The sequence below is a fragment of the Podarcis filfolensis genome (assembly GCF_964270895.1).
Source record: "Podarcis filfolensis genome assembly, chromosome: 11".
Taxonomy (NCBI): Eukaryota; Metazoa; Chordata; class Lepidosauria; order Squamata; family Lacertidae; genus Podarcis; species Podarcis filfolensis.
Genome location: NC_139613.1, coordinates 21,639,112 through 21,705,165, shown reverse-complemented (window position 1 = coordinate 21,705,165; position 66,054 = coordinate 21,639,112). Strand labels below are relative to the sequence as shown.

The 66,054-nt window shown below is 43.8% G+C and overlaps 1 protein-coding gene across 2 annotated transcripts; it reads right to left on the bottom strand.

The window, feature by feature from the left end:
- Nucleotides 1–16,622: 16,622 nt before the first annotated feature.
- FST (follistatin) lies at nucleotides 16,623–37,436 on the bottom strand. Of its 2 annotated transcripts, none has more exons than XM_083576262.1 (6): nucleotides 37,188–37,430; nucleotides 34,861–35,052; nucleotides 31,748–31,966; nucleotides 29,486–29,710; nucleotides 20,766–20,996; nucleotides 16,623–19,971 (listed from the first exon to the last, which is right to left on the bottom strand). In XM_083576262.1, the coding sequence occupies exons 1-6, from the start codon at nucleotides 37,267–37,269 to the stop codon at nucleotides 19,898–19,900; spliced, it is 1,023 nt and encodes a 340-aa protein (XP_083432388.1). In that variant the 5' UTR covers nucleotides 37,270–37,430; the 3' UTR covers nucleotides 16,623–19,897. The 2 variants fall into 2 exon arrangements, with proteins under 2 accessions (XP_083432388.1, XP_083432389.1); XM_083576263.1 differs by having other exon boundaries at nucleotides 18,815–20,261; nucleotides 37,188–37,436.
- Between the last annotated feature and the right edge of the window lie 28,618 nt (nucleotides 37,437–66,054).

Sequence of the window (66,054 nt, the reverse complement as noted above, 5' to 3'; positions counted from 1 at the left end):
GCGAGTACTCAGGTCTCTCCTTCTCTCAGACCTTAGTCTCTGTAGCTCGGGAGACGTCGGTGGGTTACTAGACCCAGGGGCCGCCTCAGCCTCCCCTGACCAAACCAGCAGTGACTCGGCCCAGCTGGTGTTTGTTGCAGGAGAACCTGTGCAGACTGGGACTCTTCAGGATCAGGCCCCAGACTTGGTTCAGATGATGCCTAAGGCAAAGGATCCGGTGCAGATTGAGACTCCTCTGTTTCCGAGTCCAAGCCTGAGTCCCAGGCCATCACACCATCATTATACCTGGTTCTTGTACATCTCAAAGGGTTTACAGCCTTCTCTGTGTGCTTTCTCTTCATCTGCAGAAGATATAGTTTGACTTTCCTCCAGCCTAATCACCCTACAGCCAATTCTGGCTAATGGTACCAGCAGCCCTTTGCCATCTTTCAGTAAATCCACCAGTTTGTGTGAAGCTAAACCTGCCTGATTCCCAAAGGCTATATCCTGCCCTGCATGTGTTTCAACTGAAGCCCGGCCTGTTCTGTTCACTCCTACTGTGTAGGACAGAAACCACTGACTATTAACTGTATTCTCCAGTGATGAAGCCCTCTGCTCCCCATTCCAGTCTACAGACCAGTGGCGTAGCGTGGGGGGTGCAGGGGGGGCCGACCGCACCGGGCGCAACATCTGGGGTTAGGGCAAATCAATGGGTTAGGGGGCGCAAATCCACGGGTTAGGGGGCGCAAATCCACGGGTTAGGGGGCGTAAATTACTTGCCTTGCCCCGGGTGCTGACAACCCACGCTACGCCACTGCTACAGACCATACTGGGTAAGCAGGGAAAGAGCCTCAACTCTGTAATTGAGACAAATAGATTGAATGATGAAAGCCCTATTCAGGAGTTTCTCCCCTGCACAACTAGAATCATCTGAAGTGGTTGAAGATGTTTGCCATCACATCCTTGTCACCCATCTGTTGGCCTTCCACACATTGGAGGGGTACCTTCAGCAGAAGGCAGACATTTCTACCTGGGTACACTGAACCCAGATTATACAGAGCAAGAAACTGCACCTTTTAGTCGCAAGAGAGTTTAATGAGCAACAGAACATTGTGGTGTTGTTGCTGGCTCCAATTTTTATTTAGGGAAATTTTAAACGTTTCAGTTAACTGAACTGGTCACTGAAAATTTCTGATCACTTTTATTACACATTTTTGTACCAACTAATATTCAGCATCACCCAGGAATATATTTCCCAGTAATCTTTTGAGAGTTAGATCCTTCTTTTACAGGAAGAACTATATGTTATCAGATACATAGGCTGCCACATAAAACACCAGTTCTGCATCCAGTTTTCCCTGTCCCAGAGGCAGAGCTAGCGAATGTCCCAGGGGGGTGGGGTAAGCGTCCCATGGGGGTGGGACGGCGATGTCACCCCCCCTCAGGGATGACACCTGGGGCGGACCACACCCACTGCACCCACCTTCTTTCGCCAGTGCCCTGTCCCCTCTATAATACATGGAATGATTTAATCAGTTTCCTGAAATCATGATGCCATACCCTGCAAGTGTTCGGAAAAACCATGGTGGCCATTTTGGACGCCATGATACAATCTGATCTGGTGTCAAGATCTTGCCCCGAAAAAGCTACACATCTAGCCTGGTTTTGGGGTGTTGAAGGGGCAAGTAAAGATAACCTGGGGAACCTCCATTACATCTTTAATCCGTGTTTCCCCCCCTAATAAAAATATTTCTATACTATTGTACCATAAATATATATATCACAGCTGCTTAGAACAATATAAAAACATACAACCAAACAATGAATTAATAAAAAGTTAAAAACACATTAAAAGCAAATAGAAATTAAAAACGAACATCAATAGCCCATTGTAGAGGATGTAGAATCATGGAATTGTAGAGTTGGAAGGGATCTTGCAGGTCATTTAGTCAAACCCCCTGCAATGCAGGAATCTGCCCTCAGCTGTCCCTGGGTGGGCTCCAACCACCAACCACAGGAGGTATAGGATACCCTCAATTGCCTGCATTGGCCTGGCTGAAAGGTTTTCTGCAGGTGTTTGAAAGTTGGCACAGAAAGCACCCACTAAATCTCTAATGGCAGGGTGTTATACAGGTCTGGACTGATGACACTGGAGGCTCATTTTCTTCTTGTTGTCAAACAAGCCTCACCAACTCAAGGGTTGACCCAAGATGCTCCTGCAGATGATCTCGGTGATCATAGCCAACTCCTAGGGGCCAATGTCCCTTCAACTCCCCCATAAAATATTTGAGCCCCCCCAAAGTTAATGAGCATTGCCATTCAAAGGGTGTCCATTTACCACGCCAAGTGACCAGGGTGGGGCTTACTTGGGCCCCCCCCAAATATTTTATTGAAGTTGGCACCCCTGTCCGTAATCGAGCTGGAATATAAGGGTTCAGGCAATCCCTGAGGTATCCTGCACCCAATTTGTTCAGAGTTTTGTACATCAACCCTGAACCAGGCTCAGTAGCAGACTGTAAGATAGGTCAACCAACATGGTTACCTGCTAATGGGACCTGTTTTCAAAGGCAAAGAAGCAGCAACAGCCCGTAAAGCAGGTGTGGAGAACCCCCAGCCCTCCAGAAGCTGCTAAATTACAACTCCCACCAACTCTGGGCATTGGGGGGGTGTGCTGCTGATGGGAGCTGTACCCCACACCTGCCCCTGAACTTTGATTGAAACATGGGAAGTCAGCGAGGCTTGGCTACCAAGCGGTTGCTGATTTTGTTTTGGATGGAAACCCTTCCTTCTACCATGAAAAAAGAGAGAGAGTTCCACACTGATTTCTTTAAAAGTAGAAATACTTAAAAACAGCAACAATTTTGTGTACATGATTGTTATGATGATGAAGAAGAAGAGTTTGGATTTGATATCCCGCTTTATCACTACCCAAAGGAGTCTCAAAGCGACTAACATTCTCCTTTCCCTTCCTCCCCCACAACAAACACTCTGTGAGGTGAGTGAGGCTGAGAGACTTCAGAGAAGTGTGACTAGCCCAAGGTCACCCAGCAGCTGCATGTGGAGGAGCAGAGACGCGAACCCAGTTCACCAGATTACGAGTCCACCGCTCTTAACCACTACACCACGCTGGCTCTCAAGAAAGCCCAGCTGAAGATGTCAAATGGTTTTCAGGAAACCCCAGAAGGCTGCCAAGTGCAGACAAGTGGAGAGGGGATTTGAAGAATAAGAGGCAAAATGGGAATGTGCCACTTCCCCCTGTTGTCACCCTGCCCCCTTGTTGTCACCCCAATGCCAGCGTCGCACCTCTTTTACCTGCAGCGCAAGTGGTATCCCATCTGTGAAGTGCCAGCAGCAGCTACTGGCAAGATATCGCCGAAGTCTTGTGAGATCTCACGCATTCTGTGGGATCTTGTGAGATTTCAGCGCATCAGAAACTGCTACCACTGTTGGTAGAGACAACAGGGCAGGTGTTGGAGGCAAGGTGAGGTGAGGCAGGCTCCTCACCCCGCCCCATCAGTGGGCCGGGCCTATGTAGATTTCTTTGTAGATGAAAGGACATGTATAGGATTGCACTGTTGGTCTGCAATCCTATATGCACTTGCACAGGATTAAGCCCCCTTGACCTCTGTGGAGGCTTACGTCTGAGCAGCCTTGGACTGTGCTGTATGAGAGCTTATTTGCCGGCCACTAGAACCACATTGTGCCCTTTGTCAGTGGGGTTTTCACCTGTCCAAACACTTGAATATCCCTCAAACCATTCAGATAAATGAGGTGTACTCCAACATCATGAATTTCTGACTGAATTTTTATAACGCGTAATAGACACATCACTAAAGCTTGCAAATAAAAAGCACCTCTCTATATTAGCTTATTGTGGTGGAAATCTAAAGTCTCAAAGTAATTGCTGATGATGTGAATTTCTTGTTTTGGTAGCTGCGTTGGGATTTCCACCTTATTTTTTTAAAAATAATATTATCTGGCAAACCTGATAAGCAAAACATTTCCCCCCGAACAACAACGGTTCTGATATTTGAATAATAAATGTTAAAGCCATTATGCAGCAGAACTCAGGCCTTTAAAAGAAATTATAATTTATCTTAAATTCTACCCAGTTGGAAATGTTCAGATTCTTCAAGCCAAATTATAAATGACGAAGGACTATTGCAGAACTGGGGAGAACAGGATGGAGGTATCCCATGCCATTAAAAGGCTTAGCATATTAATAGCCCTTTGACATTATCAACCATTCAGCTGCAGGATTCTGTCATAGGAAAGAAAAGGCTTCTTACCCCAACAGGAAGCACTGGCAAAGCAAAAGTGACATTAATTCCCTGTCAAATGAAACCTAACTCTTGTTTCTGAGATGCACAATGCACAAAAATGCTTGCTTGTTTGTGCACAAATTATTATTTTTTATGTCAACTTCTTCATATATTAAGAAGCTCGTCCTTTAATTCTCAATCACTTTTTTATGAATTGTGTTTTCATCCTATTAGGTTTTGCAACAAAGACATTCCCATTACCCATTACAGTTCAGATCACAAAATGTCACCTCCAGCAGAAATCCAAATGTGCTGTGTGTGTGTGTGTGTAACACGTCTATTGAGGCTTTCTCTGCCCAAAGTCAATACTTCCACTTATATGTCATGACAAAAATTAAAATCCAAAATTAAATTACTCATCAGGATCCATGGATTGCTTGTGTTGCTGTTGTTTTATAAGAGTTTAAATTTTGTGTTCCAAAGAGGCTGTGTGTGCTTGTTTTTCTTTGTTTGTTCCAGAGCTGTCACTCTAAATTTGGTGGTAGTGGCGTGTCTTTGCGCAGTGAAAACTTGATCCTTTGCTAATTTTGTTTACGCGTGTATTATTTTTACACACCCGCTCCTACGCTCTCCTATACACTTTATATTGTCAATTATTTTTTCTTTCAGTTAACATTTCAAAAGAAGGGAAATAATCATTTAAGGGAGATAATCTCTTCTGTAACAAAGAGAGAGAATCAGATTTAAATGAGGCAGAGTTCATCAAAGAGACTTGTAATCCTCATTGTGTCTGTGTATTCCTCCCATCAATTCACAAAACATACTTTTAAAAACCATAGCACAAATCGCAGCAAACCTAATACATCAATTTATATTCACACACAATGTTTGACGTTTTCATATATTGCAAACTTAAAAATTACTTTAAACATCTTATTCTTCCTTGCCTTTTCCATGCAGCTATGGGTGCAGAATTTAGATTTTTGTTTTCTTCCATTGAATTTAATTGTACCCACAAATGTATTTGTAACAAATGTAAGAAACATTTTGTTGCTCTAGACAGAAGTGCACCAAAATAAAAATAAAAATAATAAAAATTAAGGTAAGTTTGGAACCCTAACCATATCTATTCAGGCATATGCCCTATTGAATTTAATGGATTATTGCCAGGTAAGTAGAGCTAGGATTGCAGCTTTAGACATCTATATTCTATATGATTTTTATTCAAATCTTTGGAAGAGAACTAGACAATCTGATAAGAGAAGCTTTAATTTTTCTTGAACAGCTGAGCTGATTTGCAACCAATGTAATATTAGTGGTTTAATTTGCATCAAGCTAAATAGATTAGAATTTCATTATTTTATATACATCTTTTTTATATCTCCAAGTAGTTCTGGTAATTCTTATTAATCTAAAACTTGTTTCACATACTCTTTTATAATACTTAACTAGAGAAAGCAACAGAACTAGGCAATATTGGAACTATAGAAATATACATGTTAATGACACATTCAGTTTAAAGTTTTCTAGTCCAAAAGAGATACAAGTATAATCCCCTTTAAAATTCCTCATTCCACATACTTTTAATCATTTACCAAAACAGAAAAACAAAAAAAGCATAGGCTAAGATTTAGATAGAAAGCAGTGGAGCTGTATAAAACGCCACAGGAACAGATTCCCAGAATAAGGTACCCTACTTAAAGAAAAACTACAAGCTCCTATTTAGACACTAGCTATGTTCACAACGCGGGCGGCGCTGTGGGTTAAACCACAGAGCCTAGGGCTTGCCAATTAGAAGGTTGGTGGTTCGAATCCCTGTGACAGGGTGAGCTGCTGTTGTTTGGTCCTAGCTCCTGCCAACCTAGCAGTTCAAAAGCACGTCAAAGTGCAAGTAGATAAATAGGTACCACTCCGGCGGGAAGGTAAACGGCATTACCATGCGCTGCTCTGGTTCACCAGAAGTGGCTTAGTCATGCTGGCCACATGTATGCTGGCCACGGCTGTATGCCGGCTCCCTCGGCCAATAAAGCGAGACGAGCGCCACAACGCCAGAGTCGGTCACGACTGGACCTAACGGTCGGGGTCCCTTTACCCTTTATGTACAATTCCTAGAGTGGCTTAGCATCCAATCCCGTTTCAGAGAACTTTGGGAGGGAAATAGGGTCTTAACAACTCTCAGTACCCTTAGCAAACAGCAGCTCTTAGGATTCTTTGGGGGAAGCCATGAGTGTTTAAAGTGGTATCGTAGTGCTTTAAATGTATGGTGTGGACACGGCCATCTTGTGGTCCTGGAATGGCAAAGTCCAGTGCAATCCTATGCATATTTACTCTGTGGGACCAATTCCCAGAAAAGAGTTACAGGATTGACAGAAGCTGTCATGAAATGGACAGCAGCTGTCTAGGGTTTCAGACAAGGGTCTTTCTCAGCTGTGTCTGGAAACGCCAGTACACAGAGTCTAATCAAACTCTCAGCAGGGCACATGGCACAGCAGTCGTAGTATGATTTTCATGTATGCACATGCTACATTAAAATATCTGCGGAATATTTTTTGAAATACTAAGCTTTGGTTTAAGGGAGTCTGCCCCAACCTGGTGCCTTCTATATATCTCTGAGCTACAATTCCAACCATTCCTGACCCTTGGCTTTGCTTGTTGGGATTGATGGGAACTGGAGTCAAAATACCCATTCAGGCACGCACTATACTGGGGATGGGGTTTTTAATTTAAAGCATGGGGATTTTAACTCAAGGCACTTCTCCTCCTTGCCATAAAATGTGAATGTGGGGTGAAGAACCTATGTCTTTCCATATATTGTTGGACTCCAGTTTCCATCAGTCCTAGCCAGCATGGTCAATAGTCAGCAATGATGGGAATTGTTGTCGTTCAACAGCTAGAGGTCCACAGTTCCTTATCCCTGGTGCAAGTAGTAAACATATCCTGCAGTCTCACATGTTGTGTTCATGTACGTCTTGGCCTCCATGCATCTTGATCCAGGACCAGCTTCACTTTTGAGAGGACCCCGGACAAACTGTCCACTGGTTGGTCCTTCTGTTGTATTGGCAATAATCCAAGCAGTGCTGGGCAGCTTGGTCTACCCATCCTTTAAATTCCTCATGACCAATGGCCATCCTGGCTTGAGGTTCTGAGAATGTAGCCCAAGATAGCTGGCGGGCACCAGATTGGGGAATGCTCATGAACACATTCTTTTAAAAATGGATAATATGCAAAGCTCAGAGTACGATAGTGAAGAAGAGGAGGAAGAGGAGGAAGAGGAGGAAGAGGAAGATGAGGAGGGGAGGAGGAGGAGGAGGAAGAAGAAGAAGAAGAAGAAGAAGAAGAAGAAGAAGAAGAAGAAGAAGAAGAAGAAGAAGAAAGTGGTCATGGTTTACAAAATTGCATTTGGGAGGAAAATGGATTTCCTATTGCTGAAACACGATGCCATGCAACCATGTAAAGTTCTGCCAACAATACATTCAAAGCATCATCAGCAAAACCATATTTCTTAATTATATCTAATGGATGAAGTAGAATTAACAGCAAAAGTTGACAATTTAACATTTAATCATTGTCAATTTAACAATGTAACCAATGTCTCTGAAATAAGGATTCAGTTCTCATAGACTTGTTGCTATGTATTTAAGAATGACAGTATTAAAATTAGCAACATGTTTCCTGCTCCGTGTTCTGCCTCGTCACAGTTTCCTTTGACACAATCTATTCTTTTTAAAGTCTCTAAAATGAGACAGGAAATGTGTGTGCGTGAGTACAGGGATGGGGGGGGGGAGACGGACACCACTGATTTGGATCCTAACTTCATTTTGATTTGTCCGTCAGTTCCCTGGATTCAGAATCTTCCATCACAATTAGCACTTCAGTGTCCAGATTTCCTTCTCCTTGAATGCCCACAAGGTTCTGCTGTGATGGCTTTTCAATGTGAAGACCTGGAACAAGAGGATGAATTCAATAGCAACCCAAACTGGTGAATGAATGGTATTCCCAGGCCATTGTGCTGGTTAGTCGCATGTGGGGAGGTAATAACAAGGCATTCTAGTCTTTCTTAATGTCTCATCTACATATCAGTCTCATGGGACCTGAAGCCTTTTCAGCCAAAGCTTTCCAAAATAAGAGCTAAGAGGTGTAGATTTCCCAGGACTGCCAGCATGAACATCAGTCATCTGAAATATGCAAGATCCCGTTTACACTTCACTCCCTTTCTCTTTCCCGACCCCCAAATGCTTGGGATATCTGTAACATCAAGTATTGGCCAAAGTCTGAATATATTTAGACAACTATAAATCTGGAAACCCAGCCCCAACTTAATGCTGGTCATGGGTATTTTGATTGAATAACATGTTTCAGATGGCATTTGAAATGGGCAAGATCTCCCAAAGTTGCCTTGGATTAATTCTGAAATTATCTGAGCTCTTCTGGGGAAATAAAAAATCCAAACAATTTTTCTGAGCCAATCTGAGACTTTGGAAATTTTACCTGTCTGTCTGCTGTAAAGGTAAAGGGACCCCTGACCATTAGGTCCAGTCGTGGACAACTCTGGCGTTGCATGCTCTATAGGCCTTGGGAGCCAGCATTTGTCCGCAGATAGTTTTTCCGGGTCATGTGGCCAGCATGACTAAGCCGCTTCTGGCGAACCAGAGCAGCGCACGGAAATGCCGTTTACCTTCCTGCCGGAGTGGTACCTATTTATCTACTTGCACTTTGACATGCTTTTGAACTGCTAGGTTGGCAGGAGCTGGGACCAAACAACAGGAGCTCACCCCATCGCAGGGATTCGAACCGCCGACCTTCTGATCGGCAAGCCCTAGGCTTTGTGGTTTAACCCACAGCGCCACCCGCATCCCTGTGTATCTGCTGTATTTTATCAAATTGCTCATTGGAAGAGAAGTTGCTTTGCATGCAGCAGGTCCCGGGTTTAATCCTTGGCATCTCTCTATAGGGCTGGGAGAGGTACCTGTCCGAAATCTTGGAGAATTTCCGCCAGCCAGCGTAATCAGTACTGACCTGTGATCCAATTCAGTATGAGGCTGCTCCCTTTGTTCTTAACAACATTCATCACTGGCTCACATCCCCAAAACACGTTCCTCCTCCTCCCTATCCTCACCTGTAATTGGCCAATAGGGGTTGCCATCACCTGCCCCCACCCCACAAAATAATGCCTCTGGGAATGATACGACCTCATGGCATGGCTTTGTTCTGTTCAAAATTACAAAGTGAGAAGCTGCTGGGGTCCTGAGGGCAGGAAAATCCCCACCCCTCCATGCTGGGAGGGAGGGGGGCTGGTGCAGGTTTGTTTTTAATTTATCCTTTTTTATTTTTAAAATGCATAACCCTCTTTCCACCATATCGGTCCCGAAGCGGCTCATAAAATACATATAGAAAATATACAAAATGAAAAGTATATATTAAACTTCAGAGGATTAAAACACCGGTGCAGCATTTGTGGTGCAATGGTGCCCTGGAATAAAATTGCTTTAACCAGGTGTCCGAAATGTAGCAGAGATAGTCCCTGGCTGATTTCTACTGGGAGAGAGTTCTGTAGAGTTGAGCCGACTGTACTGAGTTGTGCTTCTGGTCCATGGGAGACTATGAACAAGGCTCCACCAGATGATTGGCTTTGGACCTACCAACAGCCCAAAACATCTGGAGGGCAGCAGGTTGGCGTAGGCTGATCTAGGGGGTCTTTCAATTTTCCCTCATTAAGTCTACACAGTCTCCCCCCCCCCCAGACAAGCACATTCAAAGCCTGCCAGGACAGTCAAAATGCAGCTTGCTCCTCTGCTCAGTTCCTTCCCTGTGTGCAGAAAGTTATTCTAAGTACACGTGTTCATGTTTTGTATTGCTTTATGATTTATTGTACCCCTTGATATTTAATATGAGCTGGCAGTATAATAATATTTTTTTATGAATAAATATCGTATTGATTCTCACGGGAGCGGAGAATTGTCGTGGAGGGAATGTTGCTTTGAAACAGGAAACTTAAAAGGTGCAAATCCTGCAGAAAAGAGGTTGAAGGCTAACATTTTTGTGTGTACGGCGTGAACTTTCATATAGTTCTGTGGCTTTTAACTACCAAAGCTCATACTGCTGTGTAAGTGCGCTACCCTTTGAAGGTGCCACAAAGCTCTTAGTTGCCCTTTCCTGTGGAATTGTATCTTTTTACACTCCCTGTTGCAAAGTATTCTGTAAATACCTCTATGTGCCATACAGTAAACTGAATTTAACAAGTCAGTTTATTTCAGAATAGCATATAACTGAAGCACAGCACTCCTGCGTCCAATTACTCCCCTTGATTTTCCCAGCAAAATTCACACAATCACGGTATGAATATGAATTCAGCATGGAACAGTTGGCAGGTTAATACATTTATGCGCATTAACATGGACACCTCATAATCAATGCATCTGCAGCTTTGTTACTTCCTTTAATCTGTCTTGCTTATGCATTCAGTTAGTATCCCATAGGAATAAATGTCTCACACATTCCAAGCATTTCTGAAACAGACTGGTATCTCTTAAACATATGGCAGACTTGATTTCATAATGGGGCTCACCCATTCTAAGCTTCACATCACCTACCAATTACTATGTAACTTAATTGCTGCTCTGATTATGGAATACTTTGGGTTTTTTTGGTTGTAGTAGTATGAAATATAATTACAAGTTATTTGGCAGGGGGAGGTGGAAGAAGAGATGATAAATAGAACTTCTTTTGGTTTCTCATTTTCCATATAAAAATGAAGCTCCATGAAGCATAGTTTCAGGGTAACGTGTTCGTTTGTTGGTCCACAAAAGGGGCTAGAGAGAATGGGTCAAGTGACTGTGCTTTCATATGACACATGTCCTCTTTTTCATGGATACAGTCATACCTCATGTTACAGATGCTTCAGGTTATGTTTTTTCAGGTTGCATCCCACTGCGACCCGGAAGTACCGGAAAGGGTTACTTCCGGGTTTCGCCGCTCACGCATGCACAGAAGTGCTAAATCGTGCTTCACGCATGTGCACAAGCACCAAATCGCGCCACGCACCTGGGCAGATATGGCGCTTCAGGTTGTGCTGTTTGCAGGTTGTGAAAGAGCCTCCAGAACGGATCCCGTTCGCAACCAGAGGTACCACTGTATGTAAAAGGAGAGTCATCGTAAGCAGTCTGTAGTTAAAGGCAGAAGTCGGCAAATGTGTCTTCTTTTTTGCTCTTCAAAATATGTCAACCCCATCATAGGTCCATTTACTGTCTCAAAGGCTGTGGCTTTCTTCATGTATCAGATGCTGGCCTATCTCTTCTTCTGTTCTCTTCTTGGGAACCTTTCACCAGCTACGCCTGCCTATGTGACATGGGTCTCCATGGGGCCAATTTGTGAGATGCATTCTGCAACTTGTCATTGGCACAAAAATGCCAAGAGAGAAGTGGTGGTAAGAGTGTGAGGATGGCTGACCCCTGAATCAGAATAAACATCAATCTGTATAAAACCCATTTGGGTTTTCTTGGAGAAAGCAGCAGGGCAAACAAAACTCTTGGACCGATGCCTAGAAAGTACGGGACAAGCAGAATGTGGATGAGCGATCAGTCTCAAACTGGACACATAGTGTTGTATCCCCATTCACGCAAGGTCTTCCACATGTGCAACAGAACTTCTCCCTCTCCTGCTGCATTCCCCCCATCTGTTCTAGGGATTCCCCCAACTCTCTGGAGGGATGAAGGGGCGCATGGGTGGGTGGGGGGACAACTGATATAACCCATTGCAGCAGTTTGGAATGAATAATCTCCATCTAGAGCAGAAATGGAAAACCAGTGCCCCTCCAGATGTTGGGGATGCCAACTCACATCAGTTCCAGCCAGCATAACCAATGGTCAGAGATGATACAAGTTGTAGTGCAGCAACACCTGGAAGGCTACAGGTTGCCCAACCCTAATGTAGAGCCTGACAGAGGAAGTGTGATTCTGTTAGAGCTTTTGGATCTCTCAGCATCTTTTGACACAACTGATCATCAAAACTTTGTGAGCTGGCTGAAGAAGTTGGGTGTACGAGACATAATTGTTTAGTGGTTCCATTTCTAGACCAGAATTCCATGTCTGCTTCAGGACCAGTAGCAGAAGGTAAAATCGGATGAGTACTGCTCTGCCTCATATAAAGGGAATGAACAATAATTTGGAGATATAGATACAGATGTTAGAATTCCTGCTCCATGATTGCAGTCATGGGAATTTTGTCTAACACATGACAGTTTATATTTTGACTCCACAGAGTGGGAAGTGATGGAGACAGGATGTTTGTGTTACTGTGTTCCGTGAAGTGGGACCATTGTCCTTTGCTCTTTCTCTTTGCTGTCTGGCGCTAGAGAGAGAGGGAGCCATGTTGCAGTGCTCCGTGTGTGTTTATATGTAAATAAAGTAGATTAGCCAAAATGCTGAGTTGCTGAGGTCTGTTACGCAAACTGTGAACACTCTGCAGATCCCTAAGTGTGCCAATGTCTGTTGGCATCAGTCACTGTGATGTTTGGGCTGAAGAAAGCTTTTGAAACTCCCAAACAAAAGACCAGGAGAGAGAGAACATGCCACTCGGGCATGTGTCTGTGCCAGGGTCCTACTTGAGAGTAGGACGAGCTCCTGACAATAGATATGTCAGGTTATGTATCCACAGCAGTAACCAGAGGAGGAATGACCGCTGGGGGAAGTGCAGAAAGAAGAAATGCCATGGTACACCTGCAGCAGCTGTAAGGGATGCGGGTGGCTCTGTGGGTTAAACCACAGAGCCTAGGACTTGCCAATCAGAAGGTCGGCGGTTCGAATCCCCGCAACGAGGTGAGCTCCCGTTGCTCGGTCCCTGCTCCTGCCAACCTAGCAGTTCGAAAGCATGTCAAAGTGCAAGTAGATAAATAGGTACCGCTCCGGCGGGAAGGTAAACGGTGTTTCCGTGTGCTGCTCTGGTTCACCGTGCTGGCCACATGACCCGGAAGCTGTCTGTGGACAAACGCCGGCTCCCTTGGCCAATAAAGCGAGATGAGCGCCGCAACCCCAGAGTCGGTCACGACTGGATCTAATGGTCAGGGGTCCCTTTACCTTTACCTTTTTACCTGCAGCAGCACAACTGGATGCCTTCATCTGCTCCAGCTGCAACAAATCATGTCTCTCCCATATTGGTTTCTACGGCAGCAGCAGGCACTGTAACTCTCCAACGGTTTGACTTCACCCTCAAAGGCACACTCTTCTGAGACAGACAGATGCCAACCTTATAGATACATATGAATTGAAGTAGCTTTGGTGGAAGCCTAAATCCTGAGCCGAAGCAGAGTGCTTTGGAGCAAATCGGGACTTGTCTGAGATGAAGTGGACTCAGTACAAGGCACCCCAACTCAAACCAGGAATCTCTGCTAAGCACCTTGCAGTGCTTGAATGAATCAGATGCCCCTACAGACAAGTGTCTGCTAAAAGTGGAACTCATTTCTCTAACCTTACCTTATAAGGAAAACAACAGAATAGAGGAACAAGGGGGAGACAGGGCAAAAGGGAGATTGTAGGGGAGATTGTGACTGTCAGGTCAAGCTTGTAATCAGGAGAGATGATTTTACCCAGACACTCCAATCCCAGTATTTTCAGAAAGGAAAACCAATAGATTTTAGTTTCGCCTCTCTCTGAAAATCAACTATGATGGTAGTCAGCGCTAAGACTGCTGGACCCATTTGTTTGCAGTTGTCAGGTTTCTTATCTAGGGGCACCTCTCGCATGCCTGCTATATTCCAACCAACTGGTGGTGGTTGTTTTTTAAAAAACCAAACATTAAAGGTGTCATTGGACATGCCTGAAAATTTGATCTAAATTAAAAAGTTATAGAAGGCACACACACACACACACACACACACACACACAAACTTTTAAAGACATCTAGCACAGCACACACCCCAACCTATTTGTCTGTAATTTGGCATGTTTCTTTCCTCAAGGCACCTCTCCTATGTCTGGTATTTGCAGACCAATTGCCCACAGATCACTTGGGGAGATTAAATGAATCCTTTTTATCCACTCCAAGGCTACAAAGGCTGCCCTTAAAGGAAAGCACCGCCACTATCCTTCTGAAATTTGGCAGGATTTATTCCCTTAGGAAGGGCTACCATGTCTGCAAATTGTATCCCATTTCAGTGTGTGTGTGTGTGGCAGGCACCACAACCAGTTTCTGCAAAATGGCTTTGTTTCTAGGGAAGAGGGGTGAGAATGTGAACTCTGAAAAATGCCTCCTGAGAAATTTCAACTTGCACTGCCTCTAAAGTGTCAGAATTGCAGTCTTGGTTGGTATCCTGCTCTGCTGCTAGATAGACTAGTAGCAAAAGTAGCCAGGATGGCCGATTACCACCTTTGATTTGTATTATGATCCTCTCAGATCACGAGCTGGCATCCATTCTGCATGCATTGATAATCTCCTGTGGATTGCTGTAATGCACCTTACGCGGGGCTGCCTTTAGAGACGGCTAGGAATGCTTTGATTATTGCAGAAACCAGCTGCTCTTTTACGGAAGAGAAATCATAGTCCTGCTAAGATTGGCTGCCTGTTTGCTTCTAGGGCCAATTCAAGTGTTAGGGCTTACCATTAAAGACTCAGATGGCCTGGTTCCTGCCTATCTTCAAGAGTTCCTCTTCCCATATGTGCCTTCATGGTCTTTCAAATCTACCCAAGACGTCTTGCTCTGTTTTCTATCACAAAACAAGGCCTTCACTGTAGCAATGACCCTTGTGTGGAACTCCCTAAAAAGTCAACTGTTACCATTATAGAACTGCTCTGGAGGGCAGGGCCTGAATCAATGGCTTCAAGATACAGGAAAGGAGATTCCAACTAAACATCAGGAAGAACTTTCTGACAGTAAGAGCTGTTTGACAGTGGAAAGGTCTCCCTTGGATTGCCTTGGACTGCCCTTCCGCAGAGATTTTTAAGCAGAGATTGGATGGCCACCTGTCAGGGATGCTTTAGCTGAGATTCCTACCTTGCAGGGGAGAGTTGGGCTAGATGCATAGCTGTTTTTGTGTGTGTTTTTTAAATTTATTTAATCATTTTTTCAATACAAACAGCAACCACAAAAAAACACATACAACAAAAACCACAATAACACAATTTAACAATTCAGATTTGAGTACTGATATACCTATAACTACACCTTTTTAACAGTATTTCCCCACCTCTCCTCCCCCTACTTCCCACCACTTTCCACCTTATCTCTTAAGTAATCCTTCCAGATTTCTTCATATTTATCCATTCTTAATTTGCGTCAATATGCAATTCGTTCGTATGTCCATATTGTCAATCCATGTACCCAATGGGATCTTTTTGCGGCTCTTCCAATTCATCAGAACAAGTTTTTTTGTTTCTAATATGGCATGGTACATCCATTTTTTTTAACCCCTTGTAATCTCCCACGTTTCTATATAATTTAGAATTAAATTTAGAATTAAATTCAAATTCCCTAAATAACATTTTTTTTTAAAAAATCACTCTTGCTATATATATCCTCACCTCGCACCAAAATGATCTTATCATCGGGCAGCCAATCATCATATGTACTAAGTTTGCATTTTTACTTCCACATCTCCAGCAGTTGTCTGCATTTGTTATTTTCTTCTGGTTAGGTTTTGCTGGAGTCCAATGGACTCTGAATATTATTTTCTGCTGAATAAGTCTTAGTCTTAGATCCATAGAATCTATTTCTGTTGATTTTATACATGACTCCAATATCACTTGTTATCTAAATCATACTTGCATAGCTGTCAACTTTTCCCTTTTCTTGCGAGGAATCCTATTCAGAATAAGGGAATGTCCCTTAAAAAAGGGGAAACGTTGGCAGCTATGGCTAGATGACCTTCGGGGTTCCTTCCAGCTCTACAGTTCTAAATACAAACGTCACAGATCTCCTGGACCTCTCACATTTCATGGCCTTTTGGCCTCACTGTTTACAAAATTAGTTTCCCTATCTATGTCTGCCAAGTGAGGATAACAGTTCATGCATCCGATAAAGCTGATACTTTCCCCCTGAAGCTTGTGCCAAAATAGACCTTGAAGGTGCTTCAGAAGACTAAATTGTTTTTGCTGTACCAGACTAATCTGACTACCCTTCTGGAGTTCCCCAGAAGTTAGGCATTCTTTATTTGATAAGGGTTTTGCTGGCATTTTGCTCATTGCACCAGAGTGTTCCAGAGGCTTCTACTGATGGAAGTCTTATTGCCAGCTGAGTGACAGTGTTTGATACAGCCCAGTGGTCTCTATTCACATATTTTTGTGTAGACCACCAAGTATAAATAAATCCAGCTATCATTTTAGGTTTGCATAGAATTAATTCCTCAGCAAGTAGACCTGTTAATACGCGATTAAAACTTCACAATCCCAGTATCCACCAATAAAAGCTTTATTGTATGCAGGCAAAATACATAGTTATATTGACATTGTATGGTTTTACAGGATAAAGAAAGAGTCCCCGGAAGGATTCTTGAAACTGGACTAAGCTCTTAATGACATAAAGAGGAACAAACGCTGTCACTGTTGCAATATTTATTACAATATTTCAGCCTTCCTTCGAGAAGTTGAGGGCATTGTATAACCCACATTTTATTCTCACAACAACCCTGTGAGTTGAGTTTGACTGAGAGAACGTGACTGGGCAAAGGTTCACCCCATGAGCTTTGTGGCTGAGTAAGGATTTGAACCTGGATCTCTGACGTTCTAGTTTAACATTCTAAACACTGCTGCACACTGACTCTCAGGTGCCTCAATATAAGACGTTGGAAGTAAGTTAGAGTACAATTTTCTAGAATCTAAATGTGACTTTGCACCAGAATGGAACGTTTATTCTGTGTGGAACAACCCTTTTACTCAATCGTGGTTGAAAAAATAATAGCAGGTAAAATTATTTGACCTGTGCTTGTTTACCACTTTCCCATAACTCTAATAGATCACTTTTGAAATGTCAGTACTGCCGCAAACCGTGTTCCTTTTGCATCCCCAGTGGTGTAGGAATGGGGGGCGGAGGGAGCGGGTCGCCCTGGGTGCCACTCTGGGAGGGGTGACAAGATGGCCCCTGCCTCCCCTCAGCTGTAGAGCGAGCGAGGGAGCCTGCAGTCCGTATGGGCACCACTCACGCACCGTCTGTATGGATGGTGCATGTGCGGCATTCTGTAGGGAGTGCGCATGCACAGGATGCTGCACATGCACAGTCCATATGCGCTGTGCTGCCCTGGGTGCCAGAGAGGGTTCCTCTGCCACTGTACATCCCCCAATGAACTAAGGTTCAGATATCATTTCTTCAGGTTTACTATGGCTCAGAGCTGTAAACATGGGAAACCAATGGTTCCTGTGTTGTTGGACCTCAACTCTCATCCTACAACCTCTGTCCACAGTCAGTTCAGCCAATAGTCAGGGGTGATCAGCAACATCTCTGGAGGGATGCAGGTTCTCCAGTCCTATGCTAGGCATTTTGCCAGAGGCCTGCAATCTCATGGCAATTTCTAATGATCTACTGGAATCCACTATGTGAATTTGTACCATCACACAGTGAATTTTTTTCCTTTGCTCTCTGCTACTGGTCATCACCAATGTGGCCCCAAATCACATAGTGGGAGTAGTAAATTCACCATTAGAATATAAGGTTTAAAGTAGTGCTGCAAATAAGTCTTCAGAAGACCACTAGTGGCCAGTGTAGTGGTATGGAACTTAATTGAGAGGGCAGAGCAGTGGGGTTGTAAACATTTTGGGAGGTGGCTCACTCAGGTGGGAGTGCTGGATTGCCTCCACCATAGCCCTGCCCAATCCCCATCCAGGTTATCTGCAGCGACACTGGTGTTTGGAGGGTGCCTCCACCCTTCCACACCAGCCAATACTGCAAAAATTACTTAGCCCACAGATTATTTTACTAGTCCACTTCTATTTGGTTCATCTGAAAGAAAACCACCACCACCAGTTTCCCAGCATATAAATGCTTCCCTTCCCAATCATGTGACGCTTATTCCTGCTCACCACATGTGATGAGGCAAGCAGCCATTTTGAAACCCTGTCAGCACCAACTCTTGGAGTTCATCCAGCACTAGATTGGGATATTTTTTTCACACCCAAAGAAAAGTACAAATTTGCTTCCACGATGGAACTCAAAGTAGCATATAAGGGATTTTAATGCTGTATTGTTTTTAATACTCAATTGGGAGCCGCCCAGAGTGGCTGGGGAAACTCAGCCAGATGGGCGGGGTATAAATAATAAATTATTATTATTATTTACCTCATGGTCTTCCATTCAGACACTGCCCAGGGCTATACGTGTTTAGTTTTAAGTTGACAGGCCTTCAGACAATTCCCGAGGCTCGAAATAACAACCTACATTTGCAAACTTGGTGCCCTCCAGCTGTTTCGGACTGCAACACCCATCCCTCCCAGCCAGCAAAGCTAATGGTGAGGGATGATGGGAATTGTAGTTCAACACCTGAAGGGTACCAAGTTGGGAAGCCAGCTCTGAAACTAACTCCCTCCACATTCAAAAAGCCTTGGTGGTGGTGGGGAAGAACCACATTAAGCAACCAATAACTGAAGCCAATGTATTATAGGGAAAAGAAATCCATTTTTTTATTTTTTTCACTCATAATTTATTTACAAATACACATTATAACTTTTATATACATTGCACATTTACATGGTAGAAAAGTACAAAACTATATATTTAAATGAATTTATATTTAACTCGCCATGTTTGAAAATATAAAATTGCCTCAGAAAAAAAAAGTATTATGAAAAGCAAGAAACTTGAACTGATAAAGCTTTGATATAATATTCTGTGAACACTTTGAATGAGAAATGAAAAGGACTTTTAAAAATGGAACTGCAGGACTATCTTAAAGGAAACATCAAATAAAACGTTGATGCATGTGACAATGTATTTTTTTTTCCAATAAAAAATTATGCTCTCATTACATTTAGCCATATAGCTATTAACGGCCTTCATAATCCGATCTTTGGGTTTGGATTCTCATAGTACAGTAGAAATGTCCAGTACACTGAGATCACCTCAATAACATGAATCAATCAGAAGAACATAACCAAGGGATAACCAAGGGAAAGAGGTTTCCTTAAAGACTGCCTCATTGCACCCCGAATCTATAGTTAAGTCAGTTTACAGCGCCTTTTGGTCAGTCAAGATTCCTTGTAAACAAATACCCGAGGGATTGTGGATGTATGTACAGAACCGGCAAGGAAATGCAATAAATAAAAAATGTAACAGGAAACTGACATGCAAAGTTTTGTTAAAGTGGAAAAGAGTTAACACTGGCAGAAACAAGGCTATGAAGAGTTGTGACGGGGATGGGGGGGGGGATAAGCTCTAAGGAATGGATTTATAGTTTACAAGAAAAAAAGAAGAAGCTTTACTATACAGGCAAGAGACCTCACAATAAATAACACTGTTCATCCCATAACGATTAAATTTCTTCCAAAAAAAAAAAAAGGTGTACAGTCAATCGGACATTTTTTTATGTATAAATTATAAAACATGACACAGTATAAATAAATGTCTACAAGATTCAACTATATGTATACTTTTTTCTTCCCCAAATAAATAAGCATACATTTATGTACAGTATGGACATTGTATTTCTTGCCCAATGGCTGTTCCAAAAGTGATGGAAGTTTTACCACTGATTGGAAGATAAGCTGTAGTCCTGGTCGTCGTCTTCTTCGTCTTCTTCAAGATCTTCATTAATGGCTAGATAGGAGAATACAGGGGAGCTGTTGTTTAAACACGGACAACAACAGCGCAGAAGCAGCTCAGAGCATGTTTTCAAAGCCCCCTGCATAGCCGTGATAGAGAGTTGCATTTTTACTCTTTTTTTTGTTTTGTTTTTTTTAAGCGTGGCTTGTAGTGAGATGCGCTTTGGCATCTGCTGTTACGCAATAAAGTTTTTGTGTGCATGTGTGTGTGTGTTACATAATCTATGAAGTCATAACTGCAGCAAGTTCTGAAGACTCAATGGCTCAGGTTCTATTGGCAGATTCCTGAAATTAGATAAAAAGTGCTCTTGTGTTCTAGGTTTTTTTAAACTGCTTTTTTATTTTTTTGAGTCCTTCATTCAGAGGCAACTGCAAGGAGACAGCAGCCCACGTGGTTAAGTGTTAAGCTAGGGGGGTCGCAGGAGGGAGTGGGGAGGGAGGGTGCGATTAGATTGTAGCCAAGTGTTAATAAAGCAAACAGCAAAGCACACTGAAGCAAACGATATTAAGAGAGGGCAGGAAATCGCCCGAAAGATGCATTTAAGGCAGCCCTCTGGTGTCAAGCAGACCCTTTCCTACAATGAGAAAAGGCTCCCCAAAATGTCCGCTGTTGGCTATCTGTTATGCCTTACGAACCACAAGACGTCTGTATAATATATAAATCTTTCTGCATAAGATCTCTCTCATGTTCCCTTTCATGTTTAATAAGGGTGTCAGTCTTCCCTAAACTGGGGGCTGTTTTGCCTTCAGAAGATAACCGTTCCTGGGAAGGTTAAAAATCTCACTTACAGTTGCAAGATCCTGGGTGCTTTACTTCCAAAAGTACACCCAGTGAACACGCTGCCTCCTTCATAGCACATTCGCTTGGGTAAGTGGTGTTATCGCTGGCACAAACAGATTCATCCGATTTGCTTTCGGGACAGAGCTCGTCGCAGAGGGCACACCGGCCTCTGCCCACTTTTAAATCCCACAAACATTTCTTCCCGGTGCTGCATTGGATGTCTTCGCAAGATTTGGCCTCTACAAGAGATTTTCATTATAAAAAAAAAGAAAAAGAGGGGAAGGGGAAAGAGGTTGACGTTTGCTTGCTTGCTTTTTTTTTTTAAAAAAAGAACAAAAGCAAAGTAACTGTGAAATTATATTCTGACAATTTCTGCAGGGTCACAAAGACGATTCCAAAAAACAACAGCCCTGTGACTGCCCAACAGGAGGCAGTGAAGCTGGAGGTGTAGGGAGAAGCTAGGACTTAAAATTGAGTTTTCTGATGGAGGGTGGGGCCCTGGCTGAAAGTTTTAGCTAGAAGAGGGAGAGTTTCAGCTAAAGGCACTGGAGGCTGTGAGTGCAATCTCAGAGAGGTTTCCTTATCCAACACTCTCAATCAGCAGAGGCTGATGCCCCTTAGGACTGGCAGGGAGGCCAAGAGTAGATGCAACCAGAGTCAACGGCAGGTAGAACAAGAGACAATGATAGGCAGGGCCAACTAATTCTGGTTTTGCCCCCATCCTCCTCCCTACTGTATTCTGCAAGTGCAAAGAGATGGAGGAGGAAGAGGAATCTGACTGCTAGTGCCACTCTCTGGACTGATTATTAGGAGGTGGGGGCTGACAGAGGACAGACTAAGATTGGTAAGGCAGAGCTCCATTCATCCTAGCAGACCAGCCTCCAATGCTGTCTGCTCTGGCTAGGTAGAGAGACAGGGTCACGATGCTGGTGGCTGAGAGGCATAGCAGTGAGGTGATGGATGACAGAGCTGTGTGGGCTACCCAGCCTGCCCTGCACCCCATAAGCTATACTGCTATCCTCCTGTTTGGTGCAGAATCCTGTTCCTTCTCCTGTTTTGAAACAAGATTCATTTGCTAGCCTGGTCTACTTTCTGAACATGGAAGGTTGAGGAGTGCCATCTGTTCCTTTGCTGGCCTTAGGATTGTTTTACTCTACTTGCCTTTCGGTGTAATGGCTCAAGCTGAAACCCTTGCCATGGCCAAATCCTATAAATCTGATTTATCGGCAACAGCCACCACAGAAAGTGCCAGCCCTTAAAATTGTGTTGTCTGGGGTGAAGGACAAGGTGGTGACACTCCTCTACTCCACACACAGAAACCAACTGTGCTGGTGGTTGAATCTTACTTCCACACTAATGACGGGATAATACTCTTCACCACACCTAGAGAGGCCAGGAGAGGCTGTGTGGCAACACAAGGGAATGGCTGCAGAGCTCAGGAGGAATTCTGGGTGGCTGCTGCTTCTACCCACCAGCATCTGCTGCCTGAGGCAGGTTCCTCACTTTGCCTAGTGGTAGGGCTGGGCCTGACTATAGGAAAGCACTAGGGGTGAGTGTCAGCTCTCTGTGTGGGCTGGATAACAAGGTGAATCAGAGTGATTCAGGAGTCTTTCCCTCCCATGCTGAAGTGCCACATCAAAAAGAAAGACAGACCCGCCCACTCAGGATTATGGACGAAAATGAATCCCTTTTATGTCCCTCACAAAAAAACCCCGCTTAGATCAATTTATCCACAATTTGACAGGCATAATTCACTCTGGAAGGACTACTGTGCCTACAAACTTCATCCACTCTGGCCAAAATAAGGGAAAAGTTTTAGCTAATGTTAGATTCCCCATTACAAGTGAATGAAGAAACACAGAGTTGTTTTAGACACAGTGCCTGGGAACTAGAAACACAACCCAAAGCAGAGAGAATTCAGAGTGACCTTGAAAGGAACCAGGGTTTTAAAAAGGCAGAGATTCAAGGTGAATTTTTAGGCCCATTCCCTATGAATAAAAGAAAACGCACATGACTGCCCTCAAAATGGCCCTAGGTTGCCTGATAAAGGGGGTGTTGGTGACACACATTTGCCACTGAGATCCGTAAGCATAAGCATACTCTCTAGGGAGCAAATCCCATGGAACCCAGGAGGACTTAGAAGTGGGCTATGTGGCTCTTGTGTCATACTGATCTTCCAGGTCAGAGGTAGTGGCCTACTGCCAATGTAACAGCTTCCACATGAGCTGCTGAGCCAACTCTGGGCACAGGGACAGCTCCCAGTGCTGGCACAATGTTATAAACTAGTAATTGCTGCTGGTCCCAAGACCCCTGTGCTTGATCTTTGAGACCAAAGATCAGAATAGGATTTTTAAGGGAAAGGCATGCGAGGAGGGAGGGAGGGAGGGAGAAGCATCTTGCTTTCTAGGGCTCAATTAGTCCTCTATTTTTATAAACAGTGGCAGACCCAGCCGCAATGGTCACACTGAATGACTAGCTCTGCATTCTCAGAAGGGTCAGATAATGTAGCAAACCACTTATGACACCAGAAGGAGTTGCAAAATCAGCTCGTGTTACAGCAAGGAGCCCAAACAAGCTCAAAGTTTTGTCTCCCACTCTAGGTGTTAGGTTAGCACGGCAAAGCAAGGGGAGATTGCGTGATCAGAAACCTCTCTGCCTTGAACGGTTACTGTATTCATTTTGCCTATGTTTGAATTTGCGTAGAAATGTCACAGGCTGTACATTTTGCAAGTCAAGGTCTTTTAGCTTCAATGTTTACAGCCAACTGAGGACAACATTTCATGCAATCAGTACAATGGCTTGTGGTGCATGAACACTAATACCAGGCTAAATTTATTTACCTTGAAGGATCCACTGCAGTCTTTATTGTTTTAGCATGGAGTGTATAGTGTATGTGACTGTATAGGGCAGTGGTGAGGCAGGGCAGAGGGAGAGCTGCTGTTAAAAAAAGTTAAAAATCTAAGATCTTGGCCACATGCAAAGTGCTTTTTAGATTGTAGCTGTTGCCTTTCTTTCTGTCCATAAATTCAGTACAAGATATATAATTTGCAGCTGATTATCAAATTAGTAAATTATATAGGGAATCACATCAGCCGTTGGCTTCCGTTGTACAACCTTCAGCTGAAACTTGTATTATCTTCTTTCTTGGATGCTATGGCTATTTTGCACGCTAACATGGCTGCACCGTTATTCCCCCACTCCTGTGGGAGATCTAGTTTCCCCCATGCTGTGTATAGCACTGTGGAAATTGCATTTCTCAATGGTCCAGGCGTAAGAGAGGTGAATATGAAAGAAAGTCCCCTTGTTTTGTTCATCTCCTGTAGTTCCCCAGTTGACCTCCTGATTTGCTTGTGCAGTGTTTATATAGCTTCGTGTTAATTGTTCCTTCATCCCACAATTTCAGTGTACTTCCCTGTCACTTTCCTAACTGCAGAAAGTCTGTTGATATTTTTTTTTAAGTGGATTTGTTACACTAGGGCCACAGAGCACTTCAATCTTCTTTAATTGTGCTAACCTAAATGTCCAATATATGCTTTAATCCCTTGACCAAACATAAATGGAAGGATGTAGGGTTGCCATATTTAAAAAACTGAAAAGCTTTTTTTGAAAAAAAATATTTGCCAAAAAAACCCCACATTTCTGATATGGACTGCCATATGCCTGGGTTTTCCTAGACATATTGACTGATTTCCCAAAATGCTACCTGGATGCCATTTTTGATGGACGTATTCCAGACATACGGCAGCCCTAGAAAGATGAGAATGCAAGTGGGTAGTGGGGGAGAATGACTGGAAAGCTCACTGAAGCAGCTGAGGGAGGGACCAGAAGCTGCCATGCTCTCAGTGGTATCATCAGGGAGACAACAGGCTCAGCTTATTTTTTCTGAATCTGTTTTTTCCAAGCCCAGCACCATGCATGACCAGGGTTGGTAGTGATGGTTCCCTGTCACTAACTTTGACACTGGCAGATATCACCAATTGGCTGATTTCCCCAGGTATGTTCAAATAGGGTTCTGCATATTTCACTTGTAGAAGTCACAGACTTAAAATATGAAGTTCTTTGCTTTTTATCATCCATTGTAAATGCTCACAAGTGATGCATTCTGGAACAAAATGTGCTTTTAATAGCACTTAGGAAAGCTGCCTGGGTGGCAGAGCAGGACAGAGTCCTTTAATGTAAGGGAATGTAAGTACAAAGGAGCTATTGAGGTGTAGTGTCTATAGAGTGCCAGATTTAAATAAGTTAAACATACATTCAGAACCCTGCTCAGCTGTGATGCACACCACTTGATCTTGGGGGAAAAGACACAGGATATGTTGCTAATCTAATGTCTGACCCCCACAAATGACAGATGAGGTGGTAAAACTTTGCCAGGACAATGCCTCTTGAGACTGTATATATGAGCTCAAATGGCTGAATGCAAAAAAAGAGAGAGCTCCCTACAAAAATCCCTAGAAAACTAGAGTGCCAGGAAAAAAGCTAAGCTAGAAGTTCTCTTTTTGATCTACTTTTCTACTACATTTATTTATTTATTGTATGGAGAAGCATGTGATCATGTAAGTCCATAGCTGCAATCTGAATTGGTACAGCACTGAGAGTTTAACATGCTATCCACTGTTTCTGAGAACGAGGTTAAAAAGCCCTTTCTCCAAAAGCCTGCCCTTTTTGGAGAAAGGGGAGAGCACAACTTCAATAAATGATCTGAACTCCCATGTTTCCCCAACAGGACAGAGTTATAAAGGTTATAAAGGTTAATGAGAAAGTTTCTGGAAGATGGAGAGCATGTCTTCTGTGGAAACAGGCAAAAGCCATCTCCTATCACATGCAACCCCACCCCTCTACAGTGGTACCTTGGGTTACAGATGCTTCAGGTTACAGACTCCGCTGACCCAGAAATAGTACCTCGGGTTAAGAACTTTGCTTCAGGATGAGAACAGAAATTGCCAGCCGGCGGTGCGGCGGCAGCAGGAAGCCCCATTAGCTAAAGTGGTACCTCAGGTTAAGAACAGTTTCAGGTTAAGTACGGACCTCCAGGACGAATTAAGTTCTTAACCCGAGGTACCACTGTATCTTCAAGTTCCATACTGGAATCAGCAGGGAACTGGGTTTTGTAGAAAAATTATTGCGTTAACTAGGGCTAAAAGTATTAACTGCTTTTGACTGTATTTCTGCCTGTGACGAAAGTCTCAATTCTGGGGGGTACTCCTTGCAAAAAGGTTTGTTTCAGTTGCCCTCACTTATCCTGACCCTTAGCTGCCATCTGTGATACGAATCTGACTGACTTTGCAAAGTTGTAATGATATCTCATTACTTAATTCCTCAGTGGGTACGGTGATCTATGAGGAAGGTGCAAGAAGTTGAAGCAAGAGGGGAAATGGCAGAGATATAGCAGCCAGGTAAATGGAATTAGAAAAGTGGATTTTCTGTAGAAATTTCCATGCCACTGAAAGACTAGTCTTGACCAAAAAGTAGAGAAAAACTGGTGCGCCCCTTGCGCAACACATTCCATTCCTCATCTTCCACACCAAAACCACAGCAGAAGAAAATGCTAAAAGTTCCAAAATTACTTAAAAACCAAGTAGGAATGTATTCCTGGAATCCAGAAATCCAGGTTTTACTTCAATAAAACTTTCTATTTAATTCAGCTGACAATTACTGAGGACAAATCTTTGGCCCACCTCCCATTGGAACCCCAAATACATGAGGATACCAGATCTTTGAAGATGTTTTCAGACCACATGGCTTCAGTGTTGAAGTCAACTGGATTCCAATAGAAACAACTGCCTGAACAACAATTCATGGGGAATATTATTTTACATGGACCGAAAATAGCTTTTCTCCCTTAAAAAATCTAGATCTCTCACAGGAACGGGAAAATAACAGTTTGTAGTGAAGCCATGTAGCGTGCATAGTCATAGCATCAGAGAAAGAAGGGATGAGAAAAACCTTTCTCCAGCCTTGGCGTACTGAGTGATAGGATGGAAGGGAGAACTGAAGGTCTTCTTGGACTCAGGTTAAAATCTGAACCGGAGAAGAAATTTGGGGCTCATAATACCAGCCTCATATTGTAGTTACCCAAATTTGCGTTTTTGGGCTCACAATACTAGTCTCCTATTGGAGTTACCCAAATCTGCATTTTTCAAGTCTGGAATTATGAATTTCAGCACCAGCCCAACTCCTGAGTCTCTCCCCTTGCTGTCACTTAAACTGCCATCTGCTCCTCTTCTGTTGCAAAGAAATTGTATTAGAATGATTATGGTTGCCGGATGAAGGAGAAATTTTAGGGGATTATTATTACCTGATAGTTTAATTGATTAACAGTGCAACACTATAGATGTCTACTTGTCACCACCACATCCAAATACTAGTTGGATCAGCTCATAGATCGTGGGGGCAGGGGACCTCAGGGGACGCACAGGGCTTTGGATCCAATGGCTCTAAAGCAGGTGGCTCCCCATAATGGAAAGCCCTATTTTAGGGCTTCGTGAGCTTTTGCGCCCACTTGGGCATAGCACAGACCCTCCAAGAGTCCCTATTTCCCAAGGACGTCCCTGATTTAGAGAAGCCATCCCAGTTTTCTGATTTGATCCCAGAATGTCCCACTTTCCCCTAGGATGTCCCTATTTTCATTGGAGAAATATTGGAGGTTATGGAGTTATCAGACCCTCGAGCTGTTTGAAGGCAGTCCTGTACAGTCTTATCTTGTTTTGCGACTGGGTTCTGTTCTGGAGCCCCAGCCGCTAGCCGAAAAGGACGCAGGGCAAAGTGCCGTGTCTGCGCATGCGCGCTTCCGGGTTTGCCGCGGACGTTTGCTGGAATGGACGCTCGATGAGGCGGACGTTCGCAGAGGTATTACTGTATAAGGAAGGGTTTTTTAATGTTTAATGTTTTATTGTGTTTTTTATATATATGCTGGGAGCTGCCTAGAGTGGCTGGAGCAACCCAGTAAGATGTGTGGGGTATAAATAGTAATATATATATATATATATATCATTATGGAATGGGACCTCCCTAATTTAATTGGAGAAATGTTGGGGGGTATGATAGCATGGGACCTCTGCCACAGTGGGGCCACCCCATACTTGTGGTGCAGAGGCCAGCATGGAGGAATCCATGCAGCTTCCTAACATCTCAAGTCATTGACATGGAGTATATGTATTAGGATTGTCCCATCAATTGGTGTACATTTTCCCATGAGAGGAAAAAAGCCACAGCAGTTCTTAAGAGGGAAGCATGCTGAAATTTGGTTTGACTGATGTTCACATGTATTGAAGCTGGCAGAATTTTGTAAGAGGCATTTCCTTTTCACATAGGAGAGAATGCCTCTTGCAAGATGATACTTTCTATCTGCAGTGTTAATGGCTATGGCTATTACAAATAATTTTCAAGTTGACCTCAGGGCACCTTTTTAGTCAATATAATTGTTTAAAATAGATTCACCAAACATTTCAGCAACTAAATCAGGTGTGGAGAACTTGAGGTTCCAACATTGTTGAGCTCCAATTCTCATCAGCCCCAACCTACACAGCCAACATTTAGCAATGATGGAATCTTTAGTCAACAGGTTCCTCACCCCTGATCTAAACCTTGCCATCTTAATTGTAACAGAAATGTAGTTTAAGGGCAGGCAAAGGTGGTTTGAAAAAAGATTCCTGTCACAGAATCATCAGGTAGCCTTGATCAAGTCTCTATCTCACACCCTCTTTCTCTCACAGCCTTTAGTTCTTTAACTTTAAAATGTAAATCATACCTCACAGAATCATTGTGGGGGCCAGTGTGTGTAATGTAAATGAATATATATTTGCCTTGCTGACTTATGCCACCTATTTCTGAGGGGCACAGATACCCTGAAAGCAGCCTCTCTCCACTCTGGAGGGTTCCTCTGGCTTACAGGTTGCCCAAATCCAGGTGTCTTATCCAGCCAATATTGAATAGACACTCTCTGACACTAGCTGTTGTATGGCGCTCATTGCCCTTCTTGTTAAGGTGACTGATGGAAGCTCTCTGGCTCCCAATAGGGTAGCCCCAGAACCATTTGCCGCTCCACACATTGGTAAACTTCCCCGTGAGACAAGAGGATGCAGAATGGGGATTACAGTAACAGTAAATGGTAATATTTAAAGTTTATAGAGCACCTTTTGAGTGTTCAAAGTCCTACATTCCTGCACTGTGGTTCTATAAAACAGTATTTGCATCAGTGTTCAGTAGATACAGTTGGCCATCACTCATCTGAGGTGAACTCAGAAAACCTACCAAGATAACTGGTGGAGAAGAGGTTCTGTGGGCAGGAAGGAGGGGTGTGTGTCCTCAGATGGGGGAAAATCTATTTAAAATGACTTGAAGAGGAGAAGTGGTCAGGGTAAAGGTTAAACACAGGATCATAGGAAGTGGCTTATGCCAAGTATTGTCTAGACTGACAGACAGCCGTTCTCCAGTAATCGAAACTGGGTTTTCTCCCAGCCCTGCCTGGAGATGGCAGGGATTCAATCTTCTGCAAGCAGAACAGATGCTCCAGCACTGAGCCAAGGTCCTTCCATAAACACTCCTTCCACCTGCCAGTTCTCTCCTGCGGCTGCCTCTCCACTAGACACCGAGCAGGGAGCCCTGTGTTTCCCTCACAATATCTGGTTCCACCCATGAGGCACAGATCCCAAGTTGGATGGTGTAGCCTCCTTCATTCAGGCCTCTCAGGTGCATGGAACTACCCTCCCCAGAGCATGGTACTTACTGATACATTTTCCTTCGTAGGCTAGACCGATGGATCTTCCAAGCAGGCAGGTCGCTTTCCTCAGATGACAAGCGCTTGCATATGTGATCCCGTCGTTCCCACAGAGATACTGTTCAGGGGAGGTAGGCTCTGGGCAAATCCGATTGCATGTCACACAGTTGGCGTTATTGTTTTGATCGACCACACAGGTGGAGCTGCCAGGGCACAAAACATCCCTACAGGTTTCTGAAAGAATAGACAGGGAAAACGACCTGTTAGCAACAGCACGAGCCACCTTCACCACCAAGCAGCCTAGAATAACATGTGGCACCGACAACAACCATTGAAAAGTTGTTTATTAGCTTTTTATGTTAAATGGAAATGAACACAGTGAAGAGATAGCCACTCTGTCTCAGTGGTGGGGAGTCTCTGGTCCATTTCTGGCTAATTAGGCCTGTTTTCCCCAAACTATTCTGGCCCACCTGCTCCACCCTACAAATATATCTGTCTGTCCCACACATCAGGGCTTGTGAAGTCTGAGCAGGCAAAAACAAGCCAGACTGCTTAGTCTTCATCCAGTGGGCTCCCACTTCCAGTTTTTGAAGTCGCATATGCATGGTGTTCGTTGCAATCCAGGTGAATCCTCTAGTTTCTTGAGGTAAACTGCTGTTTTTCTCAAACCAGCTTACAACAATAATAGTAATTTGTTACTTATACCCCACTCATCCAACTGGGCTGCCCCAGCCACTCTGGAGAGCTTCCAACAGAATATGGGAGGGTGCCACTGCCGAGAAGGCCCTCTGCCTGGTTCCCTGTAACTTCACTTCTCACAGTGAGGGAACCGCCAGAAGGCCCTCAGAGCTGGGCCTCAGTGTCGAGGCTGAACAGTGGGGGTGGAGATGCTCCTTCAGGTACACAGAGCCAAAGCAGTTTAGGGCTTTAAACATCAGCACCAACATTTTAAATTGTGCTAGGAAACGTACTGGGAGCCAATGTAGATATTTCAGGACCAGAGTTATATAGCCCCGCAGCTGCTCCCAGTTCCCCGTCTGGCGGCCACATTCTGGATGAGTTATGAGTTTCTGAGTCACCTTCAAAGATAGCCCCATGTAGAGCTTCAATATGATTAGCCGCATTTACTTCATACTTAAGAAGGATGCGTATGTGTGAGACAGCCACCACACATGAAGCAGATGACAGCTGCAAGAGCAGGAATTCCAGGTGGAGAAGGTTGCAAAGCCATGCACATCCAGGCGAAGACACATCTGCCTCCTGTCTGGTGTGAACAACACCATGCAAATGTGAATTGAAACACAGCGGGGTGGGGGTGGGGCAGGGAATGAACTTGCTGTGTTTTAAGTCTCCCTTATCTGTGGTGGCAAAAGGGACATAAGGATCCGGCCCATTGGCCCAATCCAGTTCCCTACCCCTGCTTGGTTTACTAGCCACAACATGGATAGCACTGATGTTTTTAAAACTTGAAGTAGGTGTCACATCCTCTGCATCCCGGTGCCCCTTGTGGTGAACCCTTGCCAAGAGGGCACATCATCATCATCATCATCATCATCATCTATATTTATATGGGTCCCTACTGAGAAGAGCCATAAAAAAGCAACTGTATCAAAAGGAATTATTGTGAAAATAAGAAATATTTAGGCAGGGAGGGGTGCCTGCCAAATTTTGTTCTCGCCCGGGGTGCCATGATACCAACATCCACCCCTGTTATGTGGATGAGTGTGACACTGTGAATGTTCTGTTGTGGAAAAAGTAACAGCTCCCAGCACATGGAAACAACTAGGGCATCAAGGGACAGGATCAGCTTTAACTATTCTCCAGGATTATTCTTGCTTTTTAATTGCACATATGTTTTAATTGTACATATGTTAATTGTTTTTTGGTTGGGGGGAGGGTAATTTTCAAGTGGCATTCCCCACCTACGGCCTGAAGAGGAACACTTGAGCCAACCGCCTGAGGACTCTACCACCTCATTCCGTTACACATGGGTAGGACAAGCTTCTAGGCACCCTTAACAAACTACAGTTCCCAGGATTCTTTTTCCATTTTTAGAGGGGAAGCCATATGCTTTAAATGTATGGCGTGTACACAGTCCTTACTGGGGGAACTTGAGTTAGAATCCACAAAGGACTTTTCTGCACTGGTATCTCCTGTGTTATATACCATGATAAGTAGTATACCGGGAGCACCAGCAACTTCTGATTTTCCAGATATACCTTCTCCCCCACCAGCATTGCAACCCAGAGAACAGATAAGTTGCAAACTTACTTTTGCATCTGCCCTGGTACTGGACTTCAAGTTCAGGCTGCTCTTTACACCTGGCTTTCAGAAGGGCACACTCATTCTTGTAGGTTTTCCCATCCAAGCCACACACTGGGCCCTTCCATGTGATATTAGAGCAATCTGGAGCACAGACACACCGAGGTTTGTTCTTCTTGTTCATTTTGCATTTCTTCCCAGGCCCACAGTCCACATTCTCACAGGTTTCTAAAGAGGAAATGGGAAAGGGAGCAGGGCAGTGTTGGGGGCGGGTGGGAAAAAAACCCAGAGACATTGCTTTAATTAAATACCCAGAGTCCTCACCACAGCTTCACAAACAACCACAGGCTGACCCAGAATACAAGGAAGGTTATCCCCTCTCCCCTCACCGTAGCAAAAGGCCATAAAATAAAAACACAGGATCTTCCCGTTTGCTGAGCCGGATGCTTTCAACGTGACGCACAAGTCTGTATCCACTCCACTCCTTCCCAAATGCCCCTTATTCTGGTGCTATAGGCACAAAATAATGTGCACTCCTCAGTTATTAACCTGCAATAGCAAGAATTGGGCAGTAGCAACAGACATTAGAGCCCGCCCCCCATTGAAAGGGTGGGCCATGCTATCCTTTTAATCATCTACGGCATGCCAGAGGGGCTAATCTTCAACGAGAAACTGCATGTGCAGGACGTGCAAGTGAGATGCATGTCAAAGATTGCTTCTTTGAGGAAATCTGCCTCAGCTCCTCCCTTTCTCCAGTCCGTTAGAATCATAGAATTGTAGAGGATCATCTGCTTCAACCCACTGCAATGCAATCTTTTGCCCAACATGGGGCTCAAACCCTGAGATGAGGGGTCTCATGCTCTACTGACTGAGCTATGCAGTATCTTCTCTGCTCATCCAGCACTCCTAACCTGTTGGGTTTTGTTCTCTACCCTCTTTCATTGGGGAGGTCATTTAAGTTACAGACAGCCCAAGGCTGCACGTGCCTCTCTGAAAAGCCCTGGCTGCGATCCATTTCTTTTAAAAATTATTATTATTCTAGAATAATCCTGCCCAAGATACTTGGGTAAGTGAGTTGCTGCTACACCTTAAAAGGTAAAGGGACCCCTGACCATTAGGTCCAGTCGTGGCCGGCTCTGGGGTTGCGGCGCTCATCTCGCTTTACTGGCTGAGGGAGCCGGCATACAGCTTCCGGGTCATGTGGCCAGCATGACTAAGCCGCTTCTGGCGAACCAGAGCAGCGCACAGAAACGCCGTTTACCTTCCCGCTGGAGTGGTACCTATTTATCTACTTGCACTTTGACGTGCTTTCGAACTGCTAGGTTGGCAGGAGCAGGGACCGAGCAACGGGAGCTCACTCTGTCGCGGGGATTCAAACTGCCAACCTTCTGATCGGCAAGTCCTAGGCTCTGTGGTTTAACCCACAGCCCCACCCGCGTCCCCTGCTACACCTTAGTTCTTTATAAAACAGCCTTCGCCATCCTGGTACCCTCCTTATGTTTTGGACTACAATGCCCATCTGCCCCAGCCAGTGCTGGAAAACACCTGGAAGGCACCAGGTGAGCAAAAGTTGCTATGGAGCTTTGCACACTGTTGCCACTAAAAGAAAGTCCGTAGTGGTTGCCGCCTTCCTCTTTCATGCTCACTCACACACCATGTTCCCCGATGTAACCAGAGCTCAACTTGAGTCTTCATCACAGCATGCTTTGGACTCCAGTGGTCAGTAAGAGGAACAGGGGTGCTGCTGTTGTTCCTGGCAGGGCCCCCGTGGCCATAATAGCCATGTGGCAAAAAGCTTCTCCCAGCATGAAGATGAATTGGCTGGGAAAGGGTGGCCTGCCAAACTTCTGCTTGTTGTGCAGCTGTTAGAGGCACAGGGGGAACTGCTGGCAAGCCTTACCTGCAGACTCTGGTATGAAGAGCACATGCAGAATTTATTTCTGCATAACTCTAGCTGCCCCTAAACACATCTAGAATTAGCTCGAGGCAGTCTTAGAGCCGCAGGAACTCTCCTTCAAAAATAAAATAAAATAGCCACGTCTATTATAAGGAGAAGCTGTTACGGTCAATGCACTTATTTTCTTGTAGAGAAGGAGACACTGGATGGCAGACTGTCTAGAGACACCAACCTGAGATCTGGAAGCCCTCTCTGTTACTGTAGGGCTCTTGCTAGTCAACAAACGGCAAGGCAAATGCACTCTGCACCAGCTCAGGCAAAGGTAAAGGGACCCCTGACCATTAGGACCAGTTGTGACCGACTCTGGGGTTGTGGCGCCCATCTCGCTTTATTGGCCGAGGGAGCCAGCGTACAGCTTCCGGGTCATGTGGCCAGCATGACTAAGCCGCTTCTGGCAAACCAGAGCAGCACACAGAAACGTCGTTTACTTTCCCGCCAGAGCGGTACCTATTTATCTACTTGCACTTTGACGTGCTTTCGAACTGCTAGGTTGGCAGGAGCAGGGACCGAGCAACGGGAGCTCACCCCGTCGTGGGGTTCGAACCGCCGACCTTCTGATCGACAAGTCCTAGGCTCTGTGGTTTAACCCACAGCGCCACCCGCATCCCTTACCAGCTCAGGGACACTTTAATATCTTCTGCCTTGCTACATGTATCACATGGTTAGTTAGTTATTCAGCATATAACCCGCCCTTCACCAGATGATCTCAGGGTGGAAAAGGACTGAGCCCACGGCACTGAAAACAGATGCCTGGGCTCTGAGCCTTGGCACAAATTACGAAGCCCTAGGCTGTGGTGGGTGGGGTGAGAAGTCTCCTCCTTCCTAGGAAGGGGCGGCAACTCAGTTTTAGAGCTTTCTATGCAGAAGAACTCAAGCACAACCTCTGACTGCTTCAGGGATAAGAAGAGTTCTCAGGTTGCAGGACTGGGGGAAATGTTCTGCCTGCGTGACCTTGGAGAGAGAAGCACTGCTGGTCAGAGCAAACACTACTGGTCAGTGTGGACCAATGGTGTCTGACTCAGCACTGTGCAACTTAACAGATTCATTCACATGTTACACTGGACACAGGTACAAAGCTGTCACACAACTCATTGAATGCAGCATGTGAACACCCCTGGCGAAGAAATGCAGTCCTTTCCTATTTTTATTTTTAAGAGGCGCCCACCTTTGCAAGGGATACAGTTCGGGGCACCCCCGCTGAAAATCATCCACTTGAAAAGCACGTGATCGCTGACGTCCTCCTCGGTCCAAGAAGTGGTAAGCCTGCCGGTTTTACAGCACTCCTCCTTGCTGAGACCATTTTTGTAGAGGACCTGGCAGCGGCCGTTCCTGGCTTGCCGGAGCCAGCAATTCCCAGCTGCATTCAGAAAGAGAGAGGGAGAGAGAGAGAGAGAGACCCAGCCATATCAATGTCAGTTACCAGTGACCCAGACACAACACGTGCGGCTTTCATTGACTTTTACTAGACTGTTTACTTTTTATTTGTCCGGTTTCATAACCTGAAGCTTCTCCTCTGGACCAAATGGAAGCGCTATTCCAATAACCCGATCAAGCCAATTTGACGTCTTACTTTTCCATATGGAGAAAGCGCTGTAGCTTTGGAGGGGAGTGTGGCGCGTAGGGTAGGGTGGGGGCCCGAAAAGACTTGATTGCACGTGGCAAGGGTGCGAAATAGATCTCAGGAATTATTATTATTATTATTATTTTAAAAGGAAGGAGAAGATCATAAGAAAAAAATGACGCTTATTATCTCCCCCTCATTTGTCCATCCCACACTCCACCCCCTTGCTTAATTCATACATAAAAGTTGGCACACACACAACCGACGGGGAAATTTCACCACAGTCTTTCCCGTTCCTCCACCCAAAGTATAGGATTTGGCAATGGCAACGGTGATAGCAGCGATGATAAAACCGTAGTCTTTCGAAATCATCAAACTTTGCTGATTTCATCAATAGAAGAACTAGATGGCTTGTAGTGGAGGAGTGAGAGACCGAAGTGTGCACGCGTACTGCTAAGCGCAGGAGGAGGGAAGCGGAGAAGAATCGGATTAAGCTACACAAGTTTACACGGGTTTACTAGAGAAAAACAATTGGGGGAACATACGCGCGCACAAACACACGGTTACCCACAACAACAACCTTGCGGCTGTCTGCTGCTGCTGCTTCTGGATCCGAACCAAGAACACTGATTAGACCTGTCGCTCCATTCTCTGAGATTGAAGAATTTGGGGGAGGGGGGGCCGAGTCCCTCGTGAACCACCAATGTGACTCCTCCAAACACTCAGTGGCAATCGATTCTGCTTCTTTATCCATATGGGAATTTTGCCAGAGCAAAGAATTCAGAAGGAAATATCACACACACACACACACACACACAGACGACTAACGTGGTCCCAAGCACCAAATCTATCCGCCTCAAAACTTCAAAATAGTAATGGTAATAGTAATTATCGTATTTTAGCTGCTGCCAGTCTAAGGTTGCAATATAGCACCAAGGGAGGCATAATCATTCACAAAGGAAACAGAAATAAATGCCCCAAGTCTAAACTGTAGAAGTATCCTAATAACCCCTCAATCCACATCTAATCAATACTGGAGTGGAGATGGGGGCGAAAATACGTGGTTACATTGTGGGTTGTTGTTTTTTATTTAAAAAAATCACCCTAAGATATCCTTTGCCAAAGTTCACAGAATGGCATAAAACTGGAGGAAAGCAGGGGCACATAAAACAATTATCCAAACTTGAAAAAACTCTTTTCCTCTAGGAGTGTGAGCTATAATAATGAGTTCCTTTCGGAGTCCATATTCCCATCCTCGTCGCGCCAAGATGATTTTAGCAAATTAAACAGCAACCTTACCAAAAAGCTGCAACAACAAAAACAAAACTGCATAGCCTCTCCCTCCCTCCCTCCCTCCCTCTCTCTCAGGCGCGCGCGGGAGCACACACAGATTCACACATGTTCCAAACCAGACCTCCGTGGTGGTCGAACTCAGAAAAGTTCTGAGCTGGTGCAGCGGCTCATTTAAGCTGCAGCGCGTTAGGGATGCAAGATAAAAGCTATTGAGACAGGGGCTAGAGCTAATGATGATGAAGGCAATCAAGATTTTAATGATGATTGCGCCTAGCTTCTCTGCCCGATGCACCCGGCCAAACGCGGATCGCCCTGTCACCTCTGCGCCATTTGTGCCAAGGAGCCCGCGCAGAGCGATCCTAAGCACGTTTCCACCCAAAAAAGTAAGTCCCAGTGCGAGTTAAACGGACTTGTTTATTTATGTCCGAGACGGCAGTCGTAGACATGCAAAATCCCAGACATGTCTGCTCGGAGGCATGGCCCGTTGAGTTCCACAGTCAGCTCATCTGACGGGAGAGTCTCTGGAGAAAAGCGTGGGGGAAGAAGGCAGAAACGGTAGACAGACAGACTCTCTCTAGGCAGGCGGATGACAGAATAGGCACATCTGCACATTAAAAAGGCGTAAAAGCGCATCTTACCCTGTGCTGTTTGATCTTCCATGAAGTGGCAGAAAAACAGCAGGAGAAAAACCATGCCCGGGAAGATTCTCTGGTTTAACATCCTTAGTTATTTCCCTCCAGCGGAAAGAGAAGACGCAACCTCTCAAGTAGCAGGAGGAAGACGAGGGAAACGAAAGAGCACGCCAGACAGACAAGCCTGCTTATTGAATGAACGTCAGGCTCTGAATGCTGCCTCTCTTTAAATCTATGGGGTCTTAGCTCTGCGGTGGGCGGTCTCCTAATGTGTGTGTGCGCGCGCGAGTGTCTGTGTGTGTTCGGAGGTGGTGGGGGGGAAGAGTGTTGGAGATTTTAAAAAGTTGAGTGCGAATCAGTGTGAAACCCTTTCCAATGATCCGACCTCCCCCCCCCCTTTTTTTAGGTGCGCGCGCGCGCGCGCGGGCACACACAGACACGCGCGCCCATCTAGTCTTTACGCTCCGCAAGCCAGGCACTCCACTCGCCACACTGGCGGGTAGACCGACCCTACCTACCCAAAGGGACTCGCCTCACCTTTCTTACCGTCTGCGGTAGCAGGAAGGAAGGAGCGTTCGTTGTTGTGGTGGTTTGTGTGCGTGTGTCTGAAGCCAACAACAACAGTTTCTAGTAGCCTTAAAATAAAAGGGGGAAAAAAAGCTTATAAGAGCACCCCCTGACTTCACTAATAAACCAGGGCGCAGGGAAAAGAAAGGGGAGAGAGGCGCGTTTAGACAGGAGACGCTACTTCTTAGGGAGTCTGTTTCGAAAGCCCATTTCGCTGGTTTGCAGCGCCTGCTTTTCCCACCCTAGTTCCCTAGCCCCTTCCCAACCCAACCTGGCCGGGGGGGGGCGGGTGATATGCGAGTTGCAAAACATTGATTGCGTTTGGAACGGAAGAGAATTGTGTGCAGAGATATATGCTTGTAAGGAGGTGCAGCTGAGCTAGACGGCGACTGAGCAGTCACGAAGTTTTCCTCCCGAGAGGAAAAAGACGAAGCCTTGGTGTTGTCCTCGTTGTCTGTCTCTCCTGCGCCCCTCTCCCTGGAAGTGTTTGGACGGGGGGGGGGGAGAGTGTTGCACGGTCTCCCCACCCCTCCCGCCGTCTCCCCACCACCAGCCCCGCGCCCCAGATGTTGTGGCTACTCATAAATCTCTAACCCTCACACCTCCAAACAGTAGTTAAGTGTCTGGCGCGCACATATTTCGCCCTCTCTGGGACTCGTCAAAAACAAATCAAAGTTTAATGCCCGGTTCAATACCCAAGTGTGAGTCTTTTCACTTGGGGGCGTCTGGAGTATTTGGAGTTGCAATGGAAGGTGGTGGCGGCGGTGGAGAGGAGGAAGGAGAAGAAAAAGAAGAAGGAGAAGGGACTGGCGATGGGGAGGCGACGTAGGCGGTCCCTCTTCCCGAAGAATAAAATAATAAGCCATCCTCCTCTACGACGGGGGAGGCGCAGAGACGGGACGGACGCGATTGCAACAGGCCTAATGAACTTTTGCAGCGTTGCTAGTCTATTAAGCGCTGTCTGGCATTCTTCTCGGCTTCTTTCAAGAAGAGTTGGCGGACTCATTTATAATAACATTTTTTGGCACCGCTGAATGAAACTGAGTAGGCGATATTTCCTTTTATACCAAACGATTACTTAACGGGAAAAAAATGGGGAGTGTTGATTCAAAAATCCGCCTCTTTAAAAACAACAATAAAAAAGCCCACCTCCTCCGAGCCTCGTCCAGTGCCCGGCCCTTACCAAGAGGGCAACAGACAGCAAAAAATGCAGGCAAACATTCTTGCTTACTGCCAGGTCACTGGGATTTGTACCGAAGTCCGGCCGATCCTTCTTCAGACTCCCCCCCCTTTATCCCCCCCCCCGTCTGCCCCTTCTTCCCCCCTCCATCCCCAAGTGTCTCTCTCTCTCTCTCTCTCTCTGCCCCCCCACCAACCCCCCTTCCTACAACTGCAAATAACTCAGTGATAACAGATTTTTTTCCACCAACTGCAGGAGATAGTGCTAATCTTTTAATAAAAGATCCCATTACAATGGGATCTGTCTGGACAGACTATAATAGATCTAGAAATACAGCCGTGCTAATATTAGAAGACAGTTGTTTGGGTGCCTCAGACTGGGCCACGGTCCCGCCTTTGAAAAATGGGCATGAATCACAATACCACGCCGAGGCATATCCCCCCTCCCCCCGTCACACCCATTCACAACCAGACTGGTAAATGACTGACCTCTTCCTTGCAATTTATATATATACATATTTGGGTGGTGCTGGTGGCGGTGGGGAGTATAGTCATTATAATCTTTATTGCCGAGCTCCGGGGCATTTTGATAATTTCAGAAGCTTCTTTGCATCCTCCGCCGCGCGCCCCCTCCCCGTCTCACCCCGTCCCCCAAATCAGTTCAGCCGTGCTCTCCCTCTCCCCCCTTTCTCAATAGCACGCCTGATGCGGGGGTGATGAGCGCCCTCTTATGGCGGATGCCGTTATGCACGGACAGGAAGGAATAAAACAAGCCAGGCTTCTGCAGGAACCGTCGTTAAAAATGCGGGATTCCTGTCGAAAACAGGTAGCGGCAGAGTCTAGGATGGATCCCGGTGTTCCCGCACGGTTTTGACAAAGCCGGATATTTTATTTATTTATTCTGGCTTCCCTTAAAAACACGCGCGCACGTAGCGGGTGGTGTTTTCCCAGACACTGACTCTTTTGAAACTTTGCTCGTTTCCTTATGAATCAGGCTTGTAAATGTTGCCGCTGAAACGTTCTGCCTCTCCGATTTAGCCTTACGCCATCCCCCAAGGGGAGTCAACGCGGGGCCCTCCAGAGCTGAGGCTGGTGGGAATTGTAGTCTAGAACAGCTGGGGGGGGTGCCTGGTTGGCTATCTCTGCCTTATGTTCTAAGGAAATAAAGTGGTACCTCGGGTTACAGACGCTTCAGGTTACAGACGCTTCAGGTTACAGACTCCGCTAACCCAGAAATAGTACCTTGGGTTAAGAACTTTGCTTCAGGATGAGAACAGAAATTGTGTGGCGGCTGCACGCTGGCTGCAGGAGGCCCCATTAGCTAAAGTGGTACCTCAGGTTAAGAAGAGTTTCAGGTTAAGAACGGACCTCCAGAACAAATTAAGTTCTTAACCCGAGGTACCACTGTGCCATTGAGAAAGTCGGATAAGCTTGCTGGCTTTCCACCCTCTGCTCAGAGTCACAACGGATGAAGATGCAAAAGGGTCTCTTGTGACCTGAGGCTGATTACAGACCTCACTGCACCCCCTTTTGTTCTGCATATTTAGCTCAGAGCACTGCACACACAGCACCCCAATAATGTATTGCAAGATCTGGGCAAAGTGAGCTGGTATTGCTATCCAGATGTTGTGGGTGGGATGTCCAGTGCCATGTTGACTTAAGGCCACTTTCAGCAAATTTGTGGCCAAGGAAATATTTGAACTGGGAAGCAGTCACACAGTTACTATACCAGTCAGTGGTTTGTTTTCTGGAGGTACTCAACTGTAAAAATTAAAGGACCCCTGGACTCTTAAGTCCAGTTAAAGGTTACTATGGGTTGCAGCGCTCATCTTGCTTTCAGGTCAAGGGAGCCGGCGTTTGTCCACAGACAGCTTTCCGGGTCATGTGGCCAGGATGACTAAACCACTTCTGGCACAACGGGACACCATAACAGAAACCAGAGTGCACAGAAATGCTGTTTACCTTCCCATCACAGTGGTACCTATTTATCTACTTGCACTGGCGTGCTTTCAAACTGCTAGGTTGGCAGGAGCTGGAACAAAGCAACAGGAGCTCACTCCATTGTGGGGATTCGAACCACTGACCTTCTGATAGACAAGCCCAAGAGGCTCAGTGGTTCAGACCACAGTGCCACCCGTGTCACTACCACTACTCAATTGTACGCTACTGCCTCTTTTTCCTAGAAGAAAAGCACTGGTTTAAAATGTGGCACTTACCATAACAACTTCATGGTGAGTACTGGCACCTTTTCCCTCCCTAGAAGAAAGCACTGTGTTTGATCCTAACAGACCCTCATCTTGCATAACCGCGTAGAACTCTATCTATGACACCCTTTGCAAATATGGTGCCCACCCATAAACCCCAGACACCACAACATCTGGAAGGCACCTGGTTCCCAAGATGAGAGGGTGCTGGATGGAAGTGATGGGAATACAGTTAACTTTCACTTGTGTATCTCCTGCTGGTGCTAAGTATGAAATGAAATGCATTTGGGGGCCCAAGATCTCAGCTTTAATTCCATGTTGGATACTGTATAGATGATGGATAGATAGATGATACCTGAAAGCCATTGCAATTTGTGTGCAAACATATATAAACTCGAAAGATAAAATTGCCATATTAAATGAAAAATTAGGCAGACTAAAACACTGCATCATCATGGCCCTAATTTAAATGTCATCTGTTGGAAATTTTGTGGTTTTTGGTGTCACTAGCTTATCTTGGTCTGCAAGGAGAAAAGTAATGTAACGAGAATACGAGACATACGGTAATTGGTGGCAAACATAGTCAGCGACAGAACAGCAGAAAACTAGGCCAACAGGATGGAGTAACAAAAAATTTAAAATTAAAATTTACCTGCCTTCATTCTTTACAGCATTCTGGCAATTCGAGAAAAGATCACTCCCTCTCCCCAATTCACACATGTAGCAAAGCACTTGGTTACATCAGGTCAAGGACTGAGCCAGTGTGTGGGATCAGTGTGGATAAAAAGGAGGGTTGTTTGCTCTGGAGAATGGTTCACGTTCTCTCACTGAAGCTTCACCTTGATCATGCTTCACCTTGGCTTCATATTGATCCACTGGGCAAAATGTTTATCCCAATTCTAGAAAGTATTTGCTATTACAGGGGCAGCTTTAACAGCCCATATTCCTGGAAGCAAACCTCATAACAGGTCATAACGGTCCCATATGCGCCTCAGATGTGCATCATCGGCAGATCAATATGATTGGCCTGGTATGGAGACTTGAATCACACCTGTTTTCTGACATCGCGTAGAGACAGCTGCAGTTTCCTTTATTGTTTTGGCTTCTTCAAATGCTAGACATTTGGTTTTGCTCGCACCTAAATGTCGGGGAGCAGCATTGTTGGACCTGAAATCTTCCTTTCATATATCAGCATATTTTGACTGCCCTGCCTCCCTCCTCTTGCTTTGTCAACAACAAAATGTAACTTACAGTAAAGGCAACAATGATGCCCACTCTGTAAAGGAATTGTCTCACGGGACACAAGAATGCTGCTATTCTCAAGCTTTGCGTTTTCTCATTAAAACGCTAGCTTGTTTCAGAAGCCTATACATTTTAATATGTCTGGCTGCATTCTGAGGAAAATAACAATGAGGGGGAACCCGACCCTGTCTCATGGGAAAATGGTTCTTTGAGACAACTTGTGAGGAACCATATTCAGTATGCCTTTGTAAGGAATGCTATTTTTATTGTCATTTTAATCAGTTTTCATTTTAGTAAACATTGGGAATTTTCTCCAGCACATGTTCCAAGGCTTATCTTGCCCTCCAGAAGAATGACCATCACTGTCAGATGGTTCAATTTTTCTTGATAATTGTTCTTGTTTCTCTGTTATTACACTCAGGTACAGTGGTACCTCGGGTTACAGACGCTTCAGGTTACAGACTCCGCTAACCCAGAAATAGTACCTCGGGTTAAGAGCTTTGCTTCAGGATGAGAACAGAAATCGCATGGCGGTGGCACGGCAGCAGCGGGAGGCCCCATTAGCTAAAATGGTACCTCAGGTTAAGAACAGTTTCAGGTTAAGAACGGACCTCTGGAACGAATTAAGTTCTTAACCCGAGGTACCACTGTACTTTGCTTCCCCAAAACATTTAACAGATAGGAACAGTATGTGTGCATGAGGTACTATTTCTGTCTGTTGAATGTTTTGGTGAAGCAAAGCACCCGAGCATGTGGTAAATAGAAAATCTTTCCTACTAGAGATTAAACACAGTCTAGGCACAGATTTGGAAAATGTTATGGCTTCTCTAGCATGAGACCAGTTTTTTTTGGGGGGGGCGGTTAATACTGAGCTAGCATTTTCAACATGGTTAGTCCCATTTTATAAATGACAACGGAAACAAAGAGATTTTATGCTCATATCTGAGATACTTTCTGCAAGCAAACTCTTCTCAGTTTTGTGGGGATCTTTGAGAAATTGTCCTTTGAAGGGCCCCCTCCTAAGTTAGTGGATTCCTGGCGACAGGCTCAGTTCGAAGTGGTGGCCGGTCGCTCTGAGTCTCCCTTTAAAATTCCCCACAGTGCATTGAAGCAATGCTACAACAGGGGCATTCTGAGAAATTTAAAATGGCAGTTCACAGACCCAGAATGCGCTGTAGCTGGGACTGGCAGGGCAGGAATATCATCTTGTAAGTACTTGGGAGTAGGAGAAAAATAGCAGCTAAGAATAGAAACCCACTATCTTTGGCCAATCGCTTTAGGTCTTTTTCTTAAATCAGCTACCTTAGAATGTTCCAGAAAGGCTGCCATTTTTTAAGGGTGTCACACTTCCCAGGCCACAAGCCCTGCACTGGCCTTGCTTCACACCCCATATCCTCCAACATCCCACTGATCCAGATAGGGACACTCATAGAATCGTAGAGTTGGAAAGTGTCCTGAGGTCATCTAGTCCAACCCCCTGCAATACAGGAATCTCAGCTAAAACATCCATGAAGCAATTCAGTTTTTTCTTTGGTCCCAAGCTCTCATGGGAGCTAGTTGAATCATGCCCCAGTGCCGGACCAAAAAATGGGACATTCTGGGATCCAGTCAGAAGCCGGGATGGCTTCATCCCAGTATACCTGAAGGAGCGTCTCCACCCCCATCGTTCTGCCTGGACACTGAGGTCCAGCGCCAAGGGCCTTCTGGTGGTTCCCTCACTGTGAGAAGCCAAGATACAGGGAACCAGGCAGAGGGCCTTCTCGGTAGTGGCGCCCACCCTGTGGCGCCCTCCCATCAGATGTCGAAGAGATAAACAACTACCTGACATTTAGAAGACATCTGAAGGCAGCCCTGTTCAGGGAAGTTTTTAATGTGTGACATTTTAATGTATTTTTAATCTTTGTTGGAAACCACCCAGAGTGGCTGGAGAGACAAATAATAAATTCTTCTTCTTCTTCTTCTTCTTCTTCTTCTTCTTCTTCTTCTTCTTCTTCTTCTTCTTCTTCTTCTTCTTCTGTAATTCCAGATGTCCCGCTCAAATTGGGATGGTTGAGCGGTTTGACATCCTCAGTGAGAGGACGTGAATATGTCATTGAACTCTAATAATGACTCTTGCTTGGAGTATAGAGAGAGAGGTGTGTGCATGTGTGTATAGAAATTAGCCTGCATTTATATCCATTGCTCCGCCCACCTTTGCCTTTGGCCCTGCCCACCACTGTCATGTGACCTCTGGAAGGTTGCCTAGAAGTGAATGTGGGAAAGTGAACTGAGAAAGGTTCTTCCCTCCTCAGACACTCTGGCACATTCTCAGCAAATTCAGCTCACGTGCAGAGTTCCCAAGGCAGCCTTACCTGCCAGCAGAAACGTATGCTTTCCAGATGGCCAGGGTGGTCCATTTTGTGCAAAGCTCCAAGTGTTATGGCTGCCATTTGGAGCATCGAGGCAAAAGCCAAGCACATGTTTAAAGCTCTACCTTTGAAATCAGTGGGACTTCAAGGTGCCTTCAGTGGGATTTCGAGTTTGGCTGCATCACGCCCTCTTGCATCAATAAATCAGAAATGGAAAAGAGCGATGGAAAGAACTTCCTTAACGTCAACACATAGTACCGTGTTTTTCTGTGTTTAACACACCCCTGTATATAAGAAAACCGCTATTTACCAAATTAAGGAAATGGGGGTAGATTGCCCAGAGTTTTTGAGCTTTTTTTTGCGGGGGGGAGGATTGCCTGCCTGACCGCCACTGCCAATCACACAACTCGCAAAAGCTACCAATCGTCTTCCCGCTCGCCGCCAGCCACCGCCAATCGCCAACCCAATTGCTGCAGCAGCAGCCAATTGCCAGCAGGCCTTGCTGCAGCTGCCAATCACCCGCCCAATGGCCATAGCAGCAGCCAATCGCCAGCAGGCCTTGCCGCAGACACCAATCACCTGAACAATCATCGCTGACAATCTTCTGCTCGCGGTTGCCACCAATCGCCCGTCCCCCCTCTGCACTATCCATGTATAAGATAACCCCCAATTTTAAATATTTTTAAATAATAAAAAAATCATCTTATACACAGAAAAACACTGTACTTTAGTGACAAATATTTGCATTGGTTTTAGAACCAGTTCAAGTAGCCAAATTCTGTTGTCATAAAACTATTGAAACCCTATTGAAAAATTGTTTGTGAGATTGTCTAGTGCAAATTAGAACTATTTGGGTAGTTTACATTATTTATTTACTTCTATTAGTTAATAATAATCATTATTATTCATTCATCACTTCTTCTTTTTACAAAGAATCTCAAAGCGACCTACAAAGATTATGAAAGAAAAATGGTCATACACATAAACATAGACATGACCTTATTGCTGTTTTCTTTTCCTGCTTTTTATGCATACAAATTCAGGCTGGCCAGCACTCTGTCCTCCACTCTCAGGTGTTCATCAAGCAAACCATCATAAGAAACTTCACTGCACTGTCTCCATAAAAATCTGAATCATTTTGCAGCGGCTTTATTAGACCAGTTGTCTCTTTTGCGTATTTGGTTCATCACGAGCCAAGGGAAGGACTGGGACGGGGTGTTGTGTCTGTGCAGGCTGTCTGTGACCTTAAATACAAGAAGCCTCTTGTGAAGCTTTAAGGACTGTGGTGACTGTGTGTGGTTAGACAAATGCTTTGTGTGGATATAGTTAAAAGGGCATGCGAGCAGGTGGCATTCCCAAACGCCTCCAAATAAATCTGCACATGCTGTATAAGGTCAAACTTACCCGTGCTTGGGGTTTATTGGTAGCTGAAATAGTAATAACAGACCCTTGTGTCCCTACTTGAGGTCATAGATTTCGGCACACATTGCAGTGGGACAGTGCAGAAAACATAAGGGCAGGTTGGAATCTCATAGGGCTGTTTGGTGCACTGTTGTCAAGGGAAGCTATCACAAAATGGGCGGGGAGGGGGGCCAGGAAGGGAAGAGAAGAGAAGAAAGCAAAATAAAACATTAAAAACCCTTTGAATATGACATTTATTTATGCAGATAGCACTTTTATTTTGTCATTTAAGCAAAAAAAGTCTCTCAGAGTAGCTCACCTGTTCCGTAGTAGAACAGCTCCTGCCTTCAGGCTTACAGCCTAAAAGACAGGACACAGAAGGAAAAAGGGAAAGGGAGGGAGAAGGAAAAAGAGAAAACGCAACCTCAGTGCCACTTCTTAAAGATATAGTTCTAACAAAGTCCAGCTGTGATGCAAACAGTTCAGGCAGCCTGATGGAATGACTGTTACTAGGCAACAGTTGAGGGAGGGCAAATGGTGGCTCCTCCCTCAGTCAGGGTCCCTGCCTGCACCCTGATCTTAAGCTGCAAGTGAGTAAAGGCTCCGCTAGAAGGGCCCACCATAAACACAACAAATGAAAACGGTGCCCATTTTTCATTTTTAAACATACAGAACCACAGTAGCAACCACATTGGACTTCTTCACCCATTAACGCTTTTCAGATATACATCTAAAAATGTAAAAAATAAATCAATGTCCACCCACCTGTACTTTCTGGGAACACCCCCCCCTCAAATCTGGTTGGCCACTATGAGAACATGATACTGAACTGGATGGGCCATTGGACTCATCCAGCAGCCCTTTCCTTATATGATATTTTTTGTTCCTACAAGCTATTCCAACTGAACAGGTCTCTGCCATTGGTGTCTATTTTGTATGGTTTTGACATTAATCTGCTCTTATTGCCTGTGTTTATTGCACAACTATTGGACTGATGAGAGCTAGAGTCCAAGAACATCTAGAAGATACTACATTGGTTTTCCTTGGTGGAGGCAATGCAGAATGAGATTAATATGATGCAGTATAAGACAGTTTCCTTTGAGGGTCTCTGGCAGAAGGTTTTCCCAGTCTACTGGAGGTGTCAGGGATTTTTTTGCATTCAAAGCCATGTGCTTCAACACTGAGCTATGCCCATTCCCAATCATGCTTTGCAGTGTATTAATTTCCCTAACTTTTATGGCTTAAGCCTGCACTTAATTAAAAAACAACAACCACAAACCCATTGAACCATAAAACATTTTAGTGTCAGCTGGTTTTGGTGGCTGGAAAGCAATCAATGCCAACATGCATTTGCAGACTATTTCTATGAATGCCATACCAAATCACATGACATTTTATGCAGAAAACAAATGGAAAGCATGAAGTTGTAATGTGACACACACACACACACACACACACACACACACACACCACACACATGCACATGTTCCATAAACAACATAGCTAGAAAGTGGCTTGTGCTTTACTTAATGTGTGAAACCCTTTGCCTTTTCAAGTGCTTAGGGTTGTAGATTAAGTAGTTTATGGAATACATCTTAATCTGTTTACATGGATATCTTAACACAGATCATTGAAAGTTCTGATGATTTACAACAGCAGTTGATGTAGCAGCACTTTTATATAGATTCTATCCAAACTGAGTTTCATTTGTGTGTTCCACTGGACAGAATGATGGGATTTACAGAAGGTAGGGAGAAAAGAAACAAGCTGTCTCTCTTTGAAGCAGCAATTGTAGAGCCATGCTATGCACATTTGAACAGAAGCAAGTCTCACTGTGCCCTCTGGGTTTACTCACAGGTAGGGATGGGGGAGAAATTCAATTTAGTTTGTCTTTAAAGGTGAACCTACCCAATTCACACTTTTTGAAACAACACACAAACACACAACCATCCTTTGAAATCAGCATGTCTCTGAATTTTGCAACACACTTCTCCAGCCAAATAGTGTGTAGAAAAATGCACATACTAGGGTAAAGGGTGCATGTATTTGTTTGCATGCGGCGGTGAAAGTAACATACAAAAATCCATTATATTAGGTGAAATTAGTTAGAAAAAATGTGCATATTAGATAAAATTCTGTATATTAGGAGAAATCCACCCAGACATGCTGATGAACTTTCAGGAGGATTTAAAAAAATATCTTGCAAACTGATGTGGGAATGTGGAGAACTGAACTTGAGATAGGAAAAATGAGAAACTGAAGTTGACAGATATTCTCATTGCAGCAGCTAGCAAAATATGTATAGACCTGCAGCCTAAAATTCATTGTGGGTGGGTTTCTGGGGTCCAGGATAGGATGAAGATCATTGTCAAAGGTTGCAAGAAGCATGCACAGATTTCTGACCAAGAGAAGCCGTTAGCCCCATTTCTACCTGCTGGGTGTGGCGTTTCTTTCTCTCCGTGCAATAAAATTGTTGTCTGCAGAGAGAGACAGGGAGGGAGGAGTAAGAAGAGTTACATGTAAACAAAGCCCAGAAGAGAACAATGCAAATAAGCAGCAGACTGGCACCTCCAGGGAACCTTAGCTCCTTCTCCCTGTTGGAACTATTAAAGACATTCTAAGTCTCACCAATGGTTAATTCACACCCTAGCGTCTCTCTTTTAAAAATTAGACACCACCCAGGCCATTTCCAACATGCACACCATTATTTCTCACTCGGTTTCTAAAAGCAATTTCCCTTTCCTGCAATCCTGCATAGTGTTTGCGTTTTTCTTATCCTTCAAAACTCATTCTGAGAAGCTGACCAGCACTCAGTAAGCCTCATTAAAAAGCAAGAAGCCAAAACAACATATGGAAAAACAACACACCCACACACCCCTTTATCTCGGGCCCTCCATGACCTCCTCCAGGTCTTGTGTCTGGCTAGAATGTGTCCTTGACCTGTGACAGTATCTCTTGCTTGTCTGGATGGGCAGATGGACTTGCAGAACCTCTGACTGTAGAGTCCGGACAAATAGTCACATCTGTTGCTCCACCCCTGGCATGTGGCCCTTGGAAGGTGGTCCATTCAGGAAGGTGGCCTTTAGGTTACAAAAGGTTCCCCCACCCTGATCATCAAGTGAGGGAAGTGGCAATCCCTCCTGAAGACTTCAGGAAAAAAAATATCTTCTTCAGTTCCATGGTTTTCTAGAAAGCTTTTGTTTCACCTCCACCCACCCCTCCAAAAACCAGAAAAGACATTCATGAAATTTCCAGCACAGCTCTAGTTTGTGCACTTCTTAGTTCATTGGTAGCATTCACACTCCACTACACAGAAATAGCTCCAAGTCTTTATTCCCCTCTTCCTCCTTCTGTTCTTTTCATCCTTGCTCTTTATACCTGAAGTCCCCCACACTTGGGTACGTAATGCTAGGCTTTGCCACTTGTGGTTATCCTATAAAGACTGATAGCCACATTCCCTTCTAGGGGCCATATACTAGTGATGGCTGGCCAGAGGCAAAAGTACAGTAAGCATAGCATTAAATGTAGACTTCACCTTTGCACAGTAGGCTAGTTTCTTCACTCTTTCTCCCATTTAGGCAAGCAAGAAGCATCATCAGAGTTCAATGGCACTTTCAAGCTAGAGAAAGCCACTCAAGGGACAATGAGGGGTGTGGCTTGGGTGTGTGTGGTCTTGGGAAAGTTCTGAGAGCCATACAGAGAGACCTGGAAGGTCACATTTGTCCTGCAGGCCTTGAGTTCTTCATGTTTGCTGTACACAGTGACTGAAATGAAGGCTGGCTGTACCTAAGCTTTCAATGAACTGGAGGCGTGTTTTTTGTTTTTGTGTATGAGAACTGATATTTACTGACACAGTAAAGTGATGGCCAGGATGAAAACTCAACCCCAAATCAGTCTACAGTAAAACTCTCATTTTAACTTAACTTCAGGTTTGTCAGAACGGGCCCTCAGTTACTGGATTTTGTGCCGCATAAGGAAGAAAGTGGAGTAGACTGAATGGTATAATCATTAGAAGGATGGTGAACAAATGAAGCGGAAAGAGGATGGGTGCTTGTGTGGTTTTCTTTTTAATGGATGTGTGTCCATGCATGCATTCAAGAGAGAAAGAGAGACAAAGAGAATAAATGGAAGGGAGAATGCCACAAATATAATAATTATTATTGTCATTTATTAATTTATATACCACTTGTATGCCAAAGTGGTCCAAACACTCCGCCCAGAGGAATACAACTCTTGACCTTGAAACACTTGCCCACTTCTGATACGATGGATCCTCACCATTTTCTTTTCTTACATTAGGATGCAAAGAAAATTCGGCTCCATTAGATATGGCTACAAAGGAGAACTGAGTTTCAAAAGTTTGCTGCGTGGATGCACCACCCTCCGTTTCCCTATATTTCCACCCTTGTCTGGTGAGATGAAGACCTAAGCTGGAAAGCTAAATCCTGACTTTCTCTTTCCCCCTTTTTTGGACCTCTGCCTCAAGCATAGGCAGTCATGCTTTCTGTGGTGACTGCTAAAGGATGACTTTCTTGTGACCCTGTCTAAGCTGATGCTCTTGGGTTCTTGAATGTAAATAATCTAATAGACTTTAGCCAACAATTCCCAAAGGAGATGCAGCTGTAGTGCTATTACTTGTGGAATAACAACCAAACCAAAGCTATTCATGCTTGAGGCTGCACTGTATTCATCATATGATACACATAGGGAAACACAATATTGTAGCAAAACATCAGCTAAACAGATACTTGAGGCATAGGTTATGCCCACAGAAATGTAGGACACATATTTCTCCAAATACCATTAACACACATAAGATTTGTTCTTGCAACATTTCCAGTGGGAGTTGATTTATGCCCCCAAATACTTTCTTTTCTTTTACTGGAATTAAAAATGATCTGAGCTGCAGTGCACTTGGGCTGCTAAGTGCAACCAGTTAGGCTGCTTAAATCTCGTTGACTGGAATTGCATTTTCGGGCCGTCTTAGCTGCATGCCGAACCGTACGCCTTCGACAGCAAATAATCAAACAAGGAAATTATATGCCGACAAATGCACCTGAGCATCCCTCCCCCCTCCCAGTTCTCCCCCGGGCTTTCAGCCATGAAAAGGAGCAATTGTACAGCATCCCATATCGAGAAGCACTGATTTGGCTTCCAGGCAGCACAGGCTTGTAAGAAATGAGAAAACTGAAGGGCTTTCTGAACTTTTATAGAGGATCAGGAGTAAGCTGTTTGGCACAGGTGTTTCTGTAATTATGATACACTGGAAAAATTCATGGTGATCCACAAGCACTCATGCTGAGGCCACAGCTGTTCCAACACATACTTCTCTGTATGTGATGCTGTGCTTTAGAGTTAGCACACTTGGTTCTGTGTCATGTTAAAACAAACAGGTTTTCCCCACCCCGAAAACAGGCTTCAGTGGTGCTAAGGGATGGCGGCTGCAGGATGGTGGGTTTGTTTTTTTTAAAATCGCTGTTCCTTTCAGTGCAATGCTGGTATTGGACAGTATCCCTTGCATTCTGCTGGTCTCCACCCATCACTAAAAGGCTTAGAGGCTATCAGGCACCTTCCTGAACTTTTCTGCGCTGCAACAGATCTCATCGTTTCTGTTGCCCAAAGGATGGCATAGAGCAGGAAAGGTGACGAAAGTACTTCTTCACACAGTGCATAGCTAGGCTATGGAACTCACAACCACAAGGTGTAGCAGGCTTTAAAAGTGGATTTAGCAAATCCATGGAGGCTATTAGTGGCTATTAGTCCTGCTGGCTATGTGATCTTCAGTATTGGAGGCAGTGAATATTCATTGCTGGGACCATGAGAACCCTAGTGTGCTTATGGGCTTCCCATAGCAAAGCTAGACTTTATGAGTCTTTGGTCTAATATTGAATAAACAAATAATACTCTGGCAGTTGTCTGGGTCTCAGACAAAGGTTTCCCTTTTCACCAGCTACTTGATCCTTAAAAAGAGAGAGAAAGAAACCTGGAGTTGCCAGAGATTGCACCTGGAACCTCCTGCATGTCTGTGCTTCACCATTGGACGGTGGCTGGCAGAAGTCACTCCCCAACCCTGGTGGGGTGTGTGGGCTGCTTTGACATCCCGCCCGGACGCTGAGGTCCAGCGCTGAGGGCCTTCTGGCGGTTCCCTCGCTGCAAGAAGCCAAGTTACAGGGAACCAGGGAGAGGGCCTTCTCGGTAGTGGCACCTGCCCTGTGGAACGCCCTCCCACCAGATGTCAAAGAGAAAAACAACTACCAGACTTTTAGAAGACATCTGAAGGCAGCCCTGTTTAGGGAAGCTTTTAATGTTTGATGCACTATTGTATTTTAATATTTTGTTGGATGCCTCCCAGAGTGGCTGGGGAAACCTAGCCAGATGCTGTATAAATAACAAATTATTATTATTATTAATTATTATTATTATTATTAGAGATACCCTGGCATGGATGCAAATCTGCAGCAGACCTTGCAGATGCTGAACAGCACAGAGCTGGTTTTGGCACACGCTGTCTGAGTGAAGGATGCAGAGCTCTGCCTCTGCCCTTAATTCCACCCCACATTGAGAAGATGGGATTAGCCTGTATTATATTAATCCTAGGGTGCATTGTGCATCTGCCAGGCAGCACTTGTGCTGCAATTTGGGATAAATCCAAACAGTAGCTGGTTGGCTGGATTTATTCCTATCTGACTTCTTAGAGCAGAAAAGGAGGAAAGTTAGCAATAGTACAAGTATGGTTGACAAAGGGCTAGATAATCCACAGAGGAGAGGTGTCTCAAAGGCTATTTAGTTAAGATTATCAAGGGACTGCAATCTCATGCTTAGTCTGTGATTGCCCTGTTTCTATTACGCTCCCCAGGAAACCTCCAGTATCAATTACTCTTAATGACAGGGGTCTTCACCGGTTTTGAGAGAAAGAAAATCTCAAATATATTCTTCTTGTCTGCTTGTGGATATGTACTTTTACATTCTGCTAACTCAGATGATGATGATGATGATGATTATAAAATGCATTGATGGATGACGACGACAACAGCAACAACAACTCAGTCCAAGATAAGCACTTTCAACTGCATACATTGCAATGAGATAAACTGAAGCATGGGTTTAATTCTCTTGCAGAAGTCAGTGAAACTTAAAAAGTGCTAAATTGTGGCAGGAAGATACAGTGGTACCTCGGTTTAAGAACAGCCCTGTTTATGAACTATTCAGTTTACGAACTCCGCAAAACCGGAAGTAGTGTCCCGGTTTGAGAACTTTACTTCGGTTTAAGAACAGAATCCGAATGGTGGAAGGGCACCAGCGGCAGGAGGCCTCGTTAGGGAAAGTGTGCCTTGGTTTAAGAATGGTTTCGGTTTAAGAACGGACTTCCGGAATGGATTAAGTTCGTAAACCGAGGTACCGCTGTACTTTAAAAACAGCATCACTCAAAGCTAAATTTCAAAAGCACAACTTGGAAATTCTGGGAAACTGATGTTTTGCTGAATTTAGGATTTGTGAGGAATCACATTTCTATCCTTTTGAGCATAGCTGGTTAGACTTGTAGTGAATACTGTGTGTTCTTAGAGAGACAACTAGTGAGAGCTGCCAATCAATCATTTTATTCGTGTGCCACCTTTCCAAAGCTAAAACTATGCTCGAGGTGGTGTACAACATATAAAAAATTACATAAAACTGCAAACATAACAAAAGGAGTCATAAACAATAAACAAAACATCAGAAAGTATACAACTAAATCGAACAATTTCTACATAAATCATAAGATCCAAAATTTAGATGACATCAACAGTGACAACAACTCCCTAAATAATACCCCAGCCCAGTTGTATGTAAGGCGTATGGCCAACCGAACTTCATTTTCGCTTTGTGGCAAATTGGATTAGCACAGGAGAGAACTGTGGTCTTGCCTCTGCCATGGTTCATCAGACACTGGAGCACAGGTGAATATGGCTCCCAGTCTCCCATCCTTCTCTAGAAGGATGTCCCACATAGATTGCATTGCAGTAGACAAGCCTCTTTGAGGCTACAAAGATAAGAGCGATAATTAAGCCACAGAAAGTGCTGCAAAATTGAAAAACCTATCTAGAACTGCTGAAAAAGTATCACAGTTATTATTATTATTAGGTAGGCAGAAACAATTGTCCAATGCACATTTAATATTTATAAAAAGCTGTTACTCATGCCACTAATAATTTGTCTGGGAGGGTTAGACTGTCAGTTAACCACATTCCTTAGCGAAAAATGAAGGCAGGGGAGAAGAAAGAGAGAGGGAAGTTACAATTTTGTAACTTGCTTTACCCGGTACGGATAGTCTACTCTTGTGGCCTGGCAATGTGTTATTTTGTACTCTTGAATCTTTAATAGGCAGCTGTGCTAAAAAGAAAAGGTCCATTTTTATTTTATGCCCTTATGGCACATCTGTTCAATTAACAGCATCGTGTAGTTTCATTGCAGCTGGATTTGGGAGGCTGCTGATGAAATCAAATTCAAATTCAAATCTCTCTCACTCTGTTTCCCCCTTTTCCTTTCACATCCTGTGTCCCTGCAACAGCCTCATAAACCTGTCGGCTGAACAGTTTAAAATCTGTTTTAGAACCCTGAATTCCACGTTCCAATAATTTGTTTTCTCAAAGCACCCTGGATTTTAAACAACATGAGTGCCGGATCCTGCTTGGTACGTGGGCCTCAGGTGCTTGCAGTGATTGCTGTGGCAACAAAACATGCAGCTGAGGATGAACATCTGATCATGTAAACCTCATTGGTACTGCATAGTATGGATGGAGATACACTTTCCCATCAGTCTTATGCAGTGCTTTTTTTTTCTTAAAAAAATGTTTAGGGGTACTCTCATTTTGACTCAAGGAAATCACCGTTTTATAGTTCAAATCAGGAAAAATAAATACAGTAAATGGACAAAAGTACAAAGATTCACAAAATGTTTGGGGTATGCGTACCCCTGCATACCCCCAGAAAAAAGCACTGGTCTTATGATACTGATGGAAATGTACAGCTACATGCAGTCATTGCTGCTTGCAGCCATTGACTGCAAACCCTCTAAGTGTCTCTATTTTCCAGGGATGTCCCTGATTTAGAGAAGCTGTCCCAGTTTCTGATATGATCCCAGAATGTCCCACTTTTCCTTAGGCCAGGCATGGCCAAACTTGGCCCTCCAGCTGTTTTGGGACTACAATTCCCATCATCCCTGATCACTGGTCCTGTTAGCTAGGGATGATGGGAGTTGTAGTCCTAAAACAGCTGGAGGGCCAAGTTTGGTCATGCCTGCCTTAGGCTGTCCCTATTTTCACTGGATAAATGTTGGAGGGTATGGAGTTATCTGACCCCCGAGCCATCTGAAAGCAATTCTGTATAGAGAAGGTTTTTTTAATGTTTAATGTTTTATTATGTTTTTTATATACGCTGGAAGCTGCCCAGAGTGGCTGGGACAACTGCATTAGATGTGTGGGATATAAAAGTAAAATTATCGTTATGGAATGGGGCATCCCTATTTTCATTGGAGAAATGTTGGAGGGTATGTGATTGTTAGAACCCTGCTAGAACCCTGGGGATTATTTAATCATCTTGGAAAGGTAGTTTATTATTATTTTTTTTGAAAATGATATTTATTGAAATTTTACAGACAGAAAAGAGTTACAGAATTAAAAAAGAGGAAAAAAATAAAAAAGGTACAAAAATACAAAGAAAAAATACAAAATACATGAAAAGTAAAAAACAATTAAAAACAGATCAATATTTTCATGTCTTATATTTCATTTACTTGTTTCCTGACCTCCTCACACCTCCCTTTTTTGTATTCCAGTTCACATGGTTAATTCAGCAAATCCTTTCCCTCTTTGTTTTTATCTTAATTCTATATCTTAACATATTATAACTTCGTATTTTCATCTAATTATCAATCCATTTTTACATATTCTTTTTAACCTTGTTGCTAAAGCCGTTTCATTTCAATCCAACATCATTTTAACATTCATTAATTTTACAATGTTTCTGCAAATAGTCTTTAAATTTCTTCCAATCTTCTTCTACCAACTCTTCTCCCTGGTCTCGGATTCTGCCAGACATTTCCGCCAGTTCCATATAGTCTATCACTTTCATCTGCCATTCTTCCAAGGTGGGTAGATCTTGTGTCTTCCAATACTTTGCGATGAGTATTCTTGCTGCTGTTGCAGCGTACATAAAGAAAGTTCTATCCTTCTTTAACACCAATTGACCGACCATGCCCAGGAGGAAGGCCTCTGGTTTCTTCAAGAAGGTATATTTAAATACCTTTTTCAATTCATTATAGATCATCTCCCAGAAGGCCTTAATCCTTGGGCATGTCCACCAAAGGTGAAAGAATGTACCTTCATTTTCTTTACATTTCCAACACTTATTATTGGGCAAATGATATACTTTTGCAAGCTTGACTGGTGTCATGTACCACCTGTATATCATTTTCATAATATTCTCTCTTAAGGCATTACATGCCGTAAATTTCATACCTGTGGTCCACAACTGTTCCCAGTCAGCAAACATTATATTATGTCCAACATCTTGTGCCCATTTAATCATAGCAGATTTAACCGTTTCATCCTGAGTATTCCATTTCAACAGCAAGTTATACATTCTTGATAATATCTTAGTTTTGGGATCTAACAGTTCTGTTTCCAGTTTTGATTTTTCCACCTGGAAACCAATTTTTTTGTCCAAATTGTAAGCCTTCCTTATTTGATAATAATGAAGCCAATCTCACACTTTGTCTTTTAATTTCTCAAAACTCTGCAATTTCAGTTTGTCACCCTCCTGTTCCAAAATCTCCCAATATTTTGGCCATTTGGCCTCCATATTGAGCTTTTTCTGAGCCTTCGCCTCCATCGGTGATAGCCACCTTGGGGTTTTATTTTCAAGTAAGTCTTTATATCTTATCCAGACATTAAACAATGCTCTTCTGACAATATGGTTTTTAAATGCTTTATGTGCTTTAACCTTGTCATACCACAAATATGCATGCCACCCAAAAACGTTATTAAAACCTTCTAAATCCAAAATGTCTGTGTTCTCAAGAAGCAGCCATTCTTTCAATCAGCAAAATGCTGCTGATTCATAATAAAGTTTAAGGTCTGGCAGGGCAAATCCACCTCTGTCCTTTGCATCAGTTAATATTTTAAATTTTATTCTGGGCTTCTTGCCCTGCCAGACAAATCTAGAAATGTGTCTCTGCCACTTCTTGAAACAGTCCATTTTGTCCAAAATTTGCAATGATTGAAACAAAAATAACATTCTTGGCAATACATTCATTTTCATCACAGCAATTCGACCAAACAAGGAAAGCTTCAAATTTGACCATATTTCAAGATCCTTTTTCACTTCTGACCAGCATTTCTCATAGTTATCTTTAAATTGATTCAAGTTCTTAGCAGTCATGTTAACCCCCAGGTATTTTACTTTCTTAACTAGTGTTAAACCCGTCTTCTTCTGAAACCTCTCTTTCTCAGACGGTGTTAAATTTTTCTCAAGAACCTTAGTCTTTAACTTGTTCAACTTAAATCCTGCCACTTGACCAAATTCCTCAATCAGTTCTAATACTCTTTTGGTACTAGATTCTGGCTCCTGTAATGTCAATACTAAATCATCTGCAAAAGCTTTAAGTTTGTACTGTTTAGCTCCGACCTGAATACCTTTGATCAGATGGTCCCTTCTAATCATATTTAGCAAAACCTCCAGGACCGAAATAAAAAGCAAAGGGGAAATTGGGCAGCCTTGTCGTGTCCCTTTCTCCATCTTAAATTCTTCTGTCACCACATTGTTAACAATCAATTTGGCCTTTTGTTCTGAATAAATTGCACATATACCATTTTCAAAACCTTGACCAACCCCCATCCCCTGAAGATTTTTCTTCATAAAACTCCAAGAAATATTATCAAAGGCTTTCTCCGCATCAACAAATATCAAAACTGCTTTAGTATTAATGTTCACTTGCAGCTTCTCTAAAATGTTAATTATATTTCTCGTGTTGTCAGACAAGTGTCTGCCCGGGAGAAAGCCAGCTTGGTCTTTATGTATCTCCTCAACTAAAACTTTTTTCAATCTTTTAGCCAATATATCTGCAAAAAATTTGTAATCCACATTAAGCAGGGATATGGGGCGGTAGTTCTTAAGTTGAGTTTTTTCAAACTCAGTTTTCGGTATAAGTGTAATGTAAGCTTCCTGGCGCTTTTCCCCCCTCCAAAATTTCATTGCAAACCTCCTTTAGTGGTTGAATTAACCAATCTTTCAAAGATCTATAGTATTTTGAGGTTTAACCGTCCGGCCCTGGAGATTTGCCCAACTGCATATTCTGGATGGCACCTTCCACCTCCTGTTCCGTTATTTTATAGTTCAGCATTAACTTATTTTCTTGAGAAATTTTTTGTAATACATTTGTTCTTAAAAATTGGTCTATATCAGTCTCTTTCTGTGGCCCTTGTGTATATAGTTGTTTAAAATATCTCTGGAAGCACTTTCTAATCTCCAATGGATTCTGTATATTCTTTCCTTCCACTTCCAAATTTGTGATGGTGTTTAATTTTTGTCTTTTTTTCATCTGCCAGGCTAGCAGTTTCCCACATTGATTAGCCGATTCAAATGTCTTCTGTCTCATCTGTTTAATTTTCCATTCTATTTCCTGATTTATCATTTTCATATATTGTACTTGATATAACTTTATTTCTCTCAGAATCTCTTGCGACTTTGGTTTCGCTCTTAATTTCTTCTCTCCTTCTCTTATTTTCTCCAGAATTTTATCTTTTTTTCTCATTTTGAATTCTCTTCTTTATTGCATTCTGTCGAATCAGAAACCCTCTCATGACCGCTTTGCTTGCGTCCCAGATTACTCTTTTTTCAACCGTGGTATTCAAATTTATCTCAAAATAGTCTTTCAAGATTTTTTGGGCCTTCTTGGTAACCTCTACATCTCTAAACAAGGTGTCATTCATCCTCCATCTAAAGGAACCAATTGGTGTTAATTTCATCTCCATTCTCACAGCATTATGGTCGGAGCAAGTTTTAGGACAAATTTCCACTTTTCGGATTTTAGGAGCCAATCCTCTAGTTATCCAAATTTGGTCAATTCTTGTCCATGTCATTTTGGCTTCAGAGAAGAAAGTTCCCTCTCTACCCAAGGGGTTCTTAGTTCTCCAAATGTCAATCAAATCCATGTTGTCAGTCATGTCAAAAAAGGTTTTTGGCAGTCTGCCGTCTTTCGTGACTACCTGTCTTTGTGACTTATCCATATTTGTGGACACCACTCCATTCATATCTCCCATCATAATGATGTTATACTCCATGTAGTCCAACAATGTCTCATGCAACTTCTTAAAAAATTCAGATTTCCCCTCGTTTGGTGCATAAACTCCTACTATCAAGAATTTCTCTCCTTGAATTTTAATTTCAGTTGTCACGAATCTTCCTTGGTCATCTTTAAAAATGAATTTCGGTGATAGGCTCTCTTTAGCATAAATTACAACGCCTCTCTTTTTAACCTTATCCGATGAAATAAACTCTTGGCCCAATCTTTTGTTAATCAATACTTTCCTGTGTAGCCTTATCACGTGAGTTTGGAAAGGTAGTTTAGTTACCAGACTTATCTATCAGTGGCTACTAACCCTGATGGATGTGTTCTACCTTCACAGATGGAGGCAGCATGCTTCTGAATATCATTTGCTGAGAACCGCAGAAGGGGAAAGCTCTTCTTGGCCACCATGAGAACAGGATTCTGGACTAGATGGGACACTATCTGGATCCAGCAGGCTCTTATGCCCTCACCATAAAACCATAAAAAGTGTGCTACTGCTAGGAATGGGAAAATCTATCAGTTTCTCATTTTTTCCAGTTTTTAGTTCAATTCTCCACATTTACATAGCAGTTTGCATTTTTTTTTTATTATAAAAAACTGTAATTCTGAAAATTTCCCAGCATTCCATTGCAACCTTCTTCAAATCTTCTGATATACATAAAAATGTAAGGTTGTTGTCATGGTGCACTTCTTGTGGCCATCAATAGGTGGCCGCACAAACTACAGTACAATATGGCAGGCCAGCAAGCAGCAGTGTGGGTGGAAGGCAGCCCAGGTGAGCTGTTTAATGGGGTGAGGTGGTGCTTCAGAGAGCTCCTTCCCCCACCATTAAACCCAGTGGCAGTGATGAATAACAGAGGGGGAGAATATCCTAACAGGCTGGTCACATGCAAAATGAAGAAGGGTTGCCTAATGAGGAAAAGGGCTTGGCAAGTAAGTGAAGTTGGCGAAAAGAACAAGCAGAGGCAGCAGCCCCTGGGATACACATATTTGTATGGAATTTTGCTGAACACATACATTTTTGCAGAGAAGTTTTCCCCAATATAACACATTTTTGGAATAGTTATATTTGGAATATATATTTACACACACTTAATCCAGTGTTAGAAACTGGGGTAGAAAAGCTAGGAGCCAAATGGCTTCTGGGACCTGGGCTGTGGGTGCCAAAACAGAATGTCTAGGCATCACTGGGCGACTATTTATTTATTATTTTAATAAGCATGAATTAATATGCAATTCACATAAAATGTGATATTGCTAATATCACATTTTAGCAGAAATGCATGTTTAATTTGTTGTTTACAATAAAAATGTTGATACCATACTTCAGTTTTCAAAACACTTTACTCTTTATGGCTAAACTCCTTAACATATTGTCAATCCTGAACATATACTTTCAGGCTTAAAAGCACATGAATTTCAGTAATCCTTGAGTGTCAGCCAGGTACAAAAGATGGTGCCCAGACTTTTTGAGGTGCTCGCAAATGGAGAATCTTTAGGCACAAAATGCACCTGATGCCCTGCTAACCAAATATATATATTTTGGTACACATTCCTTGGCTGGAAAGCAGCAAATTAATTAATTAAAAAGGGATGTGCAAATTTTGAAGGATCGCTGTGTTTTGGGTCTCATATTGTTTTGGAAAGTGTGCATTAAGTAGGTTCACCTTTAAATGCAAGCTGAAATGAAATGTTTTTCCATCTGCAGTTATGCCCATGCCTGAGAAGTTTGCAGAGAATTTATCCTCCCCCTGGGAAAAGTCAGTGAAATGGTCTCCCCATTTCTCTGCCCTCAGTTAGGGTGGAGAATTTCAAGAGGCTGTACAGGTCTATCGCTAGCCAACAAATGGCAGCTCTCAAACTTGAATGACTGAAGTCTTATTCTGGTAACTACTCAAAGTGTATTTGAAATAATGATATGTGATGGTGTTGAATTAAGAGTCAGGAGAAGGAAAGACAAGAGCTATAGTTGCAAGGTCAGAAAGCATCAACAAGCAAGAAAAGGTAGAAGGAAAAGTATGAGCATCATTTGTAGGGACCTCAATTTGGAGATGAGATGTTTTCATCCAGTTTTGAAAAGATAAAAAGAAAGAGTTCAGGAATTTGTTAAATGGCCCCAAAGACTGCAGCCATTGCAGAAGGTGCCTTTTCAACACAAATTTGGAGGCTACAAAGAACAAGGTAAGAGTGTCAGAGGTGACAGTTCTTGCTAATGAGAGTGGTAGACAAGGATGAGTGGAATGGACACATTTTTAGGCATGTTGTTATCTAGACAAAACCAACAGGCTAAGAAAAGAGTCTGCATGTGAAAAGAAAAACAGAAGGATACAAAAACTGGGAGCTTAGTAGGGACAGTTTACCACTCATCTCTTGCATCAGGCAAAATATAATTGTACGGAAGTTCCACTATATTATATAGTCAGTAAATGACTGGGGTATTCACTGTGGTGCCAGTGAAATGAATATTTTGTGGTGTCCGGAAGTGTTTCTCAGTGCCGTGGCTCTGGGATTGAGATTCTCCTGTTTCAGGGGATGCCATTGGGGGCTCCCAAGTCAGAAAGGGAATTGCAGGCAGAGTCCCCCAGAAGAAGTCCAACATACAAGCCCATGATACTAGCTTCCCTCCAGTTTGAGGCACATTCTGTCCTGACTCAGAATTCCCATCTCAGAAGCCCCGGTACAACCAGGGTCTTTCCTGCACTATCAGAGTGAAAGATACCTGGAGTCGGCTGAGCCCCTTTAAATGAAGAGGAAATTTCCGGTAAAGGCAGAGCTTACAGGTGAGACAGAACTGCTGCTCCTAAGTTAGGCTAAGTCCACACTTCTGCTCGTCCTGTGTCTAGAAAGCACAGTCTGAGCAGTTTCTCACTTGACCCTCACTTTCTAGGCAGGGGTCTGAATGGTTTAAATTGCTTGTTCCGACTGAGCACTAAAGTGTGGGTTTTCCCAGGGGAAAGCAGTGAGATGAGAGGATGACCATTGCTGAAGCAACATCAACATTCTGCACACATGTAGCTTTCAGTCTGAGCCCTGCCCCAGATAAGGTCAGTGCTTGCATTGTAACACATAAAATGTGCCCCTGGGTCTGAGGAACCATGGCATAAACAACAGCCAGCTCCTCCTCCTCCTCCTCTTCTCAGTGGCAGAACTTTATCTGTCAGTGCCTCCTCTTGGCCACTCAGTTGCTCACCTCTCAGTCTGGGCAGTGGTGGAGGTTTGTCCCAGCATGGGTGCAACCTCCAGCATGGTCCAGAGGGTTTAGGACTGGTGAAGATGCAGATGGTAGCTACCACTGCCCTTTCTACTTGCTCACTAATTGTCCCATTCTCTTCTAGGCCACATGGAGAGGGCAGGTAAGCAGATGGGAAGGAGGATGAGCAGAAACTATGGGGTTCTAGCACTCGAAGGTAATCCCTTTTCTGGGACTTGGGGGCTCAGCAAATGCCTGACAATGCTGGCCGTTGAGGCTGTAGGTCCTACTGAAATGAAAGGATGCTGATCTCATCAGTGATACCGTAGTAAAACAACGTATTTTCTCCTGTAAGGTCTTAGGGCTGTGTATCTACATGTCACTTTACTTAATAGTCCTCAGTGCTACTCAACCTTTCTGTGGTTAATTTTTTTGTAGTGTGCCTTCTGCTACTGAGTTTATTCTTTCTTTTAAGTTTATGGTGTGTTTATTTTGTATTGATCTTTTTAATCAGTTTTTAGAATATTCATTGGTGTGCTTTAATGCAGTGGTACCTCAGGTTACAAACGCTTCAGGTTACAAATGCTTCAGGTTACAGACTTCGCTAACCTGGAAGTAGTACCTTGGGTTAAGAATTTTACTTCAGGATGAGAACAGAAATTGTGAGGTGGCGGCGTGGCAGCAGCGGGAGGCCCCATTAGCTAAAGTGGTGCTTCAGGTTAAGAACAGTTTCAGGTTAAGAACGGACCTCCAGAATGAATTAAGTTCTCAAATGTATGTTGCTCACCCTGTGATCATACGGTGAAGGGTGTAGAATGACCTAAATAAATAGGTAAATTAAATGAGTAAATCTCTCCCTCTTCCCATACAACAATGGTTTTTGTTGATGGCAATCTTCCTCTCCCCTCCGCTTGTTACCTTTTAACTCAAAGTAAATTAAAGTAGTATTCTGGCCTCATTTTACTAGCAAGTTCACTCTGGGCTGCCTAATTCACCATATCAGTTCCTAGAGATGGGGTGTGTGTGTGTGTGTGAGAGCGTGCGCGCACACACAAACACACACACATATTTTAATTTGGAATCAGTAGCGGGGGAAAACAAGGAAGAAATAATGAGAAATACCAGGGTAGGAAACTGTAACAAGAATAGAAGCAGAACAGGCGGCGGCGGCGAACTACCAGACGTTTACTGCATTATTCTGTAGCAAAATAAAGTTTTAAAAAAATTACACAAAACATTTGCTTTCACATTTTTAATTAGATTTTCTGGAAATGGAAAAATAATTTGCTTTAATGGAATTACTATCAGCCTGTGACCCAAAACCTCTTTCAATATTTAACTGTATTAATATAAACCAGTCATTTCGAGTTAAGTAAAAGAATATGTTCAAAGTGGGAAATAATCCAGACAATCTACCAAGCTCGCTTTCTTTTTACAAGCCTCAAATAGCTTCCATTCTACTAATGGGCTTAATTCCGTTTTCAAAGTATACATAGGAAATGTTCGCGGCATTTAGATGTCTTTATCCAAAACACGTATTACTCAGATTCTCTCTCTGTGTGTGTATCAGATAAACCACAACGCCAGTATTTTAAAACCCTAATAGTATTGGCAGTCCTTGAGAAATCTAAAAAGGGTTGGGAGGTTTGTCATAAGCTTATGTGTCAGGGAGGCTGGGGCTTAAGAGAGTCAACAATGCTTTTATGATACATGGTTCCTCATTTCCCCCCAGCCTCCTGAAAACACATGGGTTAGGCAATACAAATGCACAAGCCTTTATTGGTGCGCCAAGTTATGTGTAACTAGGTTCAGAAGTTGAGGAGGCTGGAAGGCAGTGGATGTTGAGAGAGATTAATGCTTTACTGATCTGTTGTACCAAGGATGGGAAACGTGGAGCCTTCCCAATGCTGCTAGAGGACAGTTCCACCATCCCTCGTCATTGGCTATGCTGGCTGGGGCTGGTGGGAGTTTAGGTCCAGCAACAACTGGAGGGTCACAACTTCTATATCCCTGGGGTACACATTGTATTCTGTACTGGAGATATTGCTCCACTGAGATACACCTTTATTTCTTGCAGTTATACCTAGCTGATTGGTTGTTGTTTTGTTTCTGAGTTATTCTTTTTTACTTGGTCTGTTTCCCCCCTTGCATCAACTGTACTTTTTAAATAAAACCCATACAGCACCCATCACAATGTTTTCTGAAAAATCTAAAATTAAGTTCAGATGTTTGCAACTCACTCAGTGGGGAGTGGCCCGAATTTGTTCAGGGATACAGACGCAGAGAGGAATCTTAGAGCTATAGGATCATAGAGTTGGAAGGGACCCCAATGCAGGCCTCCTGCCCCCAGCCATCCCTGGGTGGGCTTGGACCACCAACCTTCTGGTTAACAGCAAGACACAATGACCCATTGTGTCATGAGGTGGTGAAATCCCAGAGACAGTCTGCTGTTTCCCTGTGGCAATGAGAAGGCCATTGTGGCAATTTTTTCAGGGGGTATGAACATGCAAATTACCACTGAAGAAATAATATTCGGACTGGGGAATATGCCTTGTCACAGTACTTGTGGGTTTTGTGTTTCTTTAGCAAATTGTATGGGCTGTATCCTTTTGGCCTGTGTCTCTTCCTCCCGGTGTGTACTGTCGCCGGATGCCCAAACAAAACAGACAAAATGAACCACCACTATAGAGAAGTCTGACAACCAGTCATGTGAATCAATTAGGGGCAAGAAGCAAGACTCAGAACTGGCCCAATGCAATGTGAAAGGTCCCAAGTTCAACTCCCTGCATCTCCAGAACCCGTCTGACACTCTGGAGAACTATTGCCAGCCAGCGTAGACAAGGCTGAGCTAGATAGGTCAATGGTTGTCAGGGGCTGGACTAAGGAGGAATGGTGGGATCTGGCCCACCCTTCTTGCTCCTTTCAGAGAAGAGGAGGACAGTATAGATTTAGAACAGTTGTTTGCAGAAGGTCATAGTTCAGAGGCTGCAGAGGGGAGAAGCTGGGAAATACAGTGGTACCGCGGGTTACGTACTTAATTCGTTCCGGAGATCCGTTCTTAACCTGAAACTGTTCTTAACCTGAAGCACCACTTTAGCTAATGGGGCCTCCTGCTGCTGTCGCGCCGCCGGAGCACGATTTCTGTTCTCATCCTGAAGCAAAGTTCTTAACCTGAAGCACTATTTCTGGGTTAGTGGAGTCTGTAACCTGAAGCGTATATAACCTGAAGCATATGTAACCCAAGGTACCACTGTATTGGAAGAGCAGCAGGAAGAAGCAGCACCAGGGAATATACAGCTGACAGACTCAGTGTCTCTTGACAACATTCCTGACCCTCCCTCTCCCAGAATGTGCCTTGAGAGTAGTAGAACAGAAAGCTCAGAGGCAAAAAGTACAGATCAGCTGGCACAGTGGT

Excerpts from the sequence above, each read along its gene's own strand:
- FST (XM_083576262.1), bottom strand. The coding sequence starts at position 37,269 with ATGTTAAACCAGAGAATCTTCCCGGGCATGGTTTTTCTCCTGCTGTTT. Across the intron at positions 35,053-37,187 it reads GGAAGATCAAACAGCACAGG|CTGGGAATTGCTGGCTCCGG; the intron begins GTAAGATGCGCT and ends TTCTGAATGCAG. Across the intron at positions 19,972-20,765 it reads GCACCCAGGATCTTGCAACT|CCATTAATGAAGATCTTGAA; the intron begins GTAAGTGAGATT and ends TCTCCTATCTAG.